General features: G+C 40.2%; 1 protein-coding gene across 1 annotated transcript; it reads left to right on the top strand.

Moving 5' to 3' along the window:
* Positions 1–13,465: 13,465 nt before the first annotated feature.
* On the top strand, positions 13,466–44,733 carry ANXA2 (annexin A2). Its single transcript, XM_076348368.1, has 13 exons — positions 13,466–13,521; positions 19,317–19,376; positions 23,529–23,628; positions 32,237–32,331; positions 35,514–35,627; positions 38,111–38,201; positions 39,573–39,652; positions 39,986–40,045; positions 40,686–40,779; positions 41,522–41,617; positions 42,596–42,654; positions 43,342–43,464; positions 44,350–44,733. The coding sequence occupies exons 2-13, from the start codon at positions 19,329–19,331 to the stop codon at positions 44,407–44,409; spliced, it is 1,020 nt and encodes a 339-aa protein (XP_076204483.1). The 5' UTR covers positions 13,466–13,521; positions 19,317–19,328; the 3' UTR covers positions 44,410–44,733.
* Positions 44,734–72,089: the final 27,356 nt, after the last annotated feature.

The following is a 72,089-nucleotide window of genomic DNA, read 5'->3' as shown; positions in this document are numbered from 1 at the left end:
CTGAACCTCTTCACCTTCTCTGATTGCAAAACCTTTTAGGGATATAACAGCCACTGTCTGTGTAAAATATGTTAGGAATAGATTTACTATGTTTTTTTCGCTGTCTTCAAATGTAGCCTAGCAGCTGGAAACACGGAGAACTGGGACCAAGTGACCAGACATCCATTCCTGTGCTTGGTGGGAGCTGCCAACAGCTAGTGACTCTGTCCAACCCCATGTAGTGAAGTTCAGTAGCAGACATTGAACCATTTGAAGAGGTACTTCTTTTGCTTCTGATGTGCTTGCCCTGTGTTTTAAATAGCAGCTTGTCTTAAAAAGAATATAAAAATCAGTTCAGACATGGTCTTTCAGAATGTTTAGTGCTGACCTCCATTTAAGCTGCTTTTAGTTCTACCAGTAGAAGGAATTGGAGCATTTACAGTCTCTCCCCCTGTCTAAGTCTGACTGGATGTATAACTTTCTCAGATGCTTCTCTGAGAAGATACGTAGCTAAGCTCGTTCTTCCTTAACAAAATACAGCCTTTCTTACAAGTGTGGGCACAGTCCTTCCCAGAAGCACTGTCATTGCTTGATATGTTATATTTCTCTGTGCTAAAAGTATGTTTGGTTGGTTTTTTAGTTGCTGTTAAATTGTATTTTTCTGCAGAGATTCTTACATTTTGTTTGCAAATTCAAATTCTATTACTCTATGCCAAAATTATTACATTAAAATGTTTTCAAAGATACATTGCTGTATTATATATCCCAAATTAAATTTCCTTCTCAGTATATCTCAAATTCAATTTCCTTCTCAATGCCAGAAAACAATTTTGGTGGCCAGGTGACAGTCTATTTAAGCACAGAACACTTGAATGATGCCCTATCTAGCTTGTAGGTGGAGGATTGTCACAGATGAAAAGCTGATCCAAGCCATTCTGAGCCTTATGAAGGTCTCCTGTAGATAATCTCAAGGCTTACTTGCACATATGTATAAGGCTTACTTAGGGCTATGTCTTGATGCCAAGCCAATCCCCATCTAGCTGTAAGACTGAGAAGACACCATTGTCCTATACCTTGCAGAGGGATTTGTTGTTGTTGTTGTTGTTCTTACAGAACTGCAACAATACACTGCTGATTTCGAAATTGTTTGTAGAATAATTTAGTGTAGTAATTAAATAGTATCAGTCCTAGTGCAGACTTCAGGGCATTCCTCAGTATTGATACTTAACTCTTCTGGGGGGCAGGACGCTTACCCGGTGAGCAAAGAAAAAAAAAAGCCATGAAAACCCCATTCTTCCACAAGATATCATGGTAATTTTGTGTGAAGTGTAACAGTAGAGTTAATTAAGAGGAAACATAATCTTTCTTGTTATTGTTTGTGATTAAAAGATTTCAATAAATATTAAAAGAACATTGTCACTTTTAACTCAAAATTAGAAAGAAAAAAGTGAATAATAGTGACTATGGGCGGGGGGACTATTACAGAACCCAGAGACATATTCCCTGATTCTTTAAATGAAATATAGTAGCCACATCATTCTGTTTATTCACAGCATGTTTTTACAAGTGTCCCATTTCCTATTTTTGATTGCCCTAATAGAGGAAAACCATGTGTTTATTTTTCCAATGGGCAATGTCCTTGTTCAGAAGAGCCAAAAGGAAAAGTATACTAATACTGTTGACCAAAGCTATATAATCCAATCAGCCAAGCCAGCTTCCTTCAGCTTGACGGTGGTAGTCCACGTTACAGTTATACAGATATATTTAGAGCCAACTTTTCCAAAAGATACCTGAATACATCCCAGTTTCACTAAAACTTACTCAGAGGTACTTCGCTAAAGTTTTCCACGTGTGCATGAGATTCCTGTGTTGTAAGGCAGTATGAATGGCTAGGAATGCGACATGACCTGCCTGTGCCTCAAGAATAAGCACATATCCCATCAGTGCCTCTCCTTTCTTAGTTGCTGTCAAATGAATAGAATTCGTGAGGCAAGAAAAAGAGCAAGCTCTACCATGCCAAATATTGTCAGAATTCTTTGCACAAAGGTAATGATCCTGACTCTTAAAAATCTAGAGTTTAAAAATAATTGTGAGTTTTAATAAACCTTGAAATACTTTTGAGAGCCTCTTGAGTGTTTCGAGGGTGTTTCAAGCCTTTTGATACTCAAGGACGTGTGACTCGGATTGTATTTTTTACATTTTACCTTCAAGGGAGAGCTATAGACTCCCCTTCCATTCCCCATCACTGCCTTTTTCAGGCAATCCTGAATTCTTGCATCATTGCAGGCTTTTAGAAACTGATGCCTGCAGAAAAACAACAAACGTGAGACTCTCAGAGCTAGCGATACTGACAATATTGTGTAAATGCAGTCAGTCGTTCACTAGCAATGACCTGTGTGAGCACCATGAGAACAGTTAGATTTGTATGTTTAGGTAAAAAAGGAGCTGATGAATTCCTCAACAAAACGACATCAAAGATAATAAAGCAGTGCCAAACGAAGTCTGATTGTTCCCTATCTATTCAATACACACTGAAGGTGTTCCTGGGGAGGTCACAGTGATATAACTACCCATCCATCCTCTGCACAAATATAGTCAGAAAGTTTGGGCATTTTCTTATAAAGATATTTTGTGATCTCATAGTAAACTTCCAGAGTTTATACACAGGTTCATACATAGGTATCTTGAGATAATCAACTGTGAGAAAAGAAAAATAGACCAACTTTTGACCAGTCTAGTGCTTTTTCAGACCTGAATCTGAAGTAAAAGGTGGCAAACTCTGTACATCTGGGCACAGAATCAGTTGTTGGGAGCAGTTATTCTCAATTAGAGTTTACCTTTCTGTTTCTAGGTTAATTTTCTGACTTGAGGACGCATCTGTATACCTGAGAGCTTGACTGTTTTCCCAAATACATCTAACAGAAAGTCTTGCCCATGAGTGTTAATCTTGCCTCCCCTAAGGTTTGCTGCTAGCACAGCCGCTGCTGTAGTGCATTCATGCTATGGTTTTAAAAGAATGATGCAGCGTAGCTGGTCTCACTGAGATTCCCTAGCTCTTCTCATGTCAATTCTCCCTTCTGGTATACTTCAGCGTAGAAAGAACAACATAAGGATTTTCTGTAAATAAATTTGTAAATATCCATGTTAATAATCAGTGTAGCCAAATTTGCTCTGAGATCAATGCTTCTCGTGTATTTTTCAAGAACTATTTAAAAGCATCTATGAATAAAATTAGAATATCTGTTTAGAACTTCATCACTGAAAATCAGATTTGGAATAATGATGCCAGCTTGAAAATAATTCAAGTCTGTTCATGGCTCTTACCTTAATGCAGACTTTAAGATTTGTTTGTTCCATAGTTGAGTGAACAGCACGAGTGCCATCCTGTGCCAGGCCTGCTGCAATTGATGTTTTACTACATTCAAAAGCTCCACCTACCAAATCTTTGCGCAAGCAATTCAAAATAAAAAACCAGGAAGAATGCGCAAAAATTCCTGCTGAAACAAGTCACTCATCAGTCTGTCTAGCGTGAGCTATACTGCCTGGCAGACAGGGCACTTCAACAAGTATTTTAATAGTCTGGTTAAATTTGAGCTTAAAAGAGAGGGAAGGAAGTAGCTGTCAGAACCGCACTGCTTCTTACCCCATCTCCTGAGCAGGTCATGTAGCCATGTTAAAAGCTACCTCAGCAGTCAAAACCCATTTATATCAGAACCATGTAGTTAACGCATCCAGTACTGCAGTTGTGCCCTTGATTGACAGGAGGAGCACAGTAGTCTCATGCAACTCTCTGGATATTCTTTGTTAATAGCAAGAGTAATAAAATAAAAAGGAGGTGTAATTACTGCATAGCTGCACATGCTACTTCGAATAAATTTTGTAATCATTTCCAAATTAACAATTGCTCACATCACAGTTGAAATTCTTTGGTGTCTTTGTGGGTAACCTAAGCAGAATGCGCAGTAAGATTGATTAGACTGACTTGTTTAATGCAAAAGCAGCACATTTAGGTTAAGAAACCTGGAGAGAATATTGTACTGACGCTGTCCTTATGTCCGGAGAAAAAGAAACTAGTGGGTCAATAGACCTGTCACTACAGCCTTTCTTTTTTCTTTTTTTTTTCCCTTTTTTTTTTTTTAAGAACAAGCAGTAAACTTGTATGCGGGTGCATGAATAAGTAAGTTTGTTTACTGCCTTCTCCAGGGAAGTTATTTCACATGACATCATGTTTATCAAAAGAATGCATTATCTTCCATTTATAAGTGTCGTGGTTTAACCTCAGTTAGCAACTGAGCACCACGCAGCTGCTCACTCACTCTCCCCTCCCCCGGTGGGATGGGGGAGAGAATTGGAAGAGTGGAAGTGAGAAAAACCCATGGGTTGAGATAAAAACAGTTTAATAATTGAAATAAAATAATAATAATAATAATATAATAATATACAAAGGAAGTGATGCACAGTGCAATTGCTCACCACCCGCCGACCGATGCCCAGCCAGTCCCTGAGCAGCGGCCCCCCGGCCAGCTTTCCCCAGTTTATGTACTGAGCACGACGTCCCATGGTATGGAATGTCCCTTTGGGCAGTTGGGGTCAGCTGTCCTGGCTGTGCCCCCTCCCAGCTTCTTGTGCACCTCCAGCCTTCTCAGTCGGCGGAGCGTGGGAAGCTGAAAAGTCCTTGACTAGTGTAAGCACCGCTTAGCAACAACTAAAACATCGGTGTGTTATCAGCATTATTCTCATACTAAATCCAAAACACAGCACTGTACCAGCTACTAGGAAGGAAATTAACTCTATCCCTGCCGAAACCAGGACAATAAGTTTTCTACCAGCCCAAATAGACAAACTGAGAAGATAAATTATTGTACACATTTCTCTAGCTTTTAAATGCCAAGTTAAATGTGTGTGGTTTCATGCTACTCTGTGTGTGTGTGTGTATGCATATATCAGACTGTGGCTTAAACTTTGGGTTCTAGCCTTCTATACTAGCAAAACCCTCCTGAAGGCTTTCTTTGGTACGGCTTCTAGCTCCACAGGAAGGACAACAGCCATCTGTCTCTCCATGTCTGTTCTTGTTGATCAGTCAGCTAGGCTTCCACTCCCTTCTTCTGCTGTTTTGAACTCAGTTATTCTATACACGCTGTGATGGCTGCTTGTTATTGTCTTAATGATTTTCTGGATGATAGTAACATTAGGAAGATAAACCTTAGTGTTGAGGACCTGTTTGAAAATTATCTGTAGTTGTGCTATCACTACAGCCTTTTGTTTCATCTCCTTAAAGGTTAAAGATCTGTTCCCTCTGTGGGCACTATTGCTACTATCACGCAGGATGCAGCAGTGAAAGTTGTCCAGCTGAACTAGAAGTGTTTACTGAAGGCTTATTTGAAAGCAAACATTAGTGAAAATGTTAAGTATTTTATGTACTCCTTCATGCTAAAACAATAGGCTTTTAATATATTTTTCTGATTCATTAAAGGGAGAGATCTCTGGTTTTAGAATTCAAGCCTGTGCTTCTGACCTGGAAAAGCAAGTCTTAGCCTGCCTGGCAGAAACAAATCTCTTTGTAACAGCCATTCCCTTTCACTCAATCAACATCTTTTTTGAAGTCAAGTTACTTTGCCTTAAATTTTATCTAAAGCTGTAAGATGCCACTTGAAAGGGCAAAAAAAGACACCAGTGTAGACAATCATAGTTAATCAAGAATTTGTGACATTCCTTTGTGATGCAAGGCATCATTTGTTTCCCAGCTAGAACCCCAGCTGAGCCTAATTAGGTAATGAAGTTCAGATCATGTAAGAACTTACTCAAAATCCTAAGTGTTTTATGTCATTTTGTACTAAAACAGGGTTGATATGTTTTAAAACCAACAAACAAAAAACCACAAAAAACTTTCCTGCTATTTCACACAGTCACTGATTTTAATTGAAATTTTACAGCTGTGTTCCAGATTGCTGTAATAATAGTATGCTGATTTCTGTCAGTGAACTTTAATCTGTAAGTGATTTTTAAATTCATTTTCATGGGCCATTTCAGAGGTCGCATGATGTTAAATATAAAGGAGATACTTTTTGCAGTATGCAGTTACCAGCCTGCAGATTTGCCAGAGGAACCTGTTGTTTAAGGATTTTTAGAGTAAGTTTAGACAGTGCTTAATTAGATTCCTTGAAACTTTCAGAATTATTCCCCAAGATTCTTAGGGACATATTTAAGGTGTGACAGCCTCCTCTGTACTTTGGCAGAGGCCAGGAGATTAATCCAAACCATGGGACTGTTTGTGTTCTGAGTCACTAAAGTGGAAAAAGCACATAATGATGGGAAACAATGAAGCAGAACAGACTTGGTCTTACATGAAACCTTTTAACACTATTCCTAGGAAGAATTCCCTGAGGACTTCTGGCAGCTTCCGTCTTTTATAGCTGTTTCTGTCCTTTGGCAAGACAGACCAAACTCTGTAGTGATTATTCATGCTGGTCTGTTCTGGATGATGCCCCCCCGCGATGTTCAGGGGCTCCTATGTACGCTGGTAATATTTCCTACAGCGTTTTCCAGTGTGGTGGCAGTCTGGGGAACGTTATTGTAGAGCTGGCAGCTGTGATCGTTTTAAGCACTGCGTCATCTAAATGGGTTCAAAATCTCTCTTAATGCTGTAATATATACTGGTAGTCTGTTTATGCTAGCAGCATTGTGCTGATATTGCTGGGAAAGCTGAACTCATCCTAGTGGTTTTGAGATGTTCTGTCTTTTTAACCTGTTAATGTATATAAGACCAAAGACAGCACGATACCTAGATTCAGATGGAATTGTAACTCTCCGACCCTAAGTAGATTAAACTGTGCTTGAAGGTATTCATGATAACCTGAGAACAGAAAGTAAAGTGACCTTCTTTAATGTCTGACTGTGCTTTACAGCCCTTGTTTTATCTCAGATTGCATGATCTTAGGATAAAAAGGCAGCTGGCTATCGAGCAGGGCATCAGGAAATCCCCGAGAGACTGAGGAAATTCACTGAAACACAGTTACACACATCGTGACTGTTTGTATATTCTGTGACTGTTTCATTCGGTGTAAAGAGGCTGAGTTTATTCCTGCCGCCAATACCAGTACAAGGAATTTGGCAAGTGTGTTTCATTTCTGTTTATGTATGTATCCAGGCAATGTCTCCTAGTCACACACTAGATGATTACTTCTGTGAGGCACACTGAAAAACCAAAATGCTAGTGATTCACGTTTTAGTTTAGAAATGGAACTGAACTCCAGACTCTATTAATACTCACGATGAATGCATGCCAGAGGAGGTACATGTGTACCAAAGAACATAAAAGTATCTGAATCGCTGGGTTACCGTTTGTTCATGAGGCATGTTCCTCACTGAATCTCTGTGTCACTTGAATATATATACCTCTTTGACTTACTCTAGTGAGCATGCCAAACAGAAGGAAAGAAGATGCAATAGCCTGGACTGAGCTGTGAGGGAAAGAAGCCTGCTGCACCTTTGAAGTTACTGGCCCATGTTGTTACCTGTGTCAGCTAGATGAGAGTAACAAAGGATCTTGCTTCCTTCTCAGCATCTCGACAGAGCATAGATGATTCCTTGATGTTTTCTGGTAACAGTGGACAGCCAGTACAATGGGATTCCACGATGGTGACTCAAACCTTATGGGTTTTTGGCAATTGGTAGTGACTTTAATTAGGCTGTATATGTGCCCTGAGACAGCTTGCTTTATTATTAGCTTTTGTGCATAGTTAAAGGAGTTTCTTTCTGACTGAGTCCTGTAACTATAGTCTTAGCTAATATTTTGCTTTGTTACTCCTTTGTCTTGGTTCAGATTCCAAGTCACCCAGGCATCTGTGTTTTTGTGGAGGCAAGCTCCTTGTGCCCATACGCTTAGAGTGAAAGGATTCACTGAGATTGTGAGATAAAAGGGTGAGGACGATGGTGTTATTTATACTGGTGATGAGGAAAATCTTTGAAAAGAAATTAAGAGTTCAAACTAGGGTTATGGTCAGACATGCATGAAAGTGTCAGAGGTGGGATACTGAACAGCAGACAGAAATTAATTTGCAAATATAGAGTCGAGAAGTAGCTGAAGACAAATCCAGTAATAAAACAGTATCGAGATATAGGAAGAGACTTTTGGAAGTCACATGCAAGATGTGGCCAACTGGTGGGAGAGAGAGGTAGATGTTTTACTAGCCATGAAAAGTATTTGCTGTCAGGTTCTGATGTAATGTGTGAAGCGCTTTGAAATCCTGCATGGGAAGTAACGGTAGAACATAACGCCTGTCATGTTGTTGTCAGTTAAAATGATTGCTAAAATATATCCTTTCAACAAGGTTACATCAGCTTTCATGTAATGTAGACTTTGTATGAAACAGATGAAGATAAACTGGAAACAATTTGATTAATCTCATTTATTCCTGTGTGTTGATGAAGTAATTTATGTTGTTTAGCATTTTCTTTAGCAGATGCAATACTTAGTCTTTGCCCTGAAGAGTTAACAGTCAAAAGACAGGACCTGATCAGTGAGAAGGCAGTAATCTAAGATCACACAGCAAAGGCATACAGCCCAGGTGTCCAGTTTCTAACCTGGATGTCCGATTCATAAGCATACTACCTCTCTGTACTCAGACTGAACTAGCAAATGCCACCTACCTTACCTATTATAGTGCTTCATTTGTAAAATACACGTGTAACAAAATACTAGAGATCTGGCTAACACACAAGATCATTCCAGAGATAAGTCTAGCTCTTTAAAAGGGGTTATTTCAAGTAAATGAATTTCTGAGCGGAGAATAACATTTGTGCAGGAGTGTGCATGTAATGTAGGAATGAGATTGCACAGAACAGAACCGATCCGAGGGCTTAGGTTGTCAGTTGCAGCACCTAACAAGATGTCTGGTTTTCTGTTATTGTATTAGATAAAAGATGGCATTGCTATTCTGGTATTCAATCTATTTTTCAAAAACATGCATTGGAACTACAGTTCTGTAAGATATAGAGTAAATCATTATGGATGTTAATGAAAAAAGTTGCATTCCCCCCCCCCCCCCCCCCCCAAAAAAAAAAAAAACCAACCCCAAAACAAGTTAAACATTTTCAGTGTTTAGAGTTTTACTAATGCGGTCTAGGTGTGCTTTCGGGAGTCCTTCCTCCTTTCTTCTATAGCCACAGACATAATAACTTGCCAAGTTGTTATCCTGGGAACCCAACTGGCATAACTTTTAAGTTATACTTAACTTTCTCTGTAACCTGTGATTACTCTAAGTGCTAATTACAAATCTACATGTATTTGTATCATGGCAGTTCCTGAATTAGACCAAATAATCAAGGTGCAAAAATAACACCCAGAGGTCTGCCTGATCCATATGTTAATTGGAATGGAATTTATATTATCCTCTTGCAACATAACACATTCAGGGAAGCAACACTGTACATAGAGGCTGAGCCACACCTAAACCAGAAAGTCCTTTGTCCTGATCCCCCTTTTTTTTTTTTCTATTCAAGAAAAAAGTTTAAGTAGGCAATGCATATTGACAGAATTGTGGCCTTCATAATTCCCATGTTAATGCATCTTTGATTCTTTGTAGACGGCATCCTGAAAGAGTGTGAGCAAGATCTGTATAGGTGAAGGAGCCAAACAATCGGGGACAGAAGTGAGAGAAAAATCTATTGAGAGCCGCAGTGACCCTATATGCACTAATGTTATTGCAAAGATAAAGTTTGGATCAGAGAGGAACTTAAATTGAATATTCAAGTTAAGAACATCAAGCCTCCAGTAGTATAACATAAGAAGATGATAATGACAAGAAAAATCAAAGGTGTTGGTGAGGTGGAAGACAATGGTATATTGAATTGAAAGAGGGAGGGGGAAAAAAGATAAAATTAGTGTCACACAATATTAAGCAGTAACAAAATAATGGGAGAGTTAGCAATGGTAATGTCACTGAGTCTGAGAGGATGGAATAAATGGACCTACAGCATGTCCATAGAGTATAGGATGAACCACAATCACAGTGAGCTGTCAGAAGGGAAGAATGAGAAGTTAGCACAATTACGTTTGTTTTTCCATCCCCAGGACTCTGGGGAGCTCCAGTCAACAAAAGTGTGCTCTCTTTCATTTCTCTGGTCAGCATGCAGGAAGCCGCAGATCACAAATAGGTAATTGCAGCTGAAGTAGTTGCCGGTTATTTGAAATATGACCTTCTATGCAGATATTTTAAGGGGGTGTGGGGACTAAGCAATGTGAAAAGAAATTGAAAACCTTTTTTGGCACTGCCTTCCTTGCAGGCTTGTTGCAGCGTGTTTCTTAGAGTAAATCATCTGTGAGGCAGGCACAGAGAGACACTGGGCTTGTGGTAAGTGCAGTCCATGTCCCAGCCTTTTATCCAGACTAATGCTGACAGTAGTTACTTTAACGTGGTGCTCAGGAGCAGTGGTCATGCACCAGAACCCCTTGTGATAGGTGCTGTACAAACCCTCCAAGCTTTGGGTAAATCTTCAGAAATAACCTATGTGAATTACAAGCTTATGTCTTGTTTTAAAAAGTGATGCAGGCACTTGGCTGCTGTTCTCCCATTGAATTAATTTCCTTTCCCTGTTTGGCAGATAACAGAAGCCTTTCCTATTTGCAGTCTGACTGCTGCCTTCTTCAACTGACTGGTTTTGCAGAGTTTTTTCTTAAAGGTATGAAGACTATATCGTATTTCCATGGGCGGGATCGCCAGGCCTTGGTATTAGGGGATGGTTGGTTGTTCTGCCAAAAGTGTTAACGTGTTTTCTGCTGTTCAAACTGCCTAGATTCCCCAGCTGGTACAAGTGCCTTTGATGTCAGTTGACCTACATAAGCGGGGAGCAATTGAGGGAATTCATAGTATGTTTGAATATAATGTTTGTATCTTCGTGACTCTGAATATGATTGCTCTTTTTTTTCCTATTGTCAGTCTTTTTTCTTTTGAAATCACTTCAACAGTCCCTGAAGCTTGTGTAAGTTTAGAGAGGCTGCTGTCTATTTCAAACTGAGGTGAATGTGTGATTCTGAGATTGAATAATTGATGATTAAGTTGGATATTAGAGACAACATCTCTGTTCCCTTTCTGAAGCTGTTGGAATTGCTGGAAAATCTTTTTATGCTGCCATTAATGTGGCTATAATGATAATAGTTCACTTGATATCAAAGCTTTTGCAAACTGTTCATCTGAAGATCTAGTTAACCAAAATTAATGGTGGTATATGAGCTACTGCAAATTTTAAGAAATATTGAGTTATTAAAAAGAGAACAATTTTCTAAGGAAATGGAATTAGTAGTGTCATTGGAACAGGCTGCAGTAGAGGACTGAAAGGTAAATGGACCTTCAGTTAGGAGAATGAATGTGTTCATCTCTGAACTAATTCATTAATATGCGACTCAGCAGATTTTATACAAGAATGCAACGTAATGTGTTGCATGTTGGCAATACATTACATATGTGAAAATACTTTTTTCAGCTGAGGGTGTTGTGGTTATTCTTTTCTGCTTTTGCTTTAAGAATGTTTGACAAAAGATGGGGGTAAAAAAACCTATCCCTGAGGGACTATGCATCCATTAGTAGGCAAACTGGCTGTCTGGCTTCTGCTCAGCTGATTATCCCTATTTAAAGCCCCTAATGAATACTGCAGTACAGAATGGCTGTTACTTCTAGGACTGTAAGTATTTTTGATCTGTCAATCACCTTTCCAAGTGGCCAGGGATGGTTTTTTTTTTTTCTAAGAAACCTGAAAAGCAGGGGGAAATTACCTGTTTAACTGTTAGTGACAGACACTGGTGGAAGTGGGATACCCAGGAATTAATTTTTAAAGACAGATTAATTAGTACACAGAGAAATAACCCCAGTGGCCTTGCTAAAAAGAAGGCTAACGTGTCAAACTAATGCAATGCTGGCACTGATGTTCTTCTCTGACAAAACGCTGGGCCATGATATGCCTTTTTCTATGTGGCTGTCCCCTTCATGTCACTTTTTTTTATTCAGAAAAGGGCTATTAACATTATTTTCACCTTTTGCAATGACCAGTTCACCCATCCGCTCTGTTGCCTCCATGTGATGTTTGAAGTCTAGTGTAGTATTTCTTAATATTTCTCCCTTTTTGTATCTCTGATCTTGTTTCATCCCAGCAATTACTTTGTCTCTCAGCCCATGTTCTTGTCTCTTTTGTGCTTGCCTGCTTTTGCCACCACTTTTTTAATGCACCTGGCCAAGCCTAAAACTTTTTTACCCTCTTTGTCTGCCAGAAGGCATCTCTGCCTATGCCTACAAAAAACACTTACAGCAGAGGCAAATATCTCTTTGCAGAATCAAAACCAGTCTGTGACAATGTACTCTTGAAAGAACTACCTAAAGGTATTCACCTGCAGGGTATTAAAAAAACCGCACTTAAATTACAGCAATAACTGCATGTATTGGGAAAGGGGAGTGCTTGCTTTTTTCTGAAGTATTTGAGATTGATCACCAGTAAATTGGCCACGCTGTTGTGGTGAAACAGTAATCTGAAGTGATCCAACTGAAGATCGTCTTTCGCAAATACTTTTTAACTATATCTTGCTTTTGTTACCAGTGTAACATCTGAAGTTTTAATTTCTCCTCCCCCTTCTGGGTGCGGTAGGCCCGTTCGAGTTATCCGGGCATGATTCAGTGAGCCTCAGAGCAGAGCTGGTGCCTTGGTCTTCTAGCGTTTATTGCTCATGGCAGACATCGTTTAGACTTCTCACAGCTGATAGACTCAGGGATTTACACACTGAACTCTCAGCACTGGTTGTTAAATACTGTTGGTGCGAAGCAGGCTTGGCTCTAGCTGCAAGCTGTGGGGAACTCGGGTTTGCCATGTACGAGCCCAGGGCAGGAGGGTCCCGTTCTGACTCGGTGGCAGCGAGTGCCCAGCTTGGTGGGGCATGGGGGTTAGGGGTCCAGGCCGCTGCACTGCAGCGGGGGCTGTCACCTGTGTGCTAGGAATGAGGTGGTGTGCTCTGCCCAAGAGGAACCCAAAGCACTGGCTGCAACGACAACCTGCTGTCCCAGTAACGCAGGGGCGAGGGCAGGGGCTTGGGGGTAGGGGTACAGGGGCTGCCTTCCCCCGGGGCACCGGGCAGCGCCGCGGGGGCCGCTTGCCCCACATCTGAAAGGTGGGCAGCGACCAAGCAGCTTCCGCGGCGCTCCGTGGAGAGCAGGACGTGGGGGCGAGGGCTGAGCCCCGACCCCTGCACCCCAGGGCGCTGCTCCCGGCGCCTCCTCCGCAACCTCGGGAGCCCCCCGGGCGGCCGACGGGGACAGGGCCCTGCGGGACACGGATGCGGAGGGAGAGGCCGCTTCTGCCCTACCCTTGCTCACCCCGTCCCTCTCGCCTTCCTGCTGCGGGAGGCGGGCGCGGCCGGGTGAGTCAGCGCCGCGCCGCGGGGGCCGGGGGGGCTCCGGGGCGGGGAGGGCCCGCCCGGCCCTACAAAACCCCGCCCGGGCCGCCGCCGGCCCCAGCCGCCGCCAGAGCCGTCGCCAGAGCCGCCCTGCTCGCCCCGGCCAGGTGAGCCCTCGCTGGGCGCCCCGGCCCCGCCAGCGCGGCACAGGAGCGGGGGAGAGGCGGCAGCCCCGCCGGGCCGGGCCGGGCCGGGGGTGCGGGCGGGTGTCGGGCCGCGGCAGCCGCTTCCCCGGGGGGAGCGGGGCGGGAGCGGAGCGGGCGCTGCGCGGCCGCGGAGCAGGGCGGTGGCTGGGTGCGGCCCCCGCCCTCCTGCGCCCCGCGCTTTTCTCCTCTTCCTTCGGCATTACCCGCCCGTTACTTTTCTGTGTTCGGCTTCACCTTGAAACGGCGGCCTCCGAGGGCGAGGCTGCCCCCGGAGAGCTTCGTGCGCCCCGCACCAACGCTGGGTGTGGCGGCAGCGCTCAGAAAAGAGGAACCGGTCCCAAACTCCGTCAAACTTCCCCAAATACTCTCTTCTTCTCCTCGTTAAGGTACAAAAAGGCTTAGCTCGATTAACGGCGATACTGTAAATCCACTTTTCAGCCCGGAGCCTCGCAGAGACGCGGGCTGTGCCAGCCAGCCTCGCCGGCCGTGGCAGGAGGTGTTCATTCAGCTGTAGCGAGGCTGGAGTTACTCCTGCAGGCGCGGCGGAGCCCTCAGCCCGCCCGAGCTGCCGCGTCGGGCTCGGCCTGGGACAGCAGCCCCTTCCCTTCTCCCCCAGGGTGTGGCTGCGGCTGCTGGCGCCGCTGCAGATGCAGCCGCTGGCACGGGCAGCAGAGAAGCCCTCGTACGGGGAGTGTTCCGGGTAGCCAGCGCTTACCCGAGGTTTGCCTTCGCTCTCACTCGCAGCGTGCCAGGGAGCCCCGTGCGGCTCCTTGCTCGCAGAGCCAGACTTGGGCACGGCTCTCCCACCCTGCCCCGGCCACGAGCAGAATTGCTGAGATCTTGCTGCTGCCTTTTGGATTGTGAGTCAGCTTGGACACCACTTCTTCCTCCTCGAGTGAGGAGGGGGGGTAGGTCAAAGGAATGTTGCCATGTATTTTAACTGGAAGTGAAATGATTTCAGGATAGCCGTGCCAAAGTGAGTTGTGTTCTCATGCATGGCAGCTTTAATTCCGCTTAACGTTAGTTGTTCTTATGTTCATGTTCAAATGCTGTATCTGCACAGAGGTGTGCAGACCCTGACGTATAGGTCAAGAATGAAAGAATCTTTTGGAACCTCTGTGCCCTTGAGTGATCCATCCCTATGTGTGCTTTCTGTTGGCAGAGCTAGTTGTGATAAGCAGCCCTAGTGAGTATAGTTTCTATTAGCTAATGTATGGACTGGTTTGCCTTGATATAAAAAAAAAAAAAAATCCTGTAAAGTCTCAGGGTGAGAATAATTTGAAGAAATAAAAGTCCTTAATTTTGTATGTACATAGTATCTTCCTAGAATGGAACATCTCCTGGGTTATTAGCAGTGTCTGTGGAAGAGAACGGTTAAAGTATGTTTGTGGTAGCGTGGTTTAATGGGTTTTAAAATCCTTTTCTTTAAAGCTAATTTTTTCTCCAAGTAGTGGCTTTAAATGATCTGCTAAACCTTATCGGGAGATTTGGGGAGATACAGCCTGGCTCATTTGTACTTGCGGTTAGGACTGTATATAAATGAATGGTTTTGAGTCCTTATTTCACTTACAGCAGATACTGTGGATCTTCCTCGCTCTCCCTCATCTCCTCTGTTGCCAGGCCTTGCCCTAGTTTTTGGAGACCTGACACAAACGTGCTCCGCATGAAAGAGTTTCCATTCTCTCATTCCGGGGATGCCGTTTCCTTGGCTCAGATGTCTGGGAACATCCTTTGCTCAATCTCTGTCTACAAGAGTATAATAAGTGCTTCTTAAAATGCTAACTCTGCTTATTGAGCAATGTAGTTGTTTGTGCATACCTGACACTTTTTTCCATGGATCACATGGGGTTTTTCTGCTGTAAGGTATGTGAGCTGCCCCTGGGAAGCGAGATATGGGGCTGCTTTTAAACACACGCTCTACTGTCACCAAACAGTTACGGGGATAAGGTACTGAATATAGACGAGGCCCAATATAATAACAAATTTGCAAACCAGTGATTACTGTGGGGGTCGAGGTCAAAACAGATGCTATTTCTTTTAGTAGAATAACATGATTCAGGATTACGTAACGTGGATTTAGGAGGAAAACCAGTTGTAGAAACTTGCCTCAAGGTATTGAAGTATTAGTTTACAGCTGGAAGGTAGAAGTTGATTCTTTTCCAGCATAAGGAAGAACAAGTTAGTGCAAGTATTTTCTATTTACATGTTCAAACCCACTCAGAACTTGTCAAAACTACATCAGATAGAATCAGTCCATTGGAGAACAGCGAGAGTCTGTTCTCACATATGAGCGCCTTACAAAGCAGGCTGTGACGAGAGATGCGTTTGTTCTCTAAGTAAAGATCTTTCTCTGCAAAGATTCTTGCAAAAACTCCCACTTTTTTTTCTTCTGCCAGCTTGCTGCTGATGGGCGGTCGGTTGCTATAGCATTGTTGTGTGCTGATGATATGAACCTCCCAGTTCCAGCCCTACGTGAGGGTGTGTTAGTTCTGTTCCTGGACTCTGTTCAAGTTTCTTTTTCCAACAAGCCTGGTTCAATGTGGTTTTTAATTGATTTAGAAACAGGAGTCTTGCAAAAAGCTGTTCAGTGATTGTTTTGTGAAAGATGATACTGCAGTTGCTTTGCTTCAGCTTTCACTGGTGTTTTTTAGTTCTTTGTGACAAGCAAGACTAAAGGACTTCAGTTGCTCTTTGGTATTGGTTGTAATACTGTCAGAGTACAAAGGTCTTATTGTTAGGCACTTCATTTTATTAAGAGTAAACATTAAGGATTTCATAACTCAGTAATATATCATCCCCCTCTAACCAGCATGGTTAGTAGTGCCAGTAGCAGGTAGCAGCTTATTACAACTTCTGCAGCCTATCCTTAAAGGGCTGCGTTGGATTTTTGCTCTGAAAAAGAATTATTCTCAAATAAGTTGATGCGTGACTGTGATTTTCATTCTCTGTCTTATTTTTCCTCCCCTGGGATCTTAATTTTTCCTTGAAGTAAAGTTGCTTTTGTTACTTATACCTAGGTTGCTTCAGAAGATGAAAGGTTTTCTTTCTGTATTCTAAGTGAGGAAAGGTGTGATTACAGCAAATTACGCTACAAAAGCCATGTAACTGTGTTTCTGCATTTTATTCTCGTAACACTTGCTATATCTGCTAAAAGTTAGGATTTCTCTGCTTTTCTCTTGATGTACAGGAGGTTTACAGGAGCTAAAACAAAATATAAACATTTGTTCTAGAATTTTAACCAGATCTCTGTTATTAAGAAACTATTTCAAACTTCTTGCTGGTTCTCTGAGCTCTTGGTTTCAGATTGATCATTGAGTGGAGAGGAGTTTGGTTTGTCTGGGAAATTTGCCTGGGCAGCTAGTACTGCTTGTCTGAGAAAGCCCCAATACCATCAGAAGAGTGACTGATGGAGAATAAAAAAAGAATCTGAAAACCAGTTGAAAGGACATACCCAGGACTGGCTACACGATAGCTGGAAGTCGGCTTGGAGGGCATGGTATCTGGGAGCTGGATTGGGGGAACCGGTGACAGCGTGGAATTGAAGGGAGTGGCACCCAGTGAGGCTGAACATAGTGCAATTTTGGTTCCAGGCTCAGTTATCAGTTAGTGGAATGTCACTGGTCTTGAGGTGTTGCTGTCCCTTCTCTCCCACCTTTCATCAAGCCAACTCTTTCCCCTTTTGATAATGCTCTCTACAGCTTGATTGTGGAGTTCCTGGGAAACAAGCTTTAATTTCAACAGGCAAAATAATGTTTGCTGCAGGTGCCAGCCTGGATGACTAGAAGGTAATGTGAGTGGCAATGTCTGTCCTTTCAGTAGAGGACTTTGAGAGCAGTTTTGGGAATGCATCAAGCCTCTTAAATACTGCCTCTGGCTTATTAACCTCTGGAAAAAATTTCCTCCATAGTTGAGAGACCCTTCCAGTAAAACAGTAATACAGCTCTGTCAAACTTCCCTGACCAGAAACCAGAGTTGAAAAAAGGCAGGGCGTTGTAGCATAAGCATATCCCATCAATGTTCATTTCTGCAACGTGTATAATCTATCTCAGGGTTGGGTTTTTCCCTATTTTTCTTTATATATGTTAGCAAGATGTTATGCAGGTTCTGGCAATGGAGCTATGATATTTATTATCTTGCCTCAATGGGTCTTACTTTTGGAGCTATCATTTTAAGAGAGTCCTTGTTACCTAGTATCTGACAATCATGTTACTAACTGGTGGTTGTAGCTTGTCCTGTGATTCTTATTGCTGGGGAGCCACTACAAAACCAGTACTGTTTAATATCTTCATCAATGACATAGACAGTGGGATCGAGTGCACCCTCAGCAAGTTTGCAGATGACACCAAGCTGAGTGGTGCGGTCGACACACCAGAGGGACAGGATGCCATCCAGAGGGACCTGGACAAGCTGGAGAAGTGGGCCCATGTGAACCTCATGAGGTTCAACAAGGCCAAGTGCAAGGTCCTGCACCTGTGTCGGGGCAACCCCCGGTATCAATACAGGCTGGGGGAAGAAGGGATGGAGAGCAGCCCTGCCCAGAAGGACTTGGGGGTCCTGGTGGATGAAAAGCTGGACATGAGCCAGCAATGTGCGCTCGCAGCCCAGGTGGCCAGTCGTATCCTGGGCTGCATCCAAAGCAGCGTGGCCAGCAGGTCGAGGGAGGGGATTCTGCCCCTCTGCTCTGCTCTGGTGAGACCCCACCTGGAGTCCTGCGTCCAGCTCTGGAGCCCTCAGCACAAGAAAGACACGGACCTGTTGGAGCGGGTCTAGAGGAGGGCCCCGAAATTGATCAGGGGGATGGAACACCTCTGCTGTGAAGAAAGGCTGAGGGAGTTGGGGTTGTTCAGCCTGGAGAAGAGAAGGTTTCGGGGAGACCTTATTGCAGCCTAGCAGTACTTAAAGGGGGCTCATAAGAAAGATGGCGGCAGACTTTTTAGCAGGGCCTGTTGCGACAGGACAAGGGGGAATGGCTTTAAACTGAAGGGGGGTAGATTCAGACTAGATATAAGGAAGACATTTTTGACGCTGAGGGTGATGAAACACTGGCCCAGGTTGCCCAGAGAGGTGGTGGATGCCCCATCCCTGGAGACATTCCAGGTCAGGTTGGACGGGGCTCTGAGCAACCTGATCTAGTTGAAGATGTCCCTGCCCACGGCAGGGGGGTTGGCCTAGATGACCTTTAGAGGTCCCTTCCAACCCAAACTATTCTGTGATTCTATGATATTTGAGGCATTTGTGGCCTGTGTCCAGGATTAAAGACTGAACAGCATTATGATTTTATAAAATGTCTGCATGAATATAAATAGTTTCAATATATTCCATGAGTACTTGAGGAATTGAGCGTCTGATTTAAATGCTACTACTTGTGTTGCTATTTGGCTTTGAGCTGGACCAGGCTATGATGTTTCTTCTGCACGGTTTTCCTGGTACTGAGTTGTAGACGTAGTTGATTCTGTTTCTAAGGTAGAGATTCTCCAGTTCCTAAGTTTAAGTATTTAAAATGGAGAAGAAATTTTTTTTTTTAAAGGAGTAAAGATAAATTTTTATTGTACAATAGAATGAAGACCTCTCACTTGCATTATTAATGGTGGTGTGGCTTGGAAACTCTTAAATCTGCTTTCTTGCTTGGGATTAAGCAAATTCATTGGACTATGTCACTTTCAGTGCTGCAGTGTTTCAGGACTATATGACATGCTGATGTAATTGTAAATATATTTAAGTCTACTTGTTTTTTTTCTTTTTTTCTCTTCCTCCAGCATTCTTTCAAGATGTCTACTGTCCATGAAATTTTAAGCAAGCTCAGCCTTGAAGGAGATGTAAGTATTATTATCTAAACAAAAAAAGGTTGCTTTACTTAAATGCCACATCTTTTTTCTTTTACAGGACTCTCTACCAACAATTGTACTGAGCTGTGCAGTTTACAAGATTCCACTCATCTCTTCTACTTAAACTTGACATTGACTAAAAACCTAGTCAGCAGTGATCAGTTTTTAGCCACAAAGCAGCTGTAAACCATAGGACAATTATATGAGGTGACTAGATTTAATGACAGTTCTTCGAACTGGCCAGCAGCATTGAGCAGCATTCATGTGCTGGGCCTTATGAAAGAGATCACAGGACAAACTGAATGCTAGTTCGCATCTGTGGTCCCTCTTTCTTCCAAAGGAACAAATAAGTTAAGGATGATAAGAGAAGATGGAAATGTGTTCGGTTTTGCTGGTACCTTCCAAGTTTTCTTTTCTTCTTTTTTTTTTCAATTAAAAGTGGAGAACATTACTTAATGGGAATTAAAATATTGGGGATCATATTCCTGTAATGGTTGTCACCAAAACCAAACTACCTCTTGAAAAAACTTATTTTTTCAAACTTCTGTTCTCATTTTCTGTTCTGAAAAGCATAAAGAATCTTGGTTTTGATTGTGTATTTTCCACCACATCTGCACTTGCTTGATAGTTTTATTGAAATACCGGAAAGCCACACTCTATTTGTTTGATTTCTTACGTTGCAACATTGGATGGTAGGGTTACCAGCGTAGTGTCAGGATATCATGCCATGAATTTGTGGTTCTGTGATTGTCACTGAAGAGGAAGTGAATCCTACCCATGCGTTATTTCATCATGTTGCTTATAAACTTGCTGTACTTTTAAATTTTATAGCCGGTAACTCTGGCTTATACCGATCTGAACTCAGTACAAGTAAACTTTTTGCCTATTTTTGTTACTTGTTGCGAAAAAAATTATACCATATGATCTTTGTGAAAGAGCTGTTGCAAAGAACTGGCTAGTGCACTGTAGGTAAGTAACAAAGCTGGTTTTGTACTGCAAAAGCAGTCAACTCTTCAGATTTCTTGGCTGTGCTTGTTTCAACGGAGAATTACTTTTGGAATAATATTTGAGCAATCTATTCTCAAGGGCAGAAATGTTTCTTCCATGATGCTTGTGAGTGGTTGCAAAAGTCTAATTTGAATACTGTTCCATGCCAGCATTTTCATCAGAAATCATGCCATAGAGTGTGAGAAATACCAGGCAGCTAGTTTGTTCTGTAGATCCTAAGTTGGAAGCCAGAATTATTGAGTAGCTAGTTTGCATAAAGGATTTGCCCAGTTCCCCTAAGCAATGATTCAGCAAGTTAACTGATGTTAAACACAGTACTTCAACCACCCGTTTTTCTCAAAAAAAAGTTTTCAACGTTGAGGGTATAGAATGGTGGCAGCTGAACCCAAGTCCTGTCTTGTGCAATAAGGAATTTGTGCATTCTGCATCAGTGGTACAGCGATTGATTTGTTTCAAGATGAAGAAACTGGCCTGCTTGCTTCAGCCTGTTGTTATCTTCTCCTTCCGTTAAGGAAAGGAGGGAGTTGAGCTGAATTTAATCTATGCTTACAGTTTCTGCATCTATCCACAAGGGAGCATAGACAGATTCTGTAACAAAGATCTTGCTGTTATGCTTCATCATGTACTCCATCTTCACACTGAGAATTGGAAGCCTATATTTTATCAAGCCTTTATAGGTTACTCACTGGATGATGTCAAGTTACTCAGTTTTCAAACATGACTGATGACTTTTTTTGACAGATGGTACTGAGATGTAGATATCTTGAAAGGGTCCTGGGTTTTTTGGAAGAAATTAAGCCTCTTCAGCTTTCCTGTTAGTGATATATGTGTCTCCCTCATGTTCTGCTCTTCCCAATAGGATTGAATTCATCATGCTCGAAGGAAGTAAAGCAGTTGGAGGACCTCTGAAGCACGCTAAATATGTGGGGAGAAAAAAAAAAATCTTTCTCTGCTTTAGTCTGGCCCAGACTGCTTGTGCAGTTACATGCTAGCTGGACTTTTACTGCCACATCCTGGAAAATTTTGTATTGAACTAAATGGAAAGTCAGTTGGAAAAACTCTCGTCTGAAAACATACAGTCCCAGTACTGTGGTACAGTAGTGTGCCAGAGTAATTTGAGACCATATAGTCTGGAATTTAAATGGCTGTTTTTCATAGGCAGAATAATCACCCTGATAAGACCTGTGTCTACTCCACTGAAGTACTCAAGCCAGTCACCTGAGAGAGTAAAGCATAATCTTTGTGGATGCTGAATTTGAAGACGGTCCATTTACTGGTAGAGTAGCCAGCAGAAGGTTTCCGTCTTTCCTGGGTATACATATGTCCATGGCGCTTCCTGGGTCTTTTGACCGGTGTCGGGGGATCTGAATCCAGCTTATTGCATGCATTGGGTGGAAGGACAGAGGAAAAGATGGCTCCCAAATTGCAAATATGCTATGTATTTTCTCAGTGTATGAGATCATCTTACAGTAAAATACTCTGTCCAAATGACTCAGAAAATACTTAGAGCTGAGTAGAAGGAGAGGTACCCAACTCTGCTAAGCTCACTAGGTGACTTGCTTCAGATTATCCAGCAGTGCTGGTTAATTAGATAGAAGTGCCACATGATCGTGTATATTAATGGGCTTTGGTTTAGGAATCTTTCAGGCACACGGATTTCTCTGAGGCTGCATTGCACGTCTCCATTTACTGTTTCTGTTAGCAATTTGGTCTGCTAACAGGAAAGGCTGTGTTTTGTGGCGTGGCTGTGGGCCAAACTGGGGCCACTTTGCTAGATTGAGCTGATGGTAAGAGATGAAAGAATGATTCGGTTTATTGGTGCTTTTTTGACTTCCCATCTCCACAGCGTAACACAGACCGTCTCAAGAAGGCACAGTGGCTGCCGCCAGAGGAATCTGTTCAGGACAGTGTGACCTCTACAGGATAGAGTCAAATGTAGTCAAAAACCATGGAATTTTTTAGTAAAATTTGTCCTCCTTCTAACAATTTGCATGTGAAAAGATTTTCCAGGGATATTAAGAGAGCTCAGTCCTGTTTATGAACCTGGCTTTCTGTTGGAGTTAGGGCCTGAAACAAAAGTTTCTGGGGATCTTTACCAAGAAAGCTTAGTGGTTCATTCACTTAGGAAACAGCTATGGCAATTTCAGGTGTTAGTCACTACACCTTTCTGCCAGAGGTTTACGTCTCTAAATTGAACTCAGCGGAGTGGGATTTGTGAATATTTCTCACTGTTTATATGAAAATCTGTGGTTTAGTTTAACCTGCCCACGGGAGGTGATACAAGCTAAACTGTTAGCTTACACTGAAGCAGCTGAGAAGAGTTGAATCTCTACTCTGGTGACTTCCCGTTGGAAGCTATAATCCTCAGGAGAGGACAGCCATAAACAGCTGATAAAATCTGGTAACTTCTAAAATGTTGCAGCTGTTTACAAAGTGAACTTACCTGCAGGTCCTCTTATTCTTAGCAGAGGTAACTAGAAATGTCATTTGGTTTTGTTAGCCTCATGCTGCTTAAAGCAAGTATCTGCAGGCATAGAGTTTCAAAAGAAGTTTGTGAGTAACTTCTGCTTTCTAGAACGATAGGCTTAAAAAGATTTTTTTGGTGTCCTTTAAAGTCCACAAGATAGGGCACAAAACTTGTTCTGACTTACTCATTGTTAATCTTCCATCTCCCTCTACTTTATTTTTTTAATTGTAGCCTGTAATCCAAAGTAAAGTATTGGCTTCAAATCTAAAATACTTCAGGCTTTTATGGCAGATACTTAAACTTTCTTTGAATTATCTTTCTGTAGTCAATTTCCTTCAGATCTAGCCAGAAAACTCCAGATTTTAGAAGATTGAGGTTTAGTGAGTGAACTTGGAATGTGTTATGTTTTTGCTGCAATAATATATAATACCTATTTGTATATATTCTTTGTTATAATAAGTATGGCTGTGAGTGGATTTCTGGACAATACACATCAGGAGAACAGGGTTCGGTGGGTCTTAGCAGAATTCCATTTTCACAGATACCCAATGGTAGTTCTTATATTTAAAAATTTGGCTAAATACTGATTAACCAAGAGGCATGTGTTTTATTGACTGCAACGAGGACAGGATTACATGAATTTAACTTTGAGGTTGTTTTTCTTCTAGCATTCTCTCCCACCAAGTGCATATGCTACAGTTAAGGCATACTCAAATTTTGATGCTGACCGGGATGCTGCAGCCCTGGAAACAGCCATCAAAACCAAAGGTGAGGAACATGTGCTGTGGCTTTGATTCTACTTGTCAGGTAGAATGCTGGCGTGAAAGGAAAAAAAAAAAAAAGGTACTGTGTCTCAAGACCAATGTTTTAATATCCTTACTCTAGGATACATATTTTAGGAGGTGTTGGATTTCTCAGACCTCACTGATGAAATCTTGACCGAGTTAGATTTTGAACTCTGTAAATGCATGCTTTGAATATGCTTTTGAAGTTTGTGGCCAAGAGTTGTTGAGGTTATCACTGAAAATGTCCACTTTTTTCTCATCACTCATCAGTACTTCAAATTCTACTACTTCTCTGCCACTGAGAATGAAGTGTTAGCTTCTGTGGCAGTGATTTGGGACCAAGCTCTGAATCATGGATTACTACTGGATTATTGGATTGGACATTTCTTCTTCCTTTCAGCTCTCCAGACAGCTGAATAGGGATGGTTTGAACATTTTTCTCCTGGGTTTTGAACTAACTGCTCATGTATCTTGTATTAATTTGGGGCCAAAGAAAGTCCTAGAAATAACAGAATCTGGTTTCTGAAATGATGCTGCAGTATTTCCGGGGCAGGGCAATGTGAGTCCTCTGCTGCTCTGAGCCAGGCTCTCAGGTAGGCTTCCATCTCCTTGTATCGGTGTCAGGATCCACCACTTCCACTGGCTGGTAGGAGACCATGATGGAGCAGGGGAGAGGTGCAGCTGCGTGGAAAAGCCTGGTATAGTGAAACAATCGGGAGTACAGGGAGTAGGAACTACAACTCTGGAGTAATACCTTGGTGGTACTCCCAGGGCAGCGGTCCTCTGTCCTTGTCCTGCTGTGTAACAAAGAAAGGGTGTGCCACACTTTCCAGACTTCCTCCAGGCCAGAGGAGCAACAGCTGGGTGTAGCTGGAACTGCCAAGTCTTTTGCCTACATGTCAGGAGAGAGAGAAATTTAAAAGCCAAACAGTTTCTCATCAGAAAGAAATGCAGTCTTTCATCAGTGCCAACAAAGCACGTGTTTGACTTGCTATAAAATGTAAAATATTCCCCCTCCCTAACAAGCATGAGGCTTCCTTTCACGAGATTTCTTAATTTAACTGGAGAAATCCCTTGTCTGCTCATTAAAGTAGGTTCAGTTCTGACTTTGAATCATTTTATGGTTTGTTTTTATTTAAAAAAAATCTTCTTGCAAGAGAGGAGTAAATGTCATCATGTTTGGCAGAAGATGCTTTGTGTGTATGTAGAGTTTTGTCTAGACTTCATAGTTTTTTACAGCTCTGATTACAGGGCAAATCTAAACATGTCAAATGTACCATCAGACTTTCAGGATAGGTACAAATTTACACATTTTAACACTAAAGCTGTTAATTAATGCAAAAAGAAATTGCAATATCCTAGGCAGTACAAAAGCTTTTCTAGCCAGGAAAGTCAAGCTCATGTTGTTTTTTCGCTTTCTTCCAGCAAAGATAAGCAGTTTGCTGAGTTTGGTTTTAAGATACATGGAAACATTTCGTTAGAGAGACGATTCCCGACCCTTTGAACAAATAATAGGGAAACTTATTCATGGACCTGCATGTTTGTAGGACTGAGCTTATCTCTGCTTATTAGCTTGTTATCCAGGAGCTTTTTTGGGAAGGTGGCTTTAAAGGGGAGAATCTCTTTATGGTTTTAATACTGAATCTTCCACCATAAAGACTCTCTCAAACCAAGTATTCCTGGGGGAAATAAAGAACCAGAGTGTTAGGACCCTTCTTCCAGCTACTGTTTCCTTGCACTTCGAATGCTTGGTTACAGGATCTTTTCATCTGCTGATTCAGAAAATTTGCTAAAATGTGAACTCTCTGAAATATATGTGGGGTTTTTTCCAGATGAAAATTCTGAATCATTCAGACAAGAATTGGTTTTCTACAAACAGTGATGTAAACAGCTACACAGGGAAATTTTTCTGCAAGAAAACATTTTCAAATATTTCTGGGAAATATCTTCATAGTTTTTGAGCTAAAAATATAACACTCACAATGAACAAACAGTACGTATCCACAGGAGCTACCTTTTTCCAGGAAGTATCACTGATTCTCTAGCAATTAGTTTGTGTTGTATGTGGAAGGTAGAAATAAGCAGTGTAAGTTATCATAGAATCTTAAAGAGTAATATGACTTGTTCACCTTGTTTTAACACAGTGAGAGGGAGAGAGCAGGTAATAAATACATATGCAAGCTGGTTTTGTGGTCCAGGTGGTCAGTTTCAAAAAAACACGGACATAAGAACCAAGCCTATTTGGGGGGCTTTACTCTATACAGGATGAAGGACTCGGGTATCTGAAACCCATGCCTTCTCTTTGTTTCAAAAATCTGGGTCTTTACATGCTATAATGGGCCTGTATTTCACAATCATCAAAGCAGTCTTTCAAATTGTATCCTTTACAGCAGCACTGTGGAAATTATATCCCGTGGAGTCTTATCTCTGGGAAAAATCATTTGGGTATACCTTCTGCATTTTTATATAAACAATATGCAAGTACGGTATTTGCGGTCAGGGTGGGTCAGTTTTGAAAAGTTACCATCTAATTAATTATCCAGCTGTTTCCCAGTAATGTAAACTCCCTGAATCAGAGTCATGAATCTCCATTTTGGTGATCGTGTGTAAAATGGGTAAAACTTATTTTACTGACTAAACATCAGCCGTGTATTTGTTTTAGGGCAAAGATCTGGGGTAGAGTATCTGACTGTTCTGCTCTATAAAATATCTAAATATTCCAGCATTCATTCACACTCTTCAGATTAATTCCTCAGAGGTTAGCCATCTGTTTTATCTATGGTGGGATCTGCGGGAAATACTGTGATGTGTTTATTTGGGCTCAGATCTATCTGCAGAAACTATACTGCACAAATATATTGCCCAGCCCTTTGCTGGGCTTTGAGTGGAGGTGAATTAAATGCAGGGGTGTTATATATACACAACAGCTGAGAAAGGGAGATGTGCAAAAATAGCTCTAGATGATAAAAAACAGTTTGTAGTTAGCAATAGTTCAACCTAGAGTTTGTGTAATGCAAATAACTTGTTGCAGTTCTGGCTTGTTCCTTTTGTAATAAACGTCATTGCTATGCCAGTTTCATTTTTATGCGTCATTTAGTTTTTCCGTAGCAAGTTCATCTAGTGCCTTAGCATGTCCTTTGTAAATGCTGGCTTTTTGCTGTATAGGACAAGAGGCTGTTTAATTTCTGTATAATGCTCCATTGTGCACTCTGTATAGAGTAGCTCAAGTATATGAGCCTAAAGAGAAGAAACTAACTAACTAAAAGAGTACTAACAGAGCATATGTTAGGTTTCTTTTTAATTCTTTGTAGGAAAGATGGCTGCTGAAGTGTCTCTTTTCTGTATCAGAGTTATTCCCTAGCATTGTGACTTTGTGTGTCTCAGATACTTTGTTAAATGATTTTATTGTCAGACTAGGTTGTGAATAGTTAATTACTTGCAACCTAAACTGCAACCTTTTATTGAGGTCTCATGGTATACTTTTTTATTCCATGACTGGCAGAATTCAAACAGAGGTTTGTTGTAGGAAAGTGCTTAGAACATACATCTATAACAAATCCATTATATCTAGCGTCGTGGTTTAACCTCAGTCGGCAACTGAGCACCACCCAGCCGCCCGCTCACTCCCCCCCGCGGTGGGATGGGGGAGAGAATTGGAAGAGCACAAGGGAGAAAAAACTCGTGGGTTGAGATAAAAACATTTTAATAATTGAAATAAAATAATAACAACAACAATAATGATGTAATAATAATAATACTACACAAAGCAAGTGATGCACAGTGCAATTGCTCACCACCCGCCGACCGATGCCCAGCCAGTCCCTGAGCAGCAGCCCCCCCCGGCCAGCTTTCCCCAGTTTATGTACTGAGCACGACGTCCCATGGTATGGAATGTCCCTTTGGGCAGTTGGGGTCAGCTGTCCTGGCTGTGCCCCCTCCCAGCTTCTTGTGCACCTCCAGCCTGCTCAGTCGGTAGAGCATGGGAAGCTGAAACATCCTTGACTGGTGTAAGCACTACTTAGCAACAACTAAAACATCGGTGTGTTATCAGCATTGTTCTCATCCTAAATCCAAAACACAGCACTGTACCAGCTACTAGGAAGGAAATTAACTCTATCCCTGGTGAAACCAGGACATCCAGAAATTGGTAAAACAATGATGAGGTGTAAACCGTAACGGGGATCTTCCATAAGATTGAATTCACTGTTTATATAGTCTATCCAACATGCCCATACCTTTTAACAAAGTTTTTAACGTTATGAAGTAAAAGTTTAGAGGAAATCTGCTGGCATCCTGGTGGGGAAAGATAGTGCCTGAAATCCACCAAACTGCATCAGTCACATATTCAGAATATTAATAGTATCAGTAACGAAATATCTCATTGCAATATGGTTTGGGTTTGGTGAAATCTTGCTAAGCAAAATAGCAGTGCTGAAATCATGGTCTTATTTTATCTAAATTTTTCCCTTTGACTCCAGGGCGATCAGGGTTTTATCCAAGGAAAATAAGACACTGCAGATCTGGAGCTGTCAAATAGTCCTGGGACTCTGTTGGTACCAGATACACAGTGGTATTGAGGTCTCACAAGGGCTAATCACGTACATCTCCCACTAATAATATGAGGCCATCTGCAATCCCATTTCATTCATTCATGTAGATTGATGATCTAGTACCTAGATGCTGTTAGGACAGAAATAGCTTCTGGTATTCTGTCCGTGCTGTCTTTGAAAATGAAATTTAAGAGAACAGACTTCCAGTAAATGAGCTGAATGAATGTATGCCAGCTCTTGCTAAATGGAAGTATGTTAGCTCTGTTCTCACCTCATCCTAGAAAGTTAAGTGACTGTCCGTATCATCCATTTTGTTCAGAACAATGCTGATGCTGTTGTTTTGGCCCATGGAAATTCAAGTACAGTGTCTTTTAAACCAAAAAATTAAAAACTCTAACTGATCATTTTGGTTATGTTAATTGCCTCTTTTTTTGCTGATTGAGCCATAACACTGTGATCTTACCAACACAACAGATTGCCTCTTTTAGAAGAAAAGTTGTTATTAATCATAGGGTTGGTTTGGGTTTTTTTAAGACCTACTTCCCCCCCATCAAATACATTTCCATCTGCAAGGAATTTTATTGTTTTAAAAAAAATTGTGAGCCACAATGTCTAATTTTCAGTTGCCCATTGATAGAAATGCACTGATAAAATCTGCCCAGCCAGAATAAGTTTGGAAATAAATTTTTGTTTCATTACCCTGAAACTTCCAGAGATTTTAGTGAACAGCAAAGAAAAATGTTTGAGCTGCTCTCCTGCTCCACCCCACCTCAGCAGATGTGAGTCAGCATCCTGTCCATGCAGCACGACTCCCAAGTGTGAAGTACAAGCACTTATTTTCCATTAAATGCCAGAGCAATGAGTTAACTTCGTATTTCCATCCACAAAGCATACAACTAAGAAACTTGGATGCAGTCATTTGTGGGTTTCTAGTCTATTACAATTGTGATAAAACTTGAAAATGCTATTTGGCATTTTTGAATGCCAAGAATGGTTTAAATTTAGAATTTATTAAAAAGCTTAAGATATTGCCTTATGCTGTGGCCCTGCAACAGCTGAAAGGCCCAATGTTTGTGTGTCTGTCTGTGTGTGGCCGTTTCTGGACTGGGAGAATTTTTTTTATTTTATAAAATGGGAACGCTTTAAAATGTGCAGGAGTAGATTATGGCCGAAACGTGCAGTCAGCATGTTTTCAAACCAAAATTTGTAACTAAGACACATGATGCTTTCCAGGGCCTTTTGACTTTTGCAGGCCAGGCTTGTGTGAATAAGAGCGTGATGTAGGTCTGCCTCAGCATAAGCTAAGGGCGTGAGGCTATCAAGTACAGTATTTCATCACGAAAAATGTGGTGAAGAGGGAGAAAGGAATTTTGGATTTGACTCATCATTTTAGATTCTGTAGCTAGGGGCTAAAAGGTCTTTTGCAACATTCGCACTTTATATGATTAATTTTATGGTACCTGTTGCGGTCCTTTGTTTCAAGTTGCTGTGAGGTTGCTTTGGGTAATAAGGAAAATAAATGTAGATGAATTCTGGCAGGGATCTGAGTCCTGGTAGTAGCTGCTGATCCAGTCCTTACTTTCTGTTTTTTTATCAAAAAAATCATCATTTACACTGATGTGTGTGCAAATGTAAAAGAAGCTATGCATAATACTTTTAGTAAATGGAGAGACCAGAGTCGAAACTCTGGGCTTGTTCTGACCTCTAGATAAGAGCCACCTAGTTGCTTCAAAACCTGGCATGCAACCCACCAGAAAAAATAACTAGTTACACATTATCTCTCTGTTGCAGAAGAATATGCACTGTATTAGACATGCAATATTTAGAAATAGTTTTGCCTCTTCTAAGCTTCATCCAGTCAGTCTGGAAATAGTCCAGAACAAATGGTTACACAGCATAGCTATAGGTTAGCTTGATACTTGAGCATAACAATGAGAGCTGTTCTAGCTGTCTCCTCTGTCCATCCCTTTATAAGCTATGCTAACTCTTCTGTTTGGGAGACTTTATTCCAGCTGTACTGTTATTCTCCACCTGTGTTTGAATGGCATGTCCAGGCAGCTTTGGTTAACCAATAATGTACATGAAAGACAAATGGACACTTTACCTAGGGGCTGAATTCAGCGATATAGACACAAATGTGCATTGGAGAGTTGGGGAAGGGGACTCAAATTCTTTCACTTGTATCTTTTTACAAAGCATTCTAAGAAAAATATTAAAAAAAATAATCCTACAAAAATGTAGTTGTGTTTGCTATTTTAAACAGAGTAAGAAAATTAAATTCAAAATAAGATTTTACTTGAGCAAGCTAGCGTGTCCTGACCCAGGCCTGTGGAAATTTCAACCACCTACCATTTGATGACCTTTGATGACACCTGGGCCGACCTTTTCAGTTCTGTTCAGATACATTCAGTGTCAAAGTGTGCCACGCTGTTTTTCTTATTTGTTACTCCAACTCTTTTTTCCCCTGGCTGCTCTGTATCTGTTGTTAACAATTATTTTGTTTTACCTTGTGGCAGGGGAGCTTGCATTTCTAAACGTTCTCCTTTGAGTAATGGAGACTGGCTTCTTGCAAGGGCAGTTTCTATAAGCTCTTATAGTAAGAGAAAGTATTTAATATAACTTCAGTGCTTAGTTAAGGGAATATAAATACAGCTTGTTTGGCGCTTTTTCTGTTGATGTGAATAAACGAAGGGTAGCTGTCCTTGCAGAGAGCGCTTTGGGAGACATGGATGTTTGCAAGGTGTGGTAGTTGAATGTCCATTGTGTTAGAGCCCTATCACAGGATACAGAGATAAGTCAGATGCTCCAGGTTCATCTCAAGAAGCTCAAGAGCCACCAGTCCAGCCAGGCTCTGGGATATCTTTTGAGTTGCCAAGACCAAGCTGCGGATGAGAATTGTGATCAGAGGAAGAACTGAGCCAGTCCAAAGAATGCAAGTTCAGGAGAATGCAGTTTGAAAGCAGCAAGTGAATTGGGGAAAACGAGAGGGAATCTGAAGTGCAAATTAGTAGCAGTAGGCAGGAGCAAGTGGAAAAGTCACAAGATGCTGCCTGCATTGGAAAGAACATAGAGTAGCAAGTAGCTGTATCTAGGAAATAACATCTGGAAATCCTGCTTCCTGTACAGCATAAAAGCTTTTTCTCTGTATGCATTGACCTGCATTGATGACCCCTACAGGTTCTAAAGCTGTCGTGTGCATTAGGTTCTATTGACAGCCGGAATATCTAACTCTAGATGCGTGCTTTGGCTTTTAACTTATAATAAATCTTAATGATCTCCTCACATTCAGGCTGCAAGTGCATTTAAGTGTATGGATTTGGAAAACTTCACTTAAAACTAAACCTTTACTGATACGTAGTTCACTGACTTAAAAGATAGGTTGCGAGTTTGAGCATCCAAGTCCTCTAGGCACACTAGTTAAAACTCAGCATGGATCTTCAAGTGATGGTTTCAAAAAAAGTAGCACATACGTAGTTCTTCCAGTGTCAGAAAACCCTTCTGTCTTCTGAGCCTCGGAGCTGCTGAGAGGATGAAATATACTGATTTATTTTCCCATTTTTATGTTTGGAGTGATAATTAAGTGACTATGGGTTAAATAGAAAATATATCTGCTTTATTAAGAAGCCTTAATTGAAAACACTCTACTGAAATGACAGGGCAGGCTTTAGTAAGTACAAGTTCATGTCAGTTCTAAAGCCTGTGTTCTTGAGCAACTTTTTGCAGACTAATGAGTAACTGAACACAAGTACACAGACACACAAGTGAAGCAGAAAACAGAAGTAGCAAAGCTGATCATAAACTAGACTTTGCTGAGGTGTATACATGCCTGTGTACACAAAGATCTGCATCACATCAAAAATTTGGGCTGTAATTGGTTGCCCTTTCTCCAAGGCCAGGACATGACATATATGAACTAATGAGAGCTGTTGAGCTCTGCTCCAGACAGCACATATGCTATGTTTTGAGTGTCGGAGAACATATTAATACAAAGAGAACAGTAACAAGAAAGCTTCTTTAACTCTTTGTCTTCTGTCTTTGTAGGTGTGGATGAGGTCACCATCATCAACATCCTGACAAACCGCAGCAATGAGCAGAGGCAGGATATTGCTTTTGCCTATCAGAGGAGAACCAAAAAGGTAGCAAAATATGAAGAAATACCAAGTATTGAATATTTTTCTTGTGGACAGTTAGATTTTTCAGGGCTTGCATGTTTTACAGTTAACTGGGTGTGAATTGGAGATAAGTATTACTTGGTTTATCTTTTCACTGAAATTAAAGATGCATTTACTTTGTCCATGCTGTCACAGTTTAGGACTGGTGGGACTTCCAAATTTGTTGAGTATGCATAACTGGGACTGAAATCTGTTGGAGATGGTGGTTTCCTAGCACCTCCAGAAATCACGATGGGCGACATATCAGCCAGCCAGCCACAGGATTTCCTGGTGAAATATGCTAAACAATAGTGAAAAGTCATTGACGTGAAATGCCTCAGTTTGAAGGAAAAGATGAAAGGGAGGTGCTTTAGGGGATTGATTTTTTTAATTTTTTTTTTAAGACAACTCAGCATAAGGAAAGTATTCTGTTTTTGATTACAGAGCTAGCTTAAATGAGAAAAGACTGCAGTCAGTTGTGCTACAAACGCTGCAGATGTGGAACGAAGTGATAGGATGAGTTGAACTGTCACTAGATATTATCCTGTCAGAAATACCTTAGGTACTGATCTATTGATGGAGAGAAATCTGTAAAATGTGTGCAGAATTCTGCATAATGAGTCTTGCTATCTGGAAGGCAAGAGTTGTTCTCTTGACTTCTGAAGTTTTGAGAATCTTACCATAATTGAAGTTTTATGCCCACAAAAAAGAGGAAACTTGTATAGAGTTAGGATTATGATGAATGTATCTCTTTCAGGTTTGCCAGACCCCAAATGGTAGTCCTCCAATAGCAGCCCAGAATGCTCATCTGAAACCAAATGTAAATCTAGAGTTAAATTTTGGAAATTCACCAACATTTATGCATGGCTGATATAGGCACGTGCAGAAGCACGCACAAGTTGGACGCATGCATGTGTGCACACGTCTGCACCCTGGTGGTCACACTCTGTGGGCAGTGGGAGAATCGTGCATATAAGTGGACCCTAGTAGTGAAATGTGTCACTTAAAGCTTTGTTAAATGTTTTGCATGACCACAAAAATGCACAATCAAGAAAACCTGCAACTTTTTTCATCTGTTTCTCTCTCACCTTTTTTCCTTGCTGCGACCCAAGAGCAAACTGAATTTATCAAGTTTAACAAGTGCCAAAGAATAAAACAGTCTGTAGAAACAATGGAAATTTGCAGTAGAAACCACTCGGTGAAATAAACAAGTGAATGGCAAGAGAGGAGGAAGTGGGCTATGAAAAGACATGTAGGTATATCTTCTAGGGACAGCATCTCATGATTTTCTTTGGCAACGGGTCGTGCAGATTTCTTTGGCGATGTGTTGTATTGTACTAAGCTGCTCGTTTTGTGAGTTGCAGGATTTCTCAATAGATCATTATAATTTTAGAAAGTCACAGATCTACCTCTATTTTCATTCCTTTGAGTTGAGCTGTGTCTAATGGAAACTATTGGTAATGTTGAGGAACGGTGTTTGATCTATGCAGTCTTTCCCCATCACCAGTGTTAATGGAGCTACCAGTGAATACTGGGGGTTCTGCACGTGTGTCTTCGTATGCGTCTGGTCAGTCCTAACTGCCGCCAGTAACTTTGAAATGAACTGGTAATATCCAGGTGCTCATTTGGAACACGTAGTAAGACCTTTTCTCTTTGCTATTTATAAATTAATTATATCTGTCAGTTATCTGCTTCCCACTTCTCTCTTGGAGCGCTCCTAGCCATGGCAAAGAATGGCGGAGTGGAAACCCTGCTTTCCTGGCAGGGGGAGAAGACCACCTTTCTCCAGAAGCCTGCTAATATGAGGGCAGGTGCTTGGTTCAGTTTGAGGTGTTTTGTTGCAGTTGTTTTGGTAAATCCTCCTGTAGTGATTTGTATTTCCTTCAGCCTTCACATCAAAGTGCAAAGATTGCAGAAACTTTACTCAGCTAATTGGCATTCATGGCATTGTCCTAAAACTTATTATAGAGGTATGCGGTATCTTTGCTGTTTCAGCTGATGTCTGGAGAACCTGTTTTCACACAAATAAATGATGGAACACTGTATCCAAAATTGAGTTATTGTACTAAAATGTTCCTTAGACTAAAGCAGCTAGATGCCCAAAACCCCCGTTCGCTATCTTGGTCAATCCACGCAGTAAGTGCGTGCCGTATTAGCATATATTAGTGCCCTGGATTAAATGGGTGACTCTGGAAAGGAACTAAGTGCCTTGGCTCTTTACCTCTCTGGTACAAACTTCTCTGCAGTTTTGCTGAGGTCACTTTCTCTACCCCCTTTTCCCCTGCCCCTCCAGCTCACAAACTGTTAGTGTAGAAACCAGCAATTGAAATGCAGCACTTCTGAATGCTACAGACTTAACTTCAGCTTAGGGAATACATTGATCTGTGTGAGCCCCAGACTTGATCCCAGGGATTTCAACTTTGTAACTACACTACAATGAAGCTGATAATTAGCATTATTCAAGTTGCATCTGAAACCCCTAGAAGAAGACATGCCTCTGACTTTATTTGCTACAGATTTGCATGCATCCTGTGAAGTGAACATACCTGACTGTTTCTTTCTCTAGGATTGACTGACAATTAACAATTGAGACTTTGGCTACACTCTTCTGATAGTTTCCGTGAAGGCAGGGATAATTTTTCTGTGCTCAGGGATGATTTTTTCTCTTCAGCTAGCTGTTTGGGAACTGGGCCTGTACAGTGGAATAACTCTGCAGTCAATTTTCCGATGTCTCAGCTAGTAAAGGGCTGGGATAATAGGAAAAACACAAATAATACAGTGCTACTGGGAAAACTATGGGAGTATGATGGAGAAGCACTGACCGCAGGGAGTTAAACTCAGATCCATCTGTGCTTATTAGCTCCAACAAAGTGGCGGTGCTTCAAGACTGGAGCGGAGCTGCTCAGATGTGTCTGCACCATGCTTCCCAGCACTTTGTCAGCCACCAGTGGCTTTCTTCTTATTTTCAAAGGATGAGAAAAAACTCCTTTGGCCTAATTTCTTTCTTAGGCTTTCACAAAAGAAAAGCTCTTTATGTTCTGTTTCCTTGTCAATTGTGTAAGAAACACTGTTGCAGGCTGGGAGAATTAAAGCACTACAGGCTAAATTCTCTGGAGATCAGAAGTGAGCTTTAATTTTTTTCTTCCATCATCCCTCCTTTTTTACAGGAACTTTCTGCAGCGCTCAAGTCTGCTCTATCAGGTCATTTGGAGGCAGTGATCTTGGGCTTGCTGAAGACACCAGCACAGTATGATGCCTCTGAATTGAAAGCTGCCATGAAGGTAAATGAGCTTTGAAATTTAAGTATGTTAGTCTGATGTCGCTGTCTCAAGAATGAGTATGGACTTCATATTCAAGGCCACAGTTTTCAAACATGTCCACTGATTATTTTAATTTTTTTAGTACTACAGCTGCAAGGCATCCAAAATGAGAGAAATTCTGGAACCACGTGATTTTTAAAATGTTAATTAAACCCTCTCTTTAAGGAAAAAAATAATTTTCATCAGGTCAGGAATAACTGATAGGCTGCTCTGGCTGGTTGCTGCTTTGCTGACTTCTCTTAAAAACAATATACAGGTTCATAGTACAAAAAACCATTAAGAAAGCAGCTGTTAGCTGGAGCCATTAAATACTCTGCTAGCATTTATAGGCTTAAACAGTAGTTTCCAGTTACTGGGTCATATCACTGATCTTGAAAGAAAATCCTGTACCAGACCTGCCTCTGTGTAGAACACAAGGAGGAGAAGGATGGGGCATCAAAAGCAGTCTTTGGAGAAACAGCACAGCAGTGAGTCACTGTGTTCAGTCCCTTCCAATCACAGGCAAGCGTGAAATAGATTGCTAGTTTAGAAATATCCACTCTGCAGGCCGCTGAAACAAGACTTTGAGAGGTGCTCATGACAGTGCATTCACCTTTCTAAGCAAACTAAGGTTTGGGAATTTGTATTTATAATCATCACTTAAATTCTGAATGTTCTTGATCAGGTTAATTTTTTTAAAAATAAAAACAAGTATTAAAATGTCTGTTGAAATTCAGAACAAGACAAAAAACCAATTAATTAATTTCTCCAGACTATGAAAAAGGAGTTAAAGAACAAACAGGCAAACAAAACCACCCCCTCCACCCCCCCGTCCCCCCCTCCCCCCCAAAAAAAACTGGACCTCAAATCCCCAAACTCAAAAAAACAACCCAGTATGGAGATGGTAACTCTAATTATGGGCCAAATCCCTTCTTTGAGTAATCAGATGCTGCCCTCTTCTGGTTTAAGTAGAGGCTATCCATAATTTACTGTGAATCAGATGAGTTTGGTTTGGGTTTTTTGGGGGTTTTTTTAAGGTCTTACATCTGATATGTTAAAAGTAGGATGACCATATACTTATATAGCATTTATGCTGTATTTACAGCCCAAAGACCAAGCCATTACCTCAGAGTAGTCACAAATGTGGAATATTCTATTCTCTCCATAGGTCAGCTATTCCCAACTCTCAAGCACCTAGTCTAATGTTCTTAATTTGCCTGAGCTTAAGTTTGACTTGATACATAGAGCATAATAAGCTATGACACGGGAATCAAAGTTGGGTAAAGCAAAGTTATCACTGAGGAATTAATTATTTTTCTGGTACACATTCTTACAAAATACTTAAAAAATATTTAGAAAATCTTAAGTTTTGTTAGCCTTCATTTCTTCTCCAGATACCTATTAGAACCACTCTGTGGAAAGCTTTCCTAATTCTCTTAGCTGTGAGCCGTTTTTATAAAATTGCTTGGCTTTAGTCCTCTCTCTCTTTTTTCCTTCAATAGAGACATTTTTTCCAAGAGGGTAGTTTTCCACATAATTACATCCATTTTCCACATGTGAAAGACTGCAGCATGAGAAGTTTTCCCAAGATGTTACCTGGCAGACTCCTCTTGGAGTCCTGTGGAAACCATGGCCATTTTTGCCACATACAAAATGACATTCTGTTACAGATAGGATGCTGTTTGTTAAGGCCAACAGGATGCGTAAGAGTGTTTTTTCTGTCTGCTGGTGATGCTGGAAGATGAGGGTAATGAGATTAGCGTGAACATGGTTCATTGGTAGGTAAGAAACAAAACAGAATGAAAAAATCACCAGTGGAGTCTATTTTTTTAGAAGTTTCTTTTCAAAATATTGAGGCATCTGGCTGCCGGATGGCTTTACCAACTAGTAACCCAGACATCCTTAGTGGTCACTGGAGAGAGAAGCATCTTCAGCTCATCCAAGTTAGTCTTCTGTTCTGAGCCCGTCTTTCTCCAGGAGCAAGAATATGGCAGTGTTGTTAGCAATTTTTTAATTTTTTTTTTTTAATTTGGCTGTTTATCTATGTAAAATAATTGAACAAGGTTTAGAACACATTGGTCAAGCCACATTATTTTGGAGTATCTGAGTTACTATGGGGTTTAATCAATAGCTGATATGTTTTGATGTGGTTTGTAATTTTGTTATAGTGCTAATACCTATACTACTTATTAAACGGTAATAACGCAGCTTGGTTCAAAGCACTGATTATTCATTGACCTTGATCACAAAAGTGGCTTTGAAATTTTATGTAAGACCTCTCAGTAGTATTTGGCAACTAAAAATCTTCCATCTGGGGTTTCTCAGGCACAGTTAGCAAAAAATATCCCTGAATGGTTGTGAAACTGTTAGAGTGGGAGAAAGGAGATGCCTGTAAAATATTTTTTAAACCATTCAAGCATGCCTGTTCATCTCTAGCACCTAACTGAATCATGTATGTGTTGCAGGGTCTGGGAACTGATGAAGACACACTCATTGAAATCATCTGCTCACGAACAAATCAGGAGCTTAGTGAAATTAACAGAGTCTACAGGGAAAGTAAGTTTACTTTGAAAGTTTCAATGTACTATGTTTTTACACTAAGTTACTTGGATAAGTTCCCCTCAGTGTGAATTTGATTATTAGAGTTGCTTACACAACATCGGCTTTGATTCTCTGGCAGTTGGACATAAGATACTATTTTGTACTGGTGTCCTGGATATTTGTGTGTATTTATATAGCTTCATCTTGTTGCTTGGTAGCAAACAAATTGGAGAATGTTTACTACTCATATAAGTTGTGTCTAAATTAGGTTTTTTGTAAGCTACATGCATTCTGTGCATAGTGACAGAATTAATGACGTTAGATTTATGGATTCTAGAATCAATTATGTAATAAGTAGGTGAATCTGAAATCTACTGAAGCACGCTTGTAAACTTATTCGGTAGACCTGCCAGAAAAGACATGAAATAAAACTTCATAAAAGCATATATTCTGTTTTTCAACTTTTCTAAAGCATGTTATCTGATTGAAGCTGTAATTCTTAGTTGATTTATAAGTAGATGTAAGAGTGATCTAAGATCCATCCTCAAAAAATATTACTTTTCCTTTAATATTCCTTACATTTTTATATTGGCCATTCTGGTTGGGTTTATCGCAATTCAGTAGTGCAGCTGTCTAGTGCCTGTTTGTTTCCCTGAGCTTCAGAGTTGAGCTTCAGCATAAATAGACTGAAATGTAGAAAATTGCTGTGTGCTAATGCTTAATAGTTGTCAAGCAATTCTGGTAAGGTGCTGGCTAAGTCAAAAAGGACAAGCAAAACCAATGTAGTCTTAATGGCCAGTATTGAAAAAAATAGTACGTATCAGCAAAGAGAATGTTGCTGCTGTAGATTAGGTTGCTGCTGAAAAGAAGGGAGAATGTGATTTTGTAGCAATATGGAGTATGACCAGTTGGAAAGCAATGAAAATGTTTAGATACCAGACCAGAATCACACACAGCATTCCTTTGATTTATCATAACAGCTTTTGTCTTTTGCGTTATATAAAACTTGTAATTGCAGTTGTCCAGTCATAAATCCACGAGTGGAGAAAGCCTAAAAGCTGTGTTTATCAAACAAGCAAACATTCATTGGTAGCTAAGAATGATCTAACAGGATATTGAGCTTAAAACAATATTCCCTTCCTTTTAACAGTCTCGGGTTTTCCTGTTACCTTTCCATGACAGACTTTGATTGCATGGGAACTCCCATGACTAGCTGGTAGCAATGTTGTTTTTGTTGTATGCAAGCATGCATTTGTTTCGTCTTCCACATGTGACTTAGATTGTAGCTGTTTGTTTATGTGCATAAAACACAGTAATTAGCAGCTGTTCTTGTAAAGGAGTATTTGTAGGACACCATTTACTTGAAAAGAATTTTTTGTTTTCTAGTGTACAAGACAGAACTGGAAAAGGACATTATATCAGACACATCTGGTGACTTCCGCAAGCTAATGGTTGCCCTGGCCAAGGTAGGTCTGTTCGTATTTTTCCACTTTTCCTTATGTGCCTGCCCTTTGGTAACTGACTGATGGCTGCCAGTAAAACAATTGGATTTCTGATTCACTTTTAAATTTCCTTGTATTTTCACTGTCTTTTTGGGGAAAAAAAATTCAAATGTTGAAGGGCAAAATACTTTGACAGAAATGCAGCATTCATAACAGCAGCTTCATAATGGGGATGGAGCATACTGTTACTCATTTAGCAAATTCAGAGTAAAAAAATCAAAGAGAAAAGAATATGCATATAGCAAACTGCTTACTGTCTGTTAAACCTCTTCTAAATACTGCTATCCTTGTTTGAAGGGCAAAAGGTGTGAAGATACCTCTGTGGTTGATTATGAGCTGATTGACCAGGATGCTAGGGTAAGTGCTGGTAGTGACTGTTAAATGTCTTAAGTTGATCAAGCTTTTGGGGATACTGAAAGTACAAATACTTTGGGAGCGAGAAGCATTTATGATAAAGTAGGTGTGTGTATTTCAGATTGTCTTGCACAGTCACGTTTGCATCCTGTCAAGGTATCTGCCGCTGGCAATCCTGATCCCTTCAGTTATCAGTTTTCACAGGCTACTTACCCGCTAGTACCTATACAGAAGCTCTTTGGTATTTCCCTTGGGCATATCGAGAAAGAGACTTTAACGAAAGGAAACACATCCATTGCGAAGAAGTAATTGTGTAAGATTGAGAAAAGTATCATTGAACTTAGTGGCTGCTAATGCTTGTTTATTACAACTGTATCTGTCAAGAGCAGTTCTGCTGAGGTAAACAGAGCTAAATACAGAGTAAATCCTGTAGATAGAGGAAATACAAAGTAATTAGTCTTAGTTTCAGATTAGATCCATAGATCTTGTCCTGGTGGTTTGCCTAACCATGTGTCCTTTTGTGTTTCTCCCACTGACACAGTTCCAGTAGTGCTTGTTTTCCAGTAAGGGAACTGTATACATTTGCAATGTCTTTTTGTATGACTCCTGATTTTCATGATTTTGCTTTTCATTCTAACCCCAGGAGCTCTATGATGCTGGCGTGAAGAGAAAGGGAACTGATGTTCCCAAGTGGATCAACATTATGACTGAAAGAAGTGTCCCCCACCTGCAGAAAGGTACTATTCAAGAGACAGATTTATTTTTTTCCTGTAAGAGAAAATTATACCGAAGTGGTAACTATTTTGTTCCAAATATGATTGAAATGAGTGTGAAAAGCACTCATAAAACATAGGAGATCTCATAAATCTTAATTCATGTCCAAGCTGTTAATTTTTTTTTTTTAAATATAGTTATTTCTGTGGATGTGTTAATCTCAGTTTGAATGTGTGTAGAGCTCTTTTTTACACAGGTGTAACAATGCTCAACTGTATGTCACGTACACTGAGAACAAAAATGTTACAAATCTAGAAAACATGGATGCAGGAGACCTTGAGAAGTCCTTTAGCTTTTCCCTCTGTCCTAGGGTAGCTTCACTGTATCATGTGTTAAAATCTGACAGTGAAGACTCTCAAAAGCAGCTCTGATACTGCTGTAAGAAGCATGTGGGAAAGCCATTTGAAGACTTTACTTTTCAGGGCCTAAAGCACTGTTGTTTCAAAAAATACTAGTACAGGATTAAAATAGTGTTTTACCAGATTATGGAGGTGTTCGAGGAAAACAAAAAGGCCATAGCACGGGAACTTTACTGTCAGCTGACAAACTTAGGCTGTACTTAAGATAAAGTTCTCAGAAGGACTTGGACAGGTATTTTTTAACCATGTGTCTCTGCATTGCTGTTCCTATGTTTTTGATTTGGCTGGTTACTTTTGCCAGTTCTTGGTCTGGTTTTGATTTCACCTGTTTTCTTTCTTGTGATAGTGTTTGACAGGTACAAGAGCTACAGCCCATATGATATGTTGGAGAGCATCAGGAAGGAGGTTAAGGGAGATTTGGAGAATGCCTTTCTTAATCTTGGTGAGTTACCCTGAAGTAAAGACTCTCTTTAGATAGGATCTTTTCAGTGCTCTTGCAGTGTATCGTGATAAGGATAGGGCCCAGCTTCCACTGTGTTGCTGGACGAGAAATAAACTGGACGTGCTGGCATTATTGGATCCACTAGTGTATTTTAGGATATTACAAGTATTGAGAAGTAGCATATTTTTGCCCTCTGCAAAATATAAACCTTGCTTTCCAGATGAAAACAAAAACGCATGTGTTTTGTGATTTGTTGTTAGTTCCACTTCTGTTTGATACAGAGGCTTAATATTTGTTTCCCCAAACAAACAAAAAGGTTGGAACTATAGCTGAACACATTTAAGTATTCAATATAGACATAGGCTGGAGAGAGAACAATGTGAGAGGAGAAGACGAGCAGTGGAGGATGCTAGAGGCTAATAAAAGAGCTGATTTGGCACTGAATTCTCTGAAATGGGGAGGCAGGGTGTAAGGCTGGTACTACGGCATGAGATGAAGATGACAAGGATGTTGCCAAGTTTAAGAGGACTTTAAGAGGAAAATCTATTTCAGACTAAGGGTGAACCGAGAGCTTTGTAATGCAAATGGAGAATAAACAGAGCTCATCCTTGAAAGGGAGGCGTCTCATGGATTAACATACAATTGAGTGTTTTCAGAAAAGAGGTTGCTTATAGAAGTGGAAGAATGAATTGTGGTGTGTGTGTGGAGGAGGGCTAGCGTTCTGAAATGATACTAGTGATGGACGGAAATACTTTCTCAGATTGTAAGCATTTGTGGTTCAATCACAAGCTTAGCCAAACAACTTCGAAGTAACAACTCAGGTAAAAATAATTTTTGTATGTCCCCTTTTGTAGAAAATTTTGCTGAAAACCTTATTTTGACTACTTATCATGAATTTAAAAAGAGCTCAAAGATTCTGTGTTCTGCTATTCCGTGTATGGCCAGGATGTCTAACTATTCTTCTCTCTCTCTCTTCAGTCCAGTGCATTCAGAACAAACAGCTGTATTTTGCGGACAGACTGTATGATTCCATGAAGGTAGGGATGACTGTTCTTCCCTTCTACTTATTTTTTTCTTGCCATTGTTTCACCAAATTTTGATTCCTTAAGCCCTTTCATTCATATGATGTGTGACTGGCATGTGAATAAATTAACAACGACTTAGTATTGTTCAAAAGCATACTTTAACAGTTACGAGCCTAGACCATCTATTCAGATGTGTCTGGTATAGGGAAATATAGGGAAGGGTCTCATGATAATGATCTGTATTAGATCAGATGACTATAATTAGCAGTTAGACACATCTTTTGCAGGTAACCAGGGGCTGATAGCAGAAAAATCTGTTTATTGAAGTGCCAAAATAAGACACTAAATTTGCCTCAGAACATTTTCTAAAGAAAAGGGATGAAAGAGAAACGCCTGGTGACAGGCATTAGGCAATACCAGGAAGACCTCCTGGTGAACCAGAACTGCTGCTTACAGACTAAGTAGCTAGATTTGTGACTGGAAGTTGGTCAAACACTGCTGATGAGAAAGGTATGTTCATCCTTAAATTCCTGGATCATAATAATGACCTTAGTTAGAAGATTTAATTCATTGCAACTGAGATGTAGCAATAAAAGATGCCGGTTTGCTGCTAAAAGATAGTTTGCTGTATTACCGTTAGGTGCAGTGGCCTTCTACACATTTCAGCTATTACAGTTCTAAATGTGTATCTGCTTGTAGGGCAAGGGAACCCGCGACAAGGTTCTGATCAGGATTATGGTCTCCCGCTGCGAGGTTGACATGCTGAAAATTAAGAGTGAATTCAAGAGGAAATATGGAAAATCTCTCTATTATTTCATCCAGGTAAGTTTTTCAGCTTTCGTTTTATATCAGTTGTACGGACCTTTGCAGCAGTCCTCATTGGATTAATCATACCATTAGAATTCATGGGAGGTGTTTTAGAGGCTGCAGTGAGAATAATACGTTACTATCCATGCACTATCGAAAAACCCACCTTTAACTTTACAGTCTACTGCTGGTACAACTCCTGGCAGCCACTTGAGGGTATACGTAGGCTTTGTGCAATCAGCTGATGTGTTATGAAGGAAAATTCTGTTCACCTGTCCCTGTCCTCAGACCAAAAGAAAAGGCAGAATTGCTCTGTGATTACTGAATGAAAATAGAGCATCTGAATTGCTGCTCCCTTTCATTTCAGTGCCCAAGGAGCAGGCTTTTTAGCTAGAGTGATTTTTGTCCGTTGCTGATTGGGCAGGAGCTATAGGTGCTAGGTTTTATTTAACTGCAGGCATAGGTAAAGAGCTTGTGCATCTGTTTAAAAACTAGTCTTCTACCCACCCTCACAACAGCTTATGATACATTCTTCCTTGTGTAGATGAAGTTGAGTCAAAATCTTAAGCCAGAATCTTTTCCTGAAGATGTCAATTTTAGATTATAAGCAAATTTTCAAAATAGTTAACTTGATGTATGATTTTTGCAGTGATCAGTGAGAAGGAACAGAATCGAGTCCTTCAGCTTTCGTTTGTGGCCGTGCATTTGTATTGCAAGAATGATAAATAATTTCAGTTCACACATAAGTAAGACTCAGTATAGACAGTCTCCTCCAGGCTGACAAGGCTTCCACTGCGAAACATAGTCTGTCCCACAGGTTTAGAATATAATGCATATACTTTCATATTTGTTGACTGTTTCCTCTTATGTATTTTGTATTTTTCTTCCCTTGCTTTACAGCAAGACACAAAAGGGGATTACCAGAGGGCGCTGCTGAACCTGTGTGGTGGAGAGGACTGAAAACTGTGATGGAAGAAACCCAAATCCAGAGACATGCCTTTTTTGCTCTTCATTTTACTGTAATCCTAGAAAAAATTGACTTGCCTAGCTAACCTTGACTTGCCTTTATATCTGCAAGACCACTGATGTAGTATGCTTTCCGGTGCTGTGTGCATTTCTCAGCAGCAGTGCTCTGCTTGGCTCTGCCAAAGGTCCTAACAGCGTATAGCCAGAGAAACTAACCTTCCAAAGATAAACGAGGTTACAAGTGCTTGTGAAAGACTCTGCCGCTCTGTGCGATGTTTCTAATAAAACATAAATAAAACTGAAGTTTTACTTTAAGAAGACGGGTCTCTTTCAGACCTTTAATTTGAAAACTGTGTGAACAATTGATACGTATTTAGCCTTCACTGTCCATTTTCTGTGTTTTTTTCCTCCCAGGGTTCACTACTTGTGGCTGAAACCTTGCCTTCCTCCCTCGAAGCTCCTCCCGTTTAGTGATTCAGTTTCTCAGCAGAAGCAAAACCATTCTTTTTTTTTTTTTTCCTTTTTTCCCCCCAAATAAGCGTCACGAAAACCCGAGCCCCACCTTTCTCTGCCTGCGTGCAAGGGGCAAACACTTTTGAATCCCTCTTAAACATTTGTACATTTTCTGTGCCTGTGTGCGAGGGGCAAATAGTTTTGAATCCCTCTTAAACATTTAAAACAGCCCGTTTGCAACGTAAGCGTTTCCTCCAGGAGGCCCGGCGCTATGGCAGGCTGCGTAGCTGCGTCAGGCCAGGCCGGGAAGCAAGAAGGAACGAACTGCGCTGCTGCTTATTTTAGGGAGGCGGGAGTTTCCCGCCTTTCTTCCCGCCCTCCCCGCCCCCCTGAGAGCAGGTGTGGGTGCGGAGGCAGGGGCTATCTGTGCTCCCTGCCTGGCCAGCAGGGGCCAGACCCAGAGGCAGGGCGGGCGGGGCCGGGGCGTCCCCAGCCGCGGCCCTCGGAGCGGCGCCGGGGCTGCGGTGCCCTGCGGAAGGCGCTGGCGGACCGCCGCGCCGCTTCAGTCGGCCTCCGCGCGTCCTGGGGACGGGGCGGGCTCGCGTCCAGCTGAGGGACTTCGGACCGTCCGCAGCACAGCGGAGAGCCGTCAAGGGGGGTTGCAGGCGCTCGCCGTGCCCCTGCAGTTGAGCTGGGCGCTCGGGGCTCCTGTTTCCCTCGTGTGGTGACAGCTATTTCAGTCTTCAGTTGTAGCCACGGTGAAGTAAGCTCACCCGGTAGAATGCACTTTTCTTGCCTTACTGTAAAGTTATCTTCTGCTACTGTATGAAGGTCATATCCAAATGTTAGGACAAAGGTGTAAAGAGCAAAGCTTTCTCTCCAGCTGTGAGTGTTGCATTTGGACCCTCACGCCTGAAGGCTGAGGGGAGCAGCCATCTTCGTGCGAGGGCCAAGCCCGAGTGCTCTTTGGGTGCTCGTGTATCCACACGTGGCCTAGCACAGAGGCCTTGGGTACAGCTGTAATATAAATATTAAATAATTGGCATGAGAGAAAATAATTTCCTCCTTTCCCAGCTGTTGTTTCTTTGGAAATACAAAACTGCCTGCAAGTATCAGCTGTTTTCCCTCGGGCATTACCTGGTTTGTAGCCCTGTTTCAAAGGCTGATACGTTCCTCAGAGATAATGTTGAGACTTTTTAAATCAACCTTTCGGAAAAGACATGAGAAGCACACAGTAACCTGTTTCATGCTATTAAAAGGGTGAGAGATCTTGCTGAAATATCATTGGCTGTACACCACAAGGAATATTTGGTGTAAAAAACTGCAGTTGATAAAATACTGGTAACTTAAATGCACAAATGATACTATTTGTCAGGAGCAGCTCCAATTTAATGCCTGATGGAGCAGTGTCATTCACACCTGTTTACAAAATGCCTGTCTAGATTTGTACATTTAAAAACTATTGCTGAGATAGCAAATCACTCTTTGAATCTAATTAGGTAAGTCATCTCTATAAACTTTGCTTGCTCAAATGTGGCCCTATAAAAGAAATCAAACGGCAGGCATTTTTCCAGTCGGTGGAATGAACAACTAGAATTTGATGGCTAGCATGCTCTGCCTCACTGCTACAGGATGTTCACAATTGCAGGCAGTCTTTCTTTGGAAGCACGGCAATGTTAAATAAACTGGCATGATTTCAAAGGCCAGGACCATTTTTGCTAACTGTAGACTAGAAAGCAAATGAGTCTCCTGTGAGATCTAGAAGCTTTCTAGAATGGAATTGAAGTTGTTTGTTGGTGTTGCTGAGGACTACTTTTTTTTTTAAACTTTCTCTTTTTTTTGTGTTACTGGCTTACTGATGTTCCAGATAGGAACAAATTTGCAAGCTCTGGTGTTGATCCTGTCATTTGGTTGCAGGCTCGCTAATACGCAAGGTAGGTCCCTGTCCATGGAGATGTATTGTAAAAATAAAGTTTTCGGGACTGTGAATGTCAGGAATACCTTGAAGAATGGTGCTTGGCAGTGTTGCAACGTTTTACTAATAATTCCCCACCTGGCAAATTGAACACATGATTAAAAAAAAAATAATCAAACTTAGAATTGCTGATGATATAATTTAGACTGCTCTATGTAAGATCTATTTACCTTCAGAAAAAAAAAAAATTGCCTCTCCAGATCTTTGCTGTCCCAAGAATGTGTGAAGAAAGGGTCCAATTGCAGTTTTCTTCAGGTCAGATCTTGATTTATTTTATTGTGTTTGCTCTTTGGAGTTCCCATTCCAATAACACATGCAACAACAAAAAGTTTTCCTTTGATATTTTACACTTCATTGGCACTGTTTCTTTGGCTATCCCAAATTACACAACAAATAGCAGTAGTAGGATTTAATTGGATTTGTACTAGCCTCGTATCAGACCGGCTGTGTAATACAGACATTGGAATACAGGGCTAAAGAAGTGTGCCTTTGGGCAAGTATCAACTTAAAACACCTGCTAAGAAAGTAATGCTGTTTCTAGCATGGCTGTAGGTGGTTTCCTTGGTGTGGTTTTCAGTTGTATGCATAAGGGTGACCTTTACTGTTCCTTATACAGAATTCCCTTCCTCAGATTTCAAAGGAATTCATCTAAGTCAGAGTCTAAACAGTCTAATTCAGAGTAAGATAAAGTCACTAAATGCTTGCAAATGCGGAATAGCTGTCAGGCCTGTACTAGGCTGTGCTAGTTCCTAGGTGCAAAAATCTTTATTTCTGCAATTTGTAACTCCATTTGCACAACATCTAAACATCTTATAAAAACAAGCAGTTTATTATTGCAGTGCATTGATAAGGAGTAATGCAAGATGTTTTACAAGTGAGAAACAGGTTTAGAATGGTTTAATTAAAATAAATTGTAGTTCAGTCAAAACTTCAGCCAACGTTTACATCCTGGTAAAAGAAAAGGTTCCTTGCAAGATAGAAGCTTTCTTTAAGTGCTTGCTTTTAAAATGTATGTATCATTTTACTTCTAAAATGGGTAATGCTTGCTCTCTGAACACTGCTATGACTGTTTATAAAGATTGTTCCTCGAGTGTAGTCTTTCTCACTGCAATTGAGGGGTGGTGAGCTCTTCAGAAGCACGAGATGGAGAAGCAGATTTGGGATTTTGGGTGGGGGGTCCTTCTATTTATATTCTGTTCCTTCCAAGGAAAGATAACTGTATATGGATAATACCTTGGAGCCAAACATTTCTATTCGCAAGGTCCTTTGGGGTATGATCTGTTAAGAAACAAGTAACTTAATACGGAATTGCAACGCATACGTTATTCGAGTCCTGCTGTTGACCATGCTTTTGGCGCACTGTCAGCAGCTGCTCACAAGAGGGAGCTCAGAGAAAGCTTCAAGTATTCCTGCAGTCAAAACAAAACAAACCAAAAAATCCTAATAAATCTCACTATATATATTATGAACTCTGCTCTCTCCAAACATTTACATTCCCTGACTCTAAGCCTTCATGTCAAAAATTCGGTTTCATCTTCCAGTATTTTTTGTGTTTCTAGAAATTGGCTATGTTCTCTGGAATACTTAACCAAATTTTGTAATTGTTCTCTTTCAGGCTTAGGCAACCCAAATGATTTCTTAGATTCTAATCATGTTATGAATTTTCAAAACTGAAAGGTTTTCTATAAATAACCTTCCAAAGAGTGGATTCATGATGACAATAACTGTAAAGGCATTTTCTCCCCCCTCTTTAACAGGAAGTGGTTTTGATCATGACATTATCTGCTGCTTCCTGATTTAAAACAGGTACTCATTCTTATTTTCTCTGTAGAAAATTAAATACATCACCATATCTTTTGCTATTTTCATATTAGCACTTTAGAATTTAATTGCTAGCAATTGCACACTCTTTGCATTTTCACTATCTTTACTAACAATAAAATACATGTGCCATTACAGTAGCTTTTCTAAAGGAGATATTTCCATTTATTCATGTGTATTAATCTTCCTTTCCTTCTCGTCTGACTGATGTGTTCACACCAGGGAATGTTTTTAAAATTTTAATACAGAAAGAATTTGTTCAATTTTGTGAGGTGACTTTGTTTATGTTCAGCTTATGCATTTTTAGTGCCTTAAGAAAAGAAGATATTCATTGAACTTCCTTTTTAGTATGGCTTATTTAAGGTCCCGTTTAATGCTTAACAGAAAAAAATAATCATATCTTGTTATTTAAGAAGGTTGATTGGAAGAAATATATGCAGGTATGTTAATTATGGAACAGAGTATATTGCTTGTGAATTCCTGATTGAATAGCTACTAAGTAATTTGGCCAATATTCTTCTCTCCTTTGCTAAGTGTCCTTATCTGGCTGGTTTATACCTACTTACTTTCAGGTAATGGTTTATTTGTAAGGTGAAAACAAGCTTTAAGACTTGTGAAGGCTATTTCTAAGCATACACAGAACTTATCTGAAAATTTGCTTTTATTATTATTATTGAAAGTATACTCATTAAATCTATTTTATCACTTACGTGTAGAAATCAGGATGAATTACCTGATCCAAAATGGTCGTCTTATGAAATGTTGAATTTATTAAATGTTTTGAAGTTGTGTTCCATGAAAGAGAGGGGTTTATTTAAAGTAGCTTTAGTATTATTTGATTTTAAAATAAATGCAACAAAAAAAATCTTTTAGACTTATGAAGCACTAAAGATGGGTAAATATTTTGGAAAAATATTTTTTAAAAGATTTTGTAATAAAAACATTAAATGAGTATTACTTTGTAGGCTTTCTATGATTATATAGTAAATTAAATTTTGTTTCTGAGACAGTACTGCAATTAACTTATTACAAATATATTAACAATGATGCAACAGTTGGCATTGTACAATAAATACATTAATAATAGGGGACCTAAATTCTTTCCCACTTCTATTTTTTCCTTCTCATTCAAAAAAAATGGTGTTAGGACGTCTTTAGGTGTGTTTTAGGTTTTACTGTGAACTCTCAGTTCTGAATTTCCTTCCTCATTGGAGGAAGGTTTTTCCCTGTAGGTAGGAAAGCAGAAAACATTGTACTGTATAGTGGTTCTGGACTGTGACTACATCTCATAATGCTGTTACTGCAAATGATGGATTACAGGAGGATTTTTTTTCTGGTCTCTTGCAAATTTGTGTATTACAAATGCACACTCAACATTTCAAGGTTTTAATAGTTTGTTTTTAAACCCTTTATATTAAAGGATTTTATTTAGTAAATCTTTGGGGTAAATCAAGGTGAGAAGAGGCTGATGTAAGTTAGAATTACATCTGGGACAGTGGCTAGGTTTTTTGCCTTTTTTTTAATGGAGAAAGTCTTACTAAAGCAACTGCTTCTTATTTTCTGATTATGTTCAAGTCTCTCATGCTACATGTTTGATGAGTAGATGGGTCAGTTTTCCTCCTTTTTCTGTTCCTCTTCTGTCTTGGTCTAATTTATTTTACTTTGAGAGAGTGGGGTTGGTCTGTCAGTTCAAAACGTGCCTGGATATGAGCTGTATTAGTTTGTGTGTGTCATGTAGAAGAAAATAAAAAACTAGTAAGATGGGATTTGACTTTTTCTGTTATTTCCTCCCTCCACCATTTATTGCCATACACAGAAGACAGGATTGTGGGGAGAAATCAGAAGTGCATTTATTTCAGAAATAAGCTGCTGTATCTGTAATCAGTGATGATGCTCATGCAGTGTTTTAAAACAAGTAATTGGAACTGGGTAGGAGCCAAAAGGCTCAAAATAATGAACTTCAGTAAGGTAACTGATGAACTGACAAAATATTCGGAGGCTGACCATGTGTGCATGAGTCAAGCTCAGACTCAGCAGCACAGAACCTAGGAAGAGAAGCTGCAATCTACTTTTCTCTCTCTTTTGTTTTAATGAATTGTGTTGCATATATTTTGGATTCATCTAGGTTGTAGCTCAGAAAACACCTTGACATTAGATGAATAGACTGCACAGATGCCTCTCTTGGTTCTGTGTGTAATAAATGTATTTTAAAAGGACATGAAGTCAGGTAAGTAGCAGCTAATTCACATACACAGATTGATTTGCTCTGATTAAATATTAGAAAGAAAAGAAGGGAATGTTGTGCGTAATTTATCAAACGAAACTCATGAGATGGGAAGGTAATACTGTGATCCCTGGTGTGATGTGTCTGTTAAGCTGTAAGAGCCTGCCTGAGCTGTCCAAGTAAGTGAAATGCTGGGCTTGAGTCTTGAGTCATCTATAAATTCAGGTCTGTGTCTTCAGTCTTCAATGCAGAATATTAGGCACTCCAGTGTCTCTGAAGATCTAGACCTGTCATTTTTAGCAGTGGGAATTAGGTGTCTACCTACCTTTCAGTGTCTGAGTCTCATATTGTATGACTGCCTCCTAATATCAGGTATTTACCAGGTTTTGAAGTGTTGCAGGCCCGTCAGCCAGGACAGTGCTCCATTGACCTTGTCCAGAGTTTCTCTTAAACAGGGCAGATATTGGGCTTGCAGATGTCCTGGCTGTTTGATCCCAGATTTTCTCTGTCTCTTAGCTTCATCTTCGTCATCACATATTCCTATGCCACTAGAAAATCTCCTTGTTTTAGAAAAAATCATAACTGAAGGGATCATATGAGTTGTCACCAATTATAAATAGACATGAATTGGGTTGTGAAAATGCTCTTGATTCAGGATTAATACAGTAGTTAATGTGTTTTATAAGTAGAGCTGTCCTCTTCTCCCCCCAAACAAGATGCTAGCTAACATTTTCTACATTTTCCCAGTGTAGTCATGACTGCATGTTTTAAAACAGTCTTACTAAGGTATACTGCTCTCTGTTTAATTAGTCTGGCAGCAGTTTGGACTCATTGATAGAAGAACAAAAGAAACACTGTGTGGGACAGAATTGTCTGATTGTGGTTCCCCTGTTGTTCTTCATCTATTGTGTGACATTATGCAAGTCATTTAGCTTATCTGTGCCTCAGTTTCCCTTTTAAATTAGAGATTAATTTATTCTTTTTAAATTAAAAAGAAAAAATTTTAAGTAATTCCTGATATAGCAAACCTACTGCAACAGGTGATGAGCTGTTTTCAGTAATATTTTCAGTTCCCGAGTTCAGTTCTTCAGGACTGATGACCATTAATGATTGTGTTTCAGCTCAAATGCTGCCTGGGAAATGTGTTTTGAAGCTTTGATCCAATTTTCGTAGCCTATGTACCTGAGCTTATTTTCCCACGTGGGCAAGTACTTTCACAGTTGTCTGAGCTGCAGGTCTTGGTCTTACATTGCATTAGGACAATAGTGAATCTCTGAAAACTTGGGACCAGGCATCTGAGATGAGAATGCACAGTTCAATATACGATGCTTCATAGAATAAACAGAACAGCTGGTGACTTTTAGACTGAAACATTTGGGGAAAGGTTGTGTTGCGATAGGAGAACTGTTCTGTCTGCCCTGCAATGTCTGTCCTGTCAGTGCTCTTCGTCCTATCTTCAGTCTTTTGGGAGTCTGCTGATCAGTGGTTCTGAGTGGTTTTTTTCTGTATCCAGTTCAAAACAACTACATGCTCTGCCATTCTCTCCCAAAGCAATGGACCATAAAATGCGTGTAGTTTTTCTGACCCATTTTTCCACTGTGCCTGTCTTTCGTACACATATAGTCCGGATAACTGGAGTACTTAGCTTTGCAGTGGATTAAAGATTTAGTCTGTTCCCTTCCTGATCCTTCTGAAGTCCCTTCATCTCGCTTCCTTTTTTTCCCCCCCTGCAATTCTTTTAATTTTCCCCTCTTAACTCAGGTGGAATAAAAACCAGGACAAGTCTAGAGCCTTGATCTAAAGCTCAGGGAGATCAGCTAAGAAGGCTGATACTGATTTTGGTATTTGGGGATGTTCAAAAAGGCAGGGTGAGGGAAGGAATTTTACTTTCCACGGTAAATACTATACCAGATCATTGGAAAAGACCTCAGTTTTGTATTAGTGTATAGATTTGCCATTAAATCATTAAGAGGGTCATTAGACTGATTCAAATTCAGTGTCAGATTTTCCAGATGGGCTTTCTTGGTATTAGTGGCGCTAGTGTATTCAGAGTGAATTGCAGGAAGAGTGTCAAACAGCTGTCAGGATAGCTGCTGCTGAAACCTCTGCTTGGTTCAACTTGGAATTTATTGTCATTTAGTGAAAATATTGGTGAGAACATAACCTTTTGTAATGTTTAATGTTTTATTGGCTATAAAAGATAAAATATAGAGTAAAGGGAAGTAAAATAGTATTCTGTTAGGTCAGGAGCTAGATTTATGCTTCTACTTACTGATAGAATAATCAGTGGGTCATAAAGATCAGACCGCCAGCCTCCTATCTCTTCCTTTTTTTTATGTGTGTATTCAACAATCCCTTCTTTGTGATAGTTAGGCCCATGGGAGCTTACCAAAACACCAGGCCCCTTTTGTCCAAGGGTATTAAATTAGCTGTTTAGATCAAGAAGAATGTAGTGGATGCTTCTGTTTCAGACATTAAGCAGTTGGGATAGGACTAAATAGACTAGGATGCTTGACATGTGCAAATGGAGCACTTGCTCACAAGGGACACTCAGCTGCATTGTGAGCTAATTCAGCACACAAAAACTAGGCATTAAATAAATTGTGCATTAACATTTGGTGGGGAGTAATAAGCAAAGGGATCTCAACTCTTCAGCTTAAAAGGAATGATAGTGCATGTTTCACACTGTTTCACGGTATGTCTAGTGTGCTCTTATTCAAATAGATTAATAGTGGAAATAGCATTTGAAGGCTTCTCTGAAAAATGGCAACACATTGAGATTTTTCATTAGCTTGATAATCCCTATGCTGTGATGAAATTGATAAGATCTCATGATCAGTCTAGAGGAAGCAAAGACTGAGTGGCACCATGAGGGAATTCTCCTTGGTAACGCAGGGTGTTGTGGCAGAGGAGTGTGAGGGCAGCATCTTTGTCACAGTGTAATTGTCCAGTAGAGGTACAGAGAATTTCATACGCTATGGAAATGACAGAGCGCTGCTTTTTTTTTTTCCCCCTGTGAGTAGCAGACTGGGGTGGGCTTACAGCTGTGAGTTAGTGTAAAAACTTTGGTGATTCCATTAGTGTCTTTTGGAAGGGGCTGCTCAGGACACATAATGTTTTGTTGGATTAAGACTTGATTCCCAATTGTCCTGTTAAACCAACTTTCTCAGAGGGTAGAATTAATCCCAAAGATTTATTCCAAATAACTTAATTTAGTAAAAGCTGCAAGAAAATGCTAGTCTCAGTAAGGCCTAGTGTAGACAGTGCTTGGTATCAGTGATACGCATTTTGTTTTGTTAATTATATGAAGTTTGCAAGAACCATGAACCTGCTTTTCCTCTTGAAACAAGGGGTTTGGTTTTGCTTCTAATCACTTTTCCCCTCTTCCTTTTTCTACTTATCACAGAATCATAGAATCGTTTGGGTTGGAAGGGACCTCTAAAGGTCATCTAGTCCAACCCCCCTGCCGTGGGCAGGGACATCTTCAACTAGATCAGGTTGCTCAGAGCCCCGTCCAACCTGACCTGGAATGTTTCCAGGGATGGGGCATCCACCACCTCTCTGGGCAACCTGGGCCAGTGTTTCACCACCCTCAGTGTAAAAAATGTCTTCCTTATATCTAGTCTAAATCTACCCCCCTTTAGTTTAAAGCCATTCCCCCTTGTCCTTGTACTTAGCCTCTTCTTTCTACCCCTCAGTGGGAAAAACAAAAAAGCCCCTCTCTTTTTCCCCCTACAAAATGCCTAGTGTTGTGCAATTCAAAATACGAAGTGAGAAAACCTGGAACGTGTGTCATTCTTTCCATATGTATATGGTAATGCGTTCTTATATTTCTAGGAATGCAGAAAGAGATTTTTTTATTCGAGTCTTATACTCCTGCTTACCTGCACTGAAATAATCCCTTCAAGGAAAAACAGCTGAAATCCTTGCAATAGCAGGATGATACTGGTTATGCACCTTTCACTAAATCCTTTATCCTCCGAAGGAAAGTCTAGCTGAGTTCTCAGCCGCTAGTGTGGACAGTGACACAGATTCAGGATCGCACTTGATCTGGGCTGTGAAATGTGACTGTTCTTCAGGGCTTTCCTTTAAAATCAAGGAATGCCTTGTGTGCATAGCTCACAAGACCGGCAGTATGGGGAAAATATATGAAGAACAATACTTTACACATTTCTATTCTGGCTTTTATCCCAAGAGATCCCAGAGAGCTTCAATAACTACTGTGGAACCTGCCTTTAATGAAGAGGAGTGACAGGCCTCAATTGTTTCAGCACATTTCCATGAGGGTTTTTTCCCCTCCTACAGTGATTCATTTTTCTGTCTCTGATGTCAAGGTGGGGGGAAAATAGCTGTGTTTGGGGCGGTTTATATCTTTGCAAATCTGCTGGTATGCCCATGAGACAGAAGTAAAGGATTTTTTTGTCTGTAGCTTCGGGATAGTAGCACACAAGAAGCATGCTCGCTGTGGCTGTGCTGTTCTGAAAGGACTTTATCGCTGCAAAACTTCCTTACTTCTGCAGGGGTGATGTGACCTGCTGCTGCTCTTAGAGTGAAGTTCATTTGCTCCTGGTGTAGTGAATTGTCTTTGATAGTTCATGCAGACGTACACTCTGCTGAAATTCAGTCGTCGGCGTAGTGGAACAAAGCACCCTATGCATCATAGTGGAAGGGAGAAAATGAAGTTCTCTTTATACATGTGGTTTGATGGGGGAGACGACCTAAACGGCCATCTCTCCCTGTCACTAACTGCCACCTGTCTGTTTGCTTCTAAATAAAATATAGAGATTTCTCTCTAATAGTCTTCCTAGGCCAGGTCAATTATGGGTTTCCCTGCAGCATTAACTCCTTGGCTTGTGGAGCATCTTGACTCTAATCTACTTAGAAACTGAACTGGTTAAGTGAGAAGTTGGGTCACAGGAAAGAAAAGAGATCTTAGAACTGAACCAGCCAAGTGCTGCTCTGTTTGGCTCTCAGCACTTCCAGTTGCTGCTAAGGAGCACAAGATCCTTTTCAAAGCCCAGTTCTACTAATTAAATATGACACTTTTATTAAATATGTAAAACCACCCAATTGTCAAGTACATACAATGTACAGCAAGGACAGATGAGCAGTACTGCTTGGCCGCAGGCAGGGATTTGCAAAGTCTGCAAAAAAATCCCGCAAGGAATGGTGACAGTCTGCATTGCAGTACACCAACTCCTGCAAAAGACTACTGTACTTTTCATCTTCCTTCATTGTACCTACATGAAAGGATCATCTGGAGGGGCAGATGTTGGCCTCACACCAATTCTAAATAATGGATGATACCAGCATTTGTATTCTTCTTTTGTGGAGCCAGTTTACGTGTCGTTTTACTGGCTCCTAGAGCCCAAGGAAATATGATTTGGAGCCAACTCTGGTTCCATGGCTCTGGTTTGCTTAGCTCAGGAAAAAGCCAGGGCTGTTTCAGATAGGCCATCTGGCTCGCTTGAATGGGCTTATTAGTAATAGTGGAGGTGGGTCTATTAGCTTGGGACAGGAACTCAGAAACAGATGCTTTGTTTATGTGTAAAATATGGCTTCAAGCCAAAGCGCTAATCATGATTGCTTCTGAAGTGGTTCTAATCATCTGTATGAGACTGCATCGGCTCTTGTGTTGTTTGTACAAGCTGGTAGTTTAGAGGTGTTGTGTACAAGATATTTGTAGTCATAATTTCTCCAAACAGGTTAAGGCAAACATTATGAGAATCAGCATATTAATGTGCTGTGTTTCAAATTAGAATTATAAACACACTTTCCTCATTGGAGGCCTAATCTGCTAGGAAGAAGCCAGATGTTTACTGATGACACCATTATTTAGAAGGACCTATCAAACTAAAACAAATTATTGTTGTTTAACTGGAGGAAAGCCTAGTTTTATGTATCAACCTAGTAAAACAGCTCTGTGCTGAGACTGACTGAAGTAGTTTTTATTCTTCAGGCAGCAGGCCAAACATGAATCCCAGCAGATTTGCAGGTTCCCCTTCTGGCCTTAGGAAAGCAAAATGAGGTATGCCTACGTTTCGATAGCCTATGTGAAATAAGTGAAAATAGGAAATGAATGGTCCTGGCTTATTTTTACCAGAAAACGATTCTGAGGCTGAGCAACAGACTAAATTACTTTTGAAGATTTCAGTTAGCATTAAAAAAGAGTAAAATAAAGGTAGAAAAATTTGTGGAAAATGGAAAATTTAGACACATTCTGTTTAATTCTCTTTTTTTTCCCTGTTTCTAATTTGAATGCATTTCTGAGAAGGGGAAATTGTAACTGGCTAATGTGCATGAATGGTTAAAATCAAGGTTTTATTCATAAATTATTTCATGTGTTTTGAAATGGTATTTTGTGATAAAAAAGGTGACAGTTCCAGGCACGGTGGCTTTATCCATTTTTTTTTTTTCCTTTCAAATATCTGATTCCATACCTGCTTTCCTCACAGAAATTTGAAATAAAGGCAACTATCTGAATCTGTCTCATGATCTTCAGTAAATTTTTACTTCAATTAGTCTCTCGATAGAGTATATTCTTATCTTGTGTAGCTTTGCATCAAAGCAGCTTTGCTTTTTTCTTTCATTAGTCTTTCCTGTTTTGATAAGCTGAAAAACTGACACTGTATGTCAGTCTTGCCTGTCACACCAGATTCTAAAAAATCATGTAGGCATATGCTTATAATACTATGCTTTTCTATAATCATGAAGTTTACTTTTGTGCTAAAGTGTCTGAGATTCAGAATATGCTTAAAACTTAAGCCAAAATGTTGCTATGCCCAATACAGGTCTTCACTCTACACAAGGAAAAAAGTAAAGTAATACATGGATTGCCTCATGATCCTAGTCCTCTAAAGATGAGCTGGAATATTCAAGATAGGTGCCAGATTTGTATAATTTATATCATACTGTCTGTGGATACATAAATTGATACCTTTGGTGTGGTCTGGTGGACTTTTAGAACTATCAAATGAAAACTACTTTTGTTGAATCCTGTGTGCATGTGTGTGACTTTGAGTTGTCAATCTACAAAGTGAGGTATTCATAATACTGTGAAATACAGACTCAACATTAGTTTACTCCATTGTTTCCTGAACTGATGTTTCCTGAAGCAACTGTGTGATAGAGGTACCCAAAACACTGCAGTTATTTGCATGTAGAACAGTGCCTTTGATTTAAAAAAAAAAAAAAAAGGTGGTAATCTGAAAGCTCTGTTTTAGCTGTAGATATTAACAGACCATGAGATATTAACAGACCATGAGTTGTAGCTTCTTGGGATGCTGAGTGGCACATAGGAGAAAATAGTAAGTATGCAGTGGAACAAAATCTGTCATCACCTAGCTGTATCCGTTGTTAATTAAACCTTGTAAGCTTTTTTTTTTTGCTTTTCTCCTTGATTGCAAAAATGTGAAGGTTGGGTAGGTAAAAGCACTCCTTTTGATAGTATTATAGAACTGAGCATTCTCAGTTCTCTCACTGAAATCTTCTTAGAGGTTTGGACTTGCGGGAAAGCATGATAGCTCTGAGCAAAGCCTGTAACACTGCTCTTAATGTAGCCCCTTTGTGGCTAGACACTGCAGCCCATGATACGTGCAAAAATAACTCATGGTTCAAAAAACACCTCTACCCCCCCAGAGTGTAGAAGCTTAATTGGTAGAAATCCCTGCTGGACCTATCACTCTCCTATCTGTAATCTTACTGGGCATGGTTCTCAAAGCATAGAGACAAAATGAAAAGTTGTTTAATTTCTCTTCTGTGCGTCAGGACTTCCTGAGTGCACATAAGACCATAAAATAAATAGTCATTCCTTTTTTAATTAGACAGTTCCTCATTTTTGCAGCTACTTTCTTTGCCAAGTGCATCATCGGTTCCCCTTGATTTTCAAACTGAGGACAATGATACAAGGGTCTCAAAGTGGGGATCTTTTGCATGCACCAAGAGGCAGCTTTCGTGTTCCTGGCATTGTCTAGACTGTGAATGCTGTGGTTTGTATGAGGAGTTTTATTAATAGCTATGTGGAGTTCTCTATGTATTAGGTGTATTAATGGCTGCAGTGAGTTCTCTGTGTATTCAGTTCATAAGGGGTTCAATGACATTTATGTCTCCATAATGAAATGAGGGTGTAAAATATTCCTTTGCTTAGCAATAGCATCAAACAGAAGACAGTTGAAAAATTAAAAATGTAATTGAGGCCTTTATTAAGACTACTTCAGAACTGTGCATTCTTAAATAGCATGTGCTATTTAGTTAGGTGTTTGGTTAGGTGGTGTATCTTTTGTTCAGGAGTGAAGAGAATATCAGGAAGTAACTGTGAGGCCAGATTCAATGGTCCTTCCCAGAGAAAAGCTCCCACTGACTCATGTTCAATAGAGAGCACAGAATTTGTCCGAGAAGTAAGGAATTTTACCTTCGTAGGCTGAAAATGTCTAATTAAGGGCCCAAGTGGGTTTTCTTTGAAGTCAGTTGGGGCTACTCATGGAGGGAGCAACCATTCAGCATAAGTAAAGGTGTCTGGCCCAAAAAACTTTTAACAAATGTTGCGCTGTGTTAAAATAATCTGAGAATCAAACACAGAACAAATGTAACATTTCAGTTAATGAGTCTATTATGCTATGTTTCCCTAGGAAACTTGTAATTATAATTAATTACCTCAAATCTGCTGCTAATCCATTTGAGCTTAGAAAAGACATGAATTTTAAAAAAGTTAATTTTCTGCTGCTATGTTACTGTCTTTGAGCATTTGAATATTTGAAGTAACATTACAACTGAATGACTTTGATTTTACATATATCTTCAAATTCTGCTCAAGCTCTCCCAATTCTACATTCAGCTGCTGTTGAGCAAATGCTTGTAAAAATATATTGGGGGCGGGAAGAAATAGGGAGACTCTGTATTTGCATTAGCTCAAAAATAATACTTTTAATTATATTTTCAAACTGTATTAAACAGTGATAAGGTTCCTGCATTTTTATATACTAAAGGGGCATATGGAAGTGAAAATGGTACCACTTCACCAGTTCTTGAACAAGATATTTTTGGACTGAATTTTAGAACCTCCAGCTGTTATGTCAGTTTTCTATCCAACATCTTGCTTGCAGGTCTAGCTGAGATACTGTTTTTAAGATCACTTGACAAAAAAAGGAATATTACAGCAAACAAATTATTATACCAAATCCAGGGTGGGTGTAAATCTGGGTGACTACAGAACATATTGATTTACATTAGCTGAAAAGACATCCATTATGGTGTAACAGTGTGACCAATTACTTGACTTGCTTTCATTGAGAAGGGTGGTATTTAGTTTAGGAACTGGTATTTAAAAGGTATAAGAGAATTGACCGATCCTAGCAATTACGAGCTGTACAGGAAGAAATCTGTTCAGTATTGAAAACACAGGGGAAAGAACTGACTGAGATTAGCCTGAGCAGAGAGTTATCATAAGACTTAACCTTGTCTATTGTGTATGCTCTTTTGTAGCTAACCTGTTGGAGCGGGTCCAGAGGAGGGCCATGAAAATGATCAGGGGGATGGAACACCTCTCCTATGAAGAAAGGCTGAGAGAGTTGGGGTTGTTCAGCCTGGAGAAGAGAAGGCTTCAGGGAGACCTTATTGCAGCCTATCAGTACTTAAAGGGGGCTTATAAAAAAGATGGCAGCAGACTTTTTAGCAGGGCCTGTTGCGACAGGACAAGGGGGAATGGCTTTAAACTAAAAGGGGGTAGATTTAGACTAGATCTAAGGAAGACGTTTTTGACGCTGAGGGTGGTGAAACACTGGCCCAGGTTGCCCAGAGAGGTGGTGGATGCCCCATCCCTGGAGACATTCCAGGTCAGGTTGGACGGGGCTCTGAGCAACCTGCTCTAGTTGAAGATGTCCCTGCCCACGGCAGGGGGGTTGGACTAGATGACCTTTAGAGGTCCCTTCCAACCCAAACTATTCTATGATTCTGTGTAGTTAGTGTAGCTTTCTAGCATCTTTTCAAAAGGATCTTTAATGATTAAGAAGCCGTCATTCTATTTTTGTAAAGGCTCTGAAAAAAAGAAGAATTAGTATTTCTGAAGGTACACCCTATGACATATAACTGACTGCTGCAATGGTACTCAGCAGTCCCATTTTCAAAGAAGAGTTAAATTTTATAGTTGATTGTTTTGCATAGTTTCCTGTAGCTGCTAAACTACTGATTGCCTTAATCACTGCAGGTTGCCCCTGGCCAGGAAGGGTGAAATAATTGTTGTTCTCTTCCTTGAAGGACTGACTGGAAAAAACGCAACAGTGACACCCATAGCAAACCAAGCTAGGTATTGCCTATACTCAAGTCTTTCAGGTCCTGTGTTCTCCTGCAGCTTCTTCTCTAGCTCAGATTTCCTGGAAAGGAAGCGATCCACTTATAAAGGTCTGGGCTATAGAATCAACTGTTCTGAAAGTTGACAATAGTAAATTGAAACAAAACCAGTGAGATCTCATTATTACACCTATAAACTCTGGTTTGTTTTAATTTATAGCAAGAACTGGGTTGTTTGCAACTGAGCCAAATTGCCTCTAAATATTGTCTGGTTTGTGACAGTGTACTTCCAAGGGTATGGCTGGTGGCACTTGCGCAATTTTACCATCTGGCACTATGATCTATTCTTTATCCTAAATGAATGCCAAGTATTTGTGGAGCAAGTCTTATATATATGTGCTCTTTGCTTTTCTTTTTCCAGCAGAACAGCTTGATGTGAGACTTGAGTAGTATTGTTGAAGATTCACTGCTGAATTTTTTTTCTCTGCCATTTAAAGTGAGTCTTTTAATACCTGGAAAGTCATAATACTTATGAAATGGATGGAGTCAGAATAGAGCTTAGACCTTCCCGGATGACCTAGAAGATACTTGGAAGTAATTTCATAGGTTTAAAAAACAGTTATGATAATTATATGAATTTTAGTTTTGCTGCTCTTGAATGCATTGTAGGATTGCTAAGTAATGCCCTTGTTAGATTTTAATTTCTACCTTGCCCTCCAACTAGTAATAGGAGCTACAGGCCGTGTACTGCACTTCTAGCAACTGCTGTCCTGAAGACAGGAGGTAGAGTAGGGGAACCCAGTCTCGGCACCCAGGGAGGAATCTCACTGCAGTCACACCGATTCTGTCGAGCTTCTAAGAGAGAACAGGTTAATTTTAGTACTGTATTAATAGTTGACGTGCCATGTGAGAAACGCCATTATGAGAAGAAATGTGGTGTTGTATAAATAGGTGAGGAAAAGCTTGAGCTGGTCGAAGTTTCTACGCTGTTCTGCTGCGGTTTCTCATCCTCTTGCATACATGCATCTGCCAGCCTTTAACTCTTTGTGGCAACAGGCAATGGAAAGTTCAGAGAAGGTAGCTCTGCTGCTTTACTTGCTACCAGCCAATGTATCACACAGCAAAATTCTCATCTTATGTTGACATTAATATTTGTGGCAGTGCTAATATTTCTCTGTGTATAGGAAAGCATGGAAATTGTGTGCCAGGCTGTGGATACCTATGACTTTTGTTTCGATGGATCTCTGAGTATTTGGTGGTGGTTTTCTTTCTTTTCTTCAACTTCTGTCCCATGTGGATCAGTGATTTTGTGAGGCTCTTAGGGGTTTTGTTTGGTTTTGCGTGTGGGTTATTTTTAAGACACTCCTTCAGAAATCCTATTATAGAGAAATACTTGAAAAATGTGGCCTAATACTCTATTAAACCCCAAAATACAAAATGCAGATAAAAAGAAACAAATGTTTTTTAAAAAAAAAAGTAAAACCGATTTGGGGATTGGCTCACATAACTCTACTGCTCTAGCTTTTGAATTGTGGTGCATGCCTTGTTCTTCAACAGATCCTGTTTTTCACCACAGTAACCTCTGTTTTCATATTTGATAATTTAATCCAAGTTTGCTGCAGTTACACTGTGGCCTTTAATTTTAATCTGTTTATTTTGTTATTGTTAAGGGTAAAATCTAGCTCTGAAAATTTGGGATTGCCACCTATGTGCAAAGTTTATATTAAAATAAAGCTCTCATTCTGTTAGTATGTTGCAGAGAGATAGCAATGTATGGTAAGTGACATACTAAAGTAAAATCTAGTGTTTCAAATGCAGAGACTGTTTGGTATGATACTTTTAATTTGGGGTAGTTCCTGAAGGGAGAGCGAGCTGGGCATAATTGCTTCAGATTCTCTGTGTGCATTATTTATGTCTATTTACGCCTGAAAAATAATTGTGTACAGAGAAAGCACAAGGAAAATGGCTTGCATACCCTCTAGAACTGAAAAAATCAGGGCACACTGGCTCATTGGGTTGAACCAAAAGACTAGAACTAAATGCATAACTGTTCTTATTGTCTAGATGTTAGCACACTCTTTATACTTAAAGGCCTTGTATATATTAGGAAGCAAAGTGTATTTGGCCTCTAGAAGCTAATTTTTCCAACTTGCTCTAAGTATTTTGAAAGTGCAGTATTCTCCTTCAGATGTAGCAATGGGTATTAACAACTCACTTGAAACAGTTTTTTGAAATGGATTTTGTACCTATCTCGTACCATTTAGCTCAAACGTGGAGGCCATTGCCAGTGTGACTAGTACTGTGATTTCATTATGCATGCAGTGTTTACAGCTGAGCACACTGATACGGTGCAAGTGGAGACGTGTTCTAGATGTCAAGAAGTGGTCAACACTCATGAAACCTGCACTTGAACTGCCGGATTTCTAAATCCATGAGAAATGTTGACAGCATGGGTAAAGATATTAAATTCAGATTCCACTTTAGCAAATTTAAATTCCTCACTTTCTTTGGAAATTATGTATAAATAAGTTAATAAATAAATTAATGGAATATGAATTATCTAATGTACAATATGGATACGACTAGGTCTAATGGTTTCTATGAAGTGCTTAATTTCTGACACTACTGATAAATCTTCGGGGAAATTGGTTACATCCACAACCATTCTTTTTAAACCAAACAAATCACGGGTTAAAAACTTTAGGCTCAGGACTTAGATTTTTAATTGCTGAGACAAATTTTGGCTTTGTATATTACTTTTTGCTAAGTACTGTTCTGTAGCATGCTGTCTCATGGTACGTTATGAGAAATTTTTTTGTTTGTCTTTGGGCAGTTGAGTAGTGTTTCAGGGCTAGCTAAGATAGTTGCTGATAATATTCATTAGATCAAGAACCAATTATGATAAACATTATCTTCTGTTGAAGTTAAGATTTTTTAAGAGCTATTCAGTATGGGTAATGGACGAGAATCAGGACCTTAGGGTCTTTGGGCTGTGCATTATGGAATGAAATTCTGCTATCTTTATTCAGGTTTAATAGCACCTTGATTTGCCAGAGTACTCATATGGCATTATAGGTGACAGCTTTTTGCATTGAAAATTGCTTTTGTGAGGAAGTATGGCAAAATCAAGTCTAAAAGTAGCTCTGTATTAGATTAAAGCAAGTGTGTGTGTGAAAATGGGTTATATGGCAGAAGAGATTGGCAGCTAATTAGCTGGTAATTCTTGTTAGTCAATAAAAGTACTGAATGTATACACTGTCTCCATAGCATCACGTATGTCACATACATATTCTCAATAAAAGGTTAACTTTAACTTAAATATATTTGTATTAATTGTGATTTTCCTGAGAGCGTTTCTAAAGGTAATTTCTGTAACCACTATGTTGACATTATGTGATCCGTTAATTCCAGTATTATATCTGTAGGAAGACAAGCATTGTGATTAGGGATTGACTGCACTGGAATCTTAGCCCCTACCAGTGGCATTTCTCCATTATTTCCAAATAGTAGGTATTAATGGTAGAGTCGATGCATAATGTACCCACCATAGTGGCTTTATATCTGTGTCTTTGGATTATCTTTTTTTTTCTATCACCAAACTGTAGTCAAGGTACAAGACTGCTGGAAAAGTAACCCACCCTGTTTTGCAGGTGGGCTGCTCCATCATCCTTGATTCCTGTGCGCAGAGAAGTAGTGTTGTATTAAGATATAGACAGAAACAGCATGGATGCCAATCTGAAGTTCTTGTGCCAAGTTGCTGTCCATGAAGTTTCTTTAATAAGGATATTTGGAAACTCCATTATGTATAAAATGCCTTTTTTTCAAGAAAGAAATTCTTGAATGGGAGTTTTTTCCCCGCCACAAAGTTTTTTGATTTTTTTCTTTTTTTTTTAGTAGTTACTTGGATCTTTTTTGGAGTTTCCTTATTTTGCTTCGCTCCCTGATGTGTTGTTGTGGAAAAAAATCAGACTCCAAATGCCTTCTCTGCCTCGGGTGGCCTTGGATATGCAAATCTGTCTTGAATAGCAGAGGAGTTGATAACTCTGGCCTACAGCTCTCACACAAAGGAGACAGATTTGTCTTCTTTACCCCCTGTTTGTCTCCTCAGGAACTCTGTTCTTGGTTGACAATATAAAGCAAAATGAAGAAAAAAATGAAAAGCCTGCTCTAAGCAAAGTAAGAGAAAGGGGAGCAGGGAAAGAAAAAGCACTGCTTGTGTTTCAACCAAATAAATTGCTTACTGCAATTTTTTGATAGGTGTCTCTCTTACTGTTTTATTCTCATTAGTGGAAACGAGGAGTAAAGTATTTCTGTCAGATTTCCCACATTTCCCCATTATCATTGGATTTGTCACTATATGTCACTTTGCAGAACAAACGCTTCAGAGGGGCCCTGAACCACGGTTACTGGAAAAGGTATGAATTGTGTTGTCTCCAATAAACTCGGTACGTTAAAGAAAAGGGAAACACTTCTGTGGATGTCATTGGAAGGAAACGTGACTATTGTAAACATATAAGAAGAAAAACGGTTCTGTCTTGTTTATCAGAGATGTTTTATCAATGTTAGCCTTTTATTAGTTATTTAGAGTTAGTTTGCTATTTAAAGCTTTAAATGTTCAATTAGTGGGTTAATCCTTGTAGGTTTTTACCCTTCATTTGTTGGTAATTGAGGTATTTGTTTATCTTAATTTTCTTAAAGTATGTGGTTAAAAGAAATGAGTATTAACACTTCGAATAGCAATTGAAGATCAAAGCTTTTACACGGTGGTTTGTCACAGAAGGTGCTATAATACACATTTCACAGCAATATACCTAGAAACAATTTGGTAAGCTGGTTACTGACCAGCTATTGCGCACCTTTTATGTAACACTGGGTAAATGCAGTAGCTAGTACAAACAGTACTACAAACAGTTGTAAATTACTACTTTTTTTTTTTTTAATCTGATCAGGTTTACAGTACAAATGAGAACTGCAATACCATAATTAGGAAACTGTGAAATTGGAAAGGACTGGTGCTTGTCTGACACAAAAACCTCTACAAAAGTTCAGCAGAGGGAATTTTTGATGTAGCAGGAGTGTTAACAGCTGCACTAAATTAGAAGCTGCCTATGGAATCCATAATAAAACAGACAGTGAAGCTTCAAACAGAATTTCCATGACTGAGTATGCCTATGTTCCAGACCCATCTCTGGTTTTTTGCTTTATAACCTTCACTCTTTCCAGTTTCCTTTTTCTGAGTTTGTGTTTTAATAAACAATAATGCAATAAGAGAGTTCTCTGATGTTAATGATGTATGTGCATTGCTCAACAACAAGGGCTTTTTAAAATTAATTAATAGCTTAGTAGGAAAAGTGAATTAATTGCTGCAGCAGGAGGCCAGCGAGTCTGTAGGAGTTTTGGACTTACCAGAAAATTGATGAATTGTGAGCACCAGAAATAAAGTTTCATTATGCTGCCCTACATAGGTGCTTCAGATGTGATTGCAGGGAGCGCCCAGTGGACAGAATGTACCTCATTTCATTCCAGTAGCTCTTTTGTATCCAAAAAGCAATTCTCTGGGCTTAAAGAAAATGTCCAGAGTGAAGTTTCCGTTTTGTATGTGTGTTAGTTCAGTATTTCCTATTTGTGTAGAGACCTCGTCACCAGGGTCCATACACTCCATTTTCACAGTCTCTTCCTTTTGGCTCTTGTTTTGGTGTCTTTCGCCAGACTCCTGCCAACTCTTTGTCAGAAGACTCTTGTCTTTGATCCAGGCCAGATGTGGCTGGAGTGTTTGTTTTTATTTCTGCAAAATTTATCCCTAGGGACTGCAATTTTCTTTACTTCATTGAATGTCACCTTCCTTTCTGCTTATCTCATTGGTGTGTACTTGTTCAGCAGATGCATGTACGTTCCTTACTGATGCATAAATAAGGATGTAATACACAAATTCCTTTTCCATCCAAAGGTACCATTCTGAGAGCCTCAACTCAGCTGCTATCAACTCCACAGCCACTTTCCCACTTGCTGCCTCCTCCTTAGGATTTCAGAGTATCCTTATATTAATAGAATCAAGCAATCCCAAGAACAGTAACAGGAGCACAGCCCTGCTGCCTGTGGAAACCAGTTGCCTGAGAGCCTGTCTGCACTGAAGGATGGAGTATGGTAGAAAGAGCCCTACTCTGTGCTCCGGAGTCAGGAGCAGCAGAGCTGTGACAGGTGATGTGCTGTCACCAAGCAAATGAGGCTCTGAGAAGGATTTCTTGAAAGGCTTGAGGTTTCTTCTTGAAAATTTCTTGATTCTTTTCAAGAAAAAGATTGCTACTCAAAGGTTTGGTGCTGTGACTTCAGACATAGGGAGAACAGCATTGCTCAGAAAAATTGAGGCAAGCAGACAGGAGCTTTAATTGTTTTCAACATGTAGTTCACTTGGATTTAATAGGATGTGTATTTTATGTTAGCCGAATGCTAATTTTTTAGATAAACATTTATTGCTGTTTAACAGCTTTGTAATAGATATGTGAGTATCTAACAGAGATGCGTTACATGGCTGTTATTTCTTAATAAATATATTTTAGGTAATCAATGAGTACTTAATGTGCAATTACTGTCTTATTAAATCTAAATTGAATGCGTGGTTTAAGAAATGGAGAGCTGGCTCCTCCAGTCACATATGTCTGCATGTTTTGCTGCAGATGCTATAAAGCTAAGTTTACCAACAGTGACTTGCCAGGAAATTAATGATTTTTAAAAAGCTACTTCATTTCCCCACTGATGCTTACCATGTCTTGCTCTGTCCTTAGCTACTAGTGAAAGTCTGATTAAATGTTCTAGGTAGTCAGATGCAAAGAAGTGCTACTGTCTTGGTAGAATCGGAATTTCCAATGTGATGATTAATGGGCACTCTTGCAAAAATGTTGCTGCTTTGCTGGAATGTTGAAGGCAGGTAATAACTCCCGACAGCTGGGGCAAGAAGCTTATGAGGAGAAAAGGTAAACGTTTTTTACGGTGGTGGTGGTGTGGGAGAGTTTGCTTACATGATTCTTCTGTCCCTCCGCATCCCCCGTTCCTTTAAGGCACAGTGTTTTTACAAGGAAGGCTATGTACTAAGGAGAGAGATTGAGCAAGATTTGTTTATGGAAATATTTCAGCAGAAGGTCATTGTGATAGTGTTACTTTAAATTTGTTGTCCTACTAGATGTGTTGTCGAACATAGTGAATAAAACCATAAGTTGCAGATGAGTTTGGTTCACAAGCTCTAGAACTTCCCTGAAAAGACAGAGTGAAGATCCTATAAAGACTTCCTGGGGTGCGTGAACTTCCAGTGTGTGCCTTTAGTGAGCTGCAAACTCTTTTTGAGCATATAGGCATTATCTGTTCTGTCTTCAAGCTTTAGATAGAGTGGAGACCAAGCAGCTGGGATGGGTGTGAATCTAACACAGAAAAACCATTAAATAGGAATGGCTATCTATTCAAATACAAACCACCTGGAAAAGCAGCTGACTCCTATTCAACAAAGGCAGTTCCTGCTTTCACTGGGTAGTGCCTTATTAAGGACTGTCCTGATAAAAGCAGTGGAAAGTTGTAAAAGGGTAAGAGATTTGTAAGTTTATTTCGTAAATGGAAGTTGGACTTGTGGATCCTCCTAGGGTAAAAGCAACCTAGGGTAAAGGGTCACTTCTAGGTAATTATTTTTTCTAAAGATTTATTATTTCTTATGTTTAAACACTTGGGCAAGGATGAGGTGCTTATGTCTACCACGAGTCTTCTAAAAAGCTCATTTGTAAACCAAAAGCTCGTGACTGAGACTTTGTGAAGGGCTGTTGTGAGCTACCGAGGGAGCCAAAGACTCAAGTTAGGAGACATGGGCTGCAAGTTCATACTGCACTACAGTAGGGTGCCTCAGAACATGAAAAGAGGTTTTTTTAGTGCTCTTATCTCTATTTGGGCTGCAGAGACTTAAAATAGTGAATAGATTCAGGTAGCAGTGTGGTGAATGGCTAGTGGACTCGTGAGGTACACTATAAAATCTATGTGCAGTACGCTACAATGGCTAGAAAGGTAAGGCTGACGTGTTCCAAGATATGTGATTATTTTGGTTAATTACTCCTCTCTGACTGTATTGTGGTTATCTTGTTCTGTACCATCTCCCTATTAATTCTTGTTTCATAATTTGGTTGGTGCCTATTCTTACATGTTCAGATTAGAGCTCTCGTGTAGTGTAGTATCATTCTTGACCTTTTAAATGACCTCTTTCAACAATTTGGCAGTGAATGAGTAAACAGTAATGAGTTTACTGTGCTTCTTTCCTTGCGCTCAACTTCATCTGATGCACTGTGGCATAGTCAAGAAGGCCAATTATTTTTGAAATCATGCTAATTAGTAAAAAGGCCATGCCCTCATGGCTAGCGAGCTGAGTCAGGTATTGTTCCTCATCTCCCTCATCACTCCATGCACTACCCTCTTGCTAGAGGTGTGAGATATGTATCATGAATCCTGGGCTAAACACGTTCCTGGTAGAATTACACTGAGGTCATCTAGGTGGCAGTCGAGATTAATGTGTCCTGTTATGTTTCCAGATGACAAAGATATGTGAATAAAATTGAGCAGAAGTAACTCTTCTGGAGGACAGTGACATTGTAAATACACGCACGTCACTGAGTAATGACACAGCTGTTTAGCTAGCTAGATGAAGGTCCATAACTCCTGCAGGAACTAGGTATGTCAGACCCTTGTAATTCAAGAAAAACTGTTGAAAAGATACAACATTTGGGAATTTTGAAATGGGTCATTTTGATTCTTGAACAGAAATATTTTCATTTGGAAGATGTATAATTGAGATGCTTCACCAGTTTCTAAGCTCTATGGACTTCTCAGTGCTTAAGTTGTTCCTGCAGTCATGTCTTGTTTAGATGAGGTTAGCATGGTTGTGATAGAAGAAGTGTCTCACTGAAAGTGAATTGCTAGTTTTTATCTTCCACTATATGTAGGGGAGTCAACAGGGAGAATTTGAAAGGCTGAAATTAGGTAGCTGTAGCATTTCAAAGGCACAAATCTTTCAAATGTATTGGAGATAAAGCCAGTTTGTTTCTGACACATTTGCAAACAATGAATTAAGTGAACCAGATTTCAAAGGAAGGTTCTTTTTGACCTTTCTGCAACACTGGCTTACATATCCCAATAGAGAATATGCCCTCTGTGGGTAAACCACCCTCAGTAGCGTCCTTCTGCTTGTGTGATTTATGGTAAATCAAAGCAGCACAACGCTGGTGTAAAGGCAAAACTGCTGAGTCCCAGAGACATTACTATGACTTTCCTGTCATCTGAGGAGGGATAACCTGAGCTATAAGGGTAGCAGAAAACCTAGTCTAGGCTGAGGTAGTCTGAAATTTTACCCATCTTTTCTCCTTCCAACAAAACACGTGCCAAGGGTATGTGTGTGTGTGTTGGCAAAATCAGTTGAGATAGGCCTTGCCCATTTCCTTTCATAGCACAGAGGAATCTTTCACAAAAAGGAAGATGTCTGCAGTTGCACTAAGAAAGTGGGTCCTTTGTTGCTGCTGTTAAGAAGGACTGTTCCAGTCTTTCCAGAAAGACTATTCCAGTCTACAGAAGTTGTTACGGATAATGTGAATTTATTCATGAAAAATATTTTTTCAGTCTGTCTAGAATTATATAGAGCCTACACAGTTGCTACAAATTTTAGCTCGGCTTAATTTGTCACTGCTATCTGTTTTATTGATTTATAAAGCTCAGATGCTTTCTCAGCAATGTGTAAACTGGTTGGTGGTAACTTGCATATTCTGCCACACCCACTGGGATGACATGTCTGTACATAGATCAATTACTCTAGATTGCCTGTAAGTATAGCCTGCCTTTACTGAGTGGGGTAGCTGATCTTCACTGAAGGAAATACATGGATCAGTTGTGTCCCTATTGCCTTTTGTGTAAGATTTTGTTTACCTTGTATGCTGAACTGGCTATGCTAGTTCTGTGTCACTGCTTTTTAAAGGATTGTCTTGTGCATGTGTGATTTAAAAAAAAAAAAAAAAAAAAAAAAAAAAAAGCTAGTAGAGTAGTGGATTTGCCGCTGTAACAGTTGTTTTAAAATGTTACCACTTAATATATTTTTCCTTCTGCTTCATTGCTTCCATTTTGTTCACACTTCAAATACAGTTTTGAAGGTCTCTTGAAAGTGTTATCCTGCTAATATACAAATAGTTTGTTCCCAGCGTCCATGACTATTCCAGTCTATGAAAGTGAGGTGACAGAAGGTCCATTTTTATTAAAGATGGAATAAAATAAATTTTGTTCCCTTTCATTATTTCAGGTACACTTTCCACAGCAGTTGCAGAGAGAGAGATTGGCCAAGTGTAGTCCACTGGACTCACTTTCAAGGGACATGTCATCTCAGATGTTGATGACTTGTGGCTCTGCTATCCAGGTGAGTCTGTCAGCAGTTCTGATGTATGCATGTTGGCAGCTTGTGACTTCTGAACCCTGGAACCGTTCTGTCATGGAAGTAAATACCAGTAGTGGAAGTCTGGAGAGAGGATCCCGTGTCAGTTCCTCCAATTTAGAAAGTTCATCCCAGCGTCTTGCTCAAATTGGATGATTCTTACTTTGTTATTCCTGCCTCAAAATGCCCCTGTAGCTTTCTTGAGATACAGTACTTGTTATTATTGCTTCCTGCCTTAAGCAACTTGCTGTGTGCAAACAGCTTCATGAGTCTTCTCAAGAGGTGGTAGCTTATAAGATTCCTGTACCTCTTTTGACTAGACAGGCCTCTCAAAATGTGAGGCAGGGCTTTAGTGTTAGTCAACCTCAAGAAAGGATCGGTGAAGAGGCTTATCTTTCTGCAGCTAGCTGGCTGCTTTGACTACCATGGACTCCTTCCTCTCATTTTCCTTTCTGCCCACTTGCTTGTCCTGGGCAGGT

The sequence above is a fragment of the Aptenodytes patagonicus genome, chromosome 10 (assembly GCF_965638725.1).
Source record: "Aptenodytes patagonicus chromosome 10, bAptPat1.pri.cur, whole genome shotgun sequence".
Lineage (NCBI taxonomy): Eukaryota > Metazoa > Chordata > Aves > Sphenisciformes > Spheniscidae > Aptenodytes > Aptenodytes patagonicus.
This window is presented reverse-complemented; position numbering and strand designations above follow the sequence as displayed.

What these genes read in the sequence shown, in the direction of transcription:
- ANXA2 (XM_076348368.1), top strand. Translation starts at nt 19,329, where the DNA reads ATGTCTACTGTCCATGAAATTTTAAGCAAGCTCAGCCTTGAAGGAGAT. An exon ending in TAATGGTTGCCCTGGCCAAG is followed by an intron (nt 39,653 to 39,985) that starts GTAGGTCTGTTC and finishes CCTTGTTTGAAG; the next exon opens with GGCAAAAGGTGTGAAGATAC. An exon ending in CTCTCTATTATTTCATCCAG is followed by an intron (nt 43,465 to 44,349) that starts GTAAGTTTTTCA and finishes CTTGCTTTACAG; the next exon opens with CAAGACACAAAAGGGGATTA.